This window comes from Chelonoidis abingdonii, chromosome 24 (assembly GCF_003597395.2).
Source record: "Chelonoidis abingdonii isolate Lonesome George chromosome 24, CheloAbing_2.0, whole genome shotgun sequence".
NCBI lineage: Eukaryota > Metazoa > Chordata > Testudines > Testudinidae > Chelonoidis > Chelonoidis abingdonii.
The window spans coordinates 23,348,483-23,420,571 of record NC_133792.1 but is presented as its reverse complement, the minus strand read 5'-3'; the positions used below and the strand labels follow the sequence as shown (position 1 = coordinate 23,420,571).

Below are 72,089 nucleotides of genomic sequence, written 5' to 3'. Positions count from 1 at the left end.
CTTTTTGGTGCTTACACCCCTTAGACATTATCACATTCTCCCTTGATCCCACCAATTGCAGTGGTTGTTTGGCCCAAGCTGAATGAGAGAATCCTGCAATGATTTTGTCCATTTCTCCCGGGGTGTCTGGGGGAGGGGGTTTGCAGGGCCCTGGCTAGCTGTAGTGTGGCAATACAAGAAGAGCCAGGTTCAGCCTCTCAGGCACAGCACTACTTATACAGATGGAGAGCTGCAGGGAAGCATTTGGACATGGAATACCATGACAGGTGGACATCTGACACATGCCTGCACTGCACCTCACATCCACATCCATTTCCAGAATTTATCAAATTAATGTTGCACTGCTGCAATATTTGCATCTATTAGATAGAAATGCTTGTTGTTTGAATTCCCCCTCCATAAGCCCTAGACTAGAGTAGCCAAGGGCTGAAAATAAGAACAGTGTGATCCACATGTGGTGCTCCGCCTGCACTCTGGGCTTGGTGATGTCATGTACTGCATGAAGTTTCTGAAGGCTGTTTGGGCTGAGGCTCTGCACCTTCCACTGCATGCGTCACAGTGAGTTCTTGACTCTCATCGGTAGGTTTTGGGCCTTGCACAGTGCAATCTTGTACTGAATTCATTACAATATTTATTCTCTGGGGATTTGGGTAACAAATTATTGCTGCTCAGGATTTTAAATATTTATGATGTGTTTGCATTAATATGGATTAATGAATTGTTGAATTATTTTCATTTATTTATTGAAGATTTATGGGACATTGATTGTGGGCACAGGTTTGTGCTGCTGAATAAATTATTGCATATTTGTATAACCTAGAGAAGCTGGCCAGAGCCATTCTAGAATCTTGTTTATTGACTTCATGCATTCAGAACTTTCCTTTTTATTTTTTTTCCCCACAGACTTTATGCAATGAGACTGCAAAAGCTACTATAATTCAGAGAGCGGCAACTCCCAGCCAAGCTATTTATAGAGAAATAGAGGCATTTTGGACTCCAGGAGATTCCTTATGAAATACAGAAAGGAATACAGAGTTCTTTAATCCTGGATGAAAGAGTGAAGGTCCGTCCATAAAGCTGCCTGCCTTTGAAACTTTTCTCCCTCTTCAAAGTGTCTCTCACATGTGGGCTATTCTGACCTTAACTCCAGTCCTTTGATTAACTTTCAGTATTTCCAAAAACCCTAAACTGATCAGAAGTATTTACTGATGTTTTCGGTTTGATAGTCAATGGAAGGGCCCACAGCGCCACCCCCAGGAAAAGGAATCCGAGGGAGCTGAAGGCAGTGCCCTGCCAGAGAGCCTGCTTTCCTGAGACCCAAATGGCTCTGAGATCAGAATTAAGAACAAGCAAGATCAACTTCATGTAATCAGAACAGACTGCAAAGGAAAGGGGTCTGTTCTTATGGAAGTTGAATACTGACCCCTGACTTCAGTTGTCTTTAACAATAATTATTTTGTAACTCACATTTTTTGAAAACACTAGATTATTCTGGTCTGTTGAGAAGTACTACACATGACTATGCAAGTGTATTAAAGAAACAAAGGGGCACTTGGTACTTGGGGGAAAACCTCTTAGGGAATATGGGAAAGGAAGGGGTAGGAGGGCCTAAAGAGGATATGCTGTGTTATTTTAGTACACACAAGTTCTTTGGAGATTTTGGTTAGTTCTGTGCTAAGTACAGGAGTATGTCAAGGAAAATGTATATTATCTTGCTGTTTGATGTAGTTTTATAAATATATTTTAGTAACGTAAGAGCTGACATACTGGACCAGATGAGTAGCCCATCTTAACCACAACTACTTACCTTATACTTCATTTAAATTGTACACAGTGTGTGTGGGGGGTGGGCGGGAGATTCTTCCTGATTGCAACACAGGTATTCAGCTTATTTACCTGAAGCATGAGAATTACCCTGATCTTAGCTCACATAGTGACCATTGTTGTTAGTGGTCATACAATTATCCAGTCCTAATCAAATCCAGATGCAGTATTTGCCCTAATGATCTGATGCAGCAGTGTGTTCCATAGGTCAAATTTACACTCTAGCAAAGTGGTATTTCCTTGTGGAATATGAAAGGAATTGTGGTACTGTATCCCTGGTGCATAGCATGACTGGACAGCTCAAGTATGTAATTCACAATCTCTGGCATAGGACCCCTGGGAATGCAATTCCTGTTTCCTGGGTTGCCCAGAGATTGGTGTGTCTGGTTACTGTTAATAATCATTTGTACTGCAGGAGACACATTTCAGATTGAGGCCCCATTGTACTAGGTGCTGTATGTACACATAATAACAGACAGTCACTGCCCTGAAAAGCTTCGTCTAAACAGACAGAGGCTAGGAGAAAGGGAGCAATATTATCCTGTTTTTACAGATGAGGATAGAGCTGCTAATGTAATTTAAAGACATGCTACCTATTTTGGTATAAAAAAAATATGTCTTTTGTCTCCTCTTTTGTAATTTCCTGTATGTGCTGTTACATTTCACTCCCCAGGTCTGGAGATCTGCTACAGCTTCCAGTTCCACACTCTTTCTACTCCTCCAATCTTCCAGCCCACTTTCTCCTCCTTGGCATTCCTCTTTGCATCTCTACTGTTGTTGCTGTGCTGGAATTATGCCTGCTGTGGCTCTGTGCTTTTCCAGCTTCCCCTTGGTTTCTAGCTGTTGTTTTTGTCAGTGAAGCATATGGTGCAGTGCCAGTGGTCCTGGTGATGCAAGGAACAACTGCTGTTGCAACAATAGGCAGGCTAGGTAAACCCTGGTGGGAAGGAGCCTGTGATAATGTACTTCTAGTGCTGTTCCTCCAGAGGGGAGGGAGAGGGAGAGAGAAGGAAAGGAAACAAAGGAAATTAGTGGTAAGAGAAGAGAGAGCAGGTGGCACTAGAGAGAGGGGGTGAAAGTGAGACAGCAAAGTATACAAGACTAAGAGAAACAGAGGTAAGATGTGAAGATAATACAGAGAATATGAAGTGAGGATAGGAAAGGATAATACCAGATTCTCAGGTAGGGTGAGGGGGGAAGAAGAGAAAGGTATTTGTCCCTAAGTTTTAGGCCTTTGCAGCAACAATTTGATGGCTGGTTCTCTGTGCACTTACTCAAAAAGGATTGGTTGTCTTTTACTAATCAGACACAGCTATCAAGTGTTTCATTCACTTGAGGGTAGAAATTTTCAGTTCCTCCTGCTCTGAGTTGCCTGAGCTGATCTTCAGTCTCAGATCAGGTGTTATTTTTTCACTATACAATAACGCTACCTTCACTGGTTCTTCCTACTCTAATATTACCACAGTACTGTCTGCCTTCAGGGTCTGTTCCATACCTGAGCCTTCTCCAAGTGATGAGGACACTTGATAACTTTGTTACATCACCTTTTCAGTCTCAGGAGGATTAAAATTAGGCTTTTCAACCTCATTGGCTAAAATGAGGCAAGAACGCATACTTCCCCTTCCCTCCTCCCTGGCATTAGTGTACAGTGGGATGCATGCCTTGCAGTGGTCATGCCAATCTTTCTTCTACATAGGGCTCTGCAGAAACCCAAATCAGACTAATACCTTGATAGTTGTTTTTAACTTTTGTTGGGCTTTTTTGGCTCAATGAGCCGTTTCTTGTGGCAAAAAATAAGCAAGGTCTGGTCTACTTAGAGCAGTCTCACATTCCAGATACTAAAATTCCATGATCACAGCTGATATCTCAAATATTTCATTGCCTCATGGAAACAGACAAGCTTACAAAAGACAAATACTAGAAAGAATCCACACATTTCCCTATTCCAGAGCACATATAGAATCATTTCAATTCCATCACTAACAAATTGTGGACTGGCCATCACTGGACCATTGACAGTGTTCAATTATATAAACAGCAAGGGAGGTTACTAGTTATGAACATAGAGCCCTATTTTTTTAAAAAATACGCATGTGACTAGTAAATACCTGCACACCTGTTCTGTATGCACTAGTCCAAGAGATAAATATCAGAGAAAGGGGCAAGTAAAAAATATACAGTTTGTTTCTGTGGTACCCTACCCCGTGGTGGCCCATCAAGGGATGACTCACCCAGTTGTCAGTTTCCACGAGTAGGTCGCTCTCTCTGCAACTCAAAACCGGGGTCATTCGGTGAACCCTCAGTGGGACCCCACCTTTTACCTCACGGCTTGTCTTCGGTCAGTATTTTGGCTGGTCTCCCAGGGTCCGGTTATCGCTTCCACAAGAGGACTTGTCCAACCAACAAGCTGCCTCAGTCTGAGGCTGCAACCTGGCTTCTCTCCCATGAGAAGCTTCTTCCTGGGCATCCCTAAACTAGTCTAGGACTCTTCCTTTTAACTCCCCTCTCCATGCCTGACCTCAGCTGTGGGTGTCCACAGAGCCTTATTAACCCTCCTTGCCTGTGTGGTGCCTGTCTGCCCCATCACAAACAGGTTCTATATAACTAATGTTTTCTGCTTATGCTGATGCACCAAAGGCTCCCTGTTGTTCTACTGCCCTGCAGAGGCTTGTTTAAGGGTCACCAGTATAAAAAATTTCCTTTGTTGGAATCTATGTGTCTTTTACGTCAGGGTACTGTGATGAAGTCACTCACCAGCCAGTGCGCACCTTGTGGCTGGGTAGGGTTTTCCCCTCCATAACCCTGGCAACTGTCCGTTCAGGTCTGCCGGTGCCTTTTGTCTTGTGACTTGGCTCTCTGGCCAGTCATATTTTTGACTCACCACTTTCAGTATCCGTCAGAGTCAAGTGCAATAACAGTCCAGCAGCCTTGTGCCAGATCTCCAGCCCGCTAATCCTTAAGCCCTTCCCTGGGGCCTTCCCCAGGTCTTTCCTTGGCCCGTAGGGGAGCCCAACCACTCTCCCTATCCTGGGTCCAGTCTAGACCCTTGCAGCAGGCAATTGAGGTCTGTCTCTTCAGACCTGGGCTTCTTTCTACTGCAACCTGCCTGTAGGCTTTCTTCCACAGCCATCTCCAGGCCTCAGAGGAAAGGTGACAAAGGCAAGGCACAACCCAAACATAGTCCAAGCATTTCCCTGTGGGGAGATCCCTGACGAGCCAGAGTGGGCTCAGTGTGGTCAGGGCTGCTTCGTCCTCGGCCCCCATTTTGGGAGCTAATGGGAGAACTCTGTCCCCGACCCCAGGGCTGGCCCCTTCTGAACTGGGCTTCTCCCTTTTAAGGTTCCTGAGGTGAACTGAGTGGGAGAGACTGAGGCGGGGGAGGGGAGAGTTGGAGCAAATTGCCAGTCAGCACAGGGCAGAGAAGCTGTGGAGAGTTCTTGGAATGTCCGGAGGTAGCGGCTTTGGCTGCAGTCTCTGGTGGGCTCCTCTCTGCAAGGCCACATAAGATGGGAGTTGGGGAAGAGAGGCGGGACCTAGGCCCTGGTGCCCTCAGAGTGGCAGGCGGCAGGGGCTCTCCCATGCAGAGTTAGGGGTCCAGCAAGGAGCTACATTCTTTTCTCATGCTCAAGTGTTAATCCAGCTGCACTTTTCCTGTGTCTGATGGTATCTGTTATTGTCACTTTCACCAACTAAGTAAAATATTTAAACCGCCCAAAACACACCCAAGTTTAGATTCTGGAATGAGACGTGAAGTAAGGATAACAAGCTTGCCTTTTATAGGCTATTGTTGAACCTGAAATTCTGACAGCACCATAAATGTACAGTGCTAGTGCAAGCAGCAAAGAATCCTGTAGCACTTTATAGACTAACAGACGTTTTGGAGCATGAGCCTTCATGGGTGAATACCCACTTCGTCGGATGCATGTGACGTACATGCTAGTGCAGTAAATGACATCCATGACATGTTTGCACAAGAATTATTCATAAGTAGCAATAGTTACTGCTATGTCACCTTGATCAATCAGTCCTCACAGAGAGAACACTGATCACAACATATCATTTGTGTTGTTCTAGCCAGACCTTCAGCCACCTGCTAGCCAGGCTGTCAGTGACACTGGACACCTGATTGGCATAGTACACAGCAGTCCAGAACCCCTGAGCAGTCTGCCAGCTTCAGCCTCCCAAGGAGCTGGGAATTACAGGCACACACCACCACACCCAACCCTAGTGCTGTGTGTATATTTTTAATGCGCAGAGCCATCTTAGAGTGGCAAAAAACCAGCTTTGGCTAGAAGGACAGCATCTGTAATATCCTGGGACCAAACCCTTCATAAGACCACCTAACTAGGAGTTGGGAAAAACCAAGAAAAAAAATGAACCCCCAAAGAACCCACTCCAAATTTTACACTAAATTCAATGCCTGGGACAGGACTTTGGGAGATTAATGAGTGTGCAGATAATCAGAGCGGCATAAAATTTAGATGATCACTTAACTCTTTTTCTCCTCCAACCTACATACTTAGAGTCAGAAACTCCTGATAAAACCAAAAGCCTTACCAATGACCAGAGGTGGAGTAGACTCTATATTCTACCTTCTCTTTATCCCTAAATATCCTGCACTCCTGACTTTTAGGCCCAATGTTCTTGCAAAACATTGTTTTGGTGATTTTTATATATATGATACGTCTTAAGCTTTCTGTTGTAAAGCCCCTAGGACTTTCACTGTGTCTCAAGGAAGGAGAAAGGATGGTGTGTTTGTGCACTTTATCGTGTACATGTAGCACGTTTAGTTTTCCACAGCCTCTGTTTTATGGGGCCATCTTTTCTTAGTTTCAGGGTAAACAAGGGTAGAAGTAAAGGGTAAAGTGATGCTCTCTTTCCTAGTCTCTTGTTATAAAGTAGAAAGGGCGCCTTCAGGCTGGCCTGAAATCCAGTGCCATCCAGTATAGATGTATCTGCATTGATTGTGCAATAGGTTTGTGAATTTTTCATTCACCCTTGGGATCACTAAATGGACCCAGTGTGACTTACCGCTGGCTTCTTCCAGAAGAGTGTAAACCACCCTCTCCTGTCTTCAGCGTATCTATGCCCAGCAGTAGTCAGGCCTTGCCAGACATGACTAGAGAGCCTCCTAGACTTGAAAACACCAGTTTGCATTTTTCCTGGGGCTGTTTGTATGGTATATAATAGTAATTAACAATTCATATTACATTTTGCACTTCTCCAGCACCTTTCATCTGAGGACTTCAAAGCCCTTTGGAAATCTCAATTAGCTAAGCCTCCTAACGTTCTACTTGAGGCAGGGACACGGTAACTCAGTGGCAGAGCTGGAATTAGCATCTAGAAGTCCTGTTTCCCAGCCCTTGCTCTAATCATTAGGAAGAGAAACAGAAAGAGGAAAAGAAAGCTTTGGAGCCCTGCTAGAAATGCACCCTGTCTTCTAAACCCTCTGATATCACCGCACATCCCTCCTCTACTCACCACCTCTAATTTAATTAATTAAAATTGTTCATGTTTTCATGAAATCCTTTGTTATCTGTTAATAAAAAATCTGGTTTGCATTTTGCATTCTCTTCTTATCCAGTTAATAATGATGTTATCTGCATGTAAATGGCAGCAAAATGTACTGCTCTCTGAACAGGGATCCTTTGGAGTTGGAGATCTTTTGTGGAGAGAATATAGTTTTACAAATAGCAGCAAATGTCTTTTCAGCGACTTCTCCTTTGTGTTGGAATTGCCAGAGGGGACTGTAGAGAATCCTGTCAGTGCTAGTGGGTGTTGGTGTGTGCAAGCTATAACCACGGGACACAACTGAGAGAGAGAGGGAGGGAAAGAGCCAGCGCGCAAAACATTACAAGAAACATAGTCTGCACTTGGGTAGCATCATAGAAAAGAACCTTGTCTGACTTTTATATTAATCCAGAATGGACTCCTGAATTCTGTAGGCACAACAGGATACGACTGGAAGAGACATAAAGGTAAATGAGGGCCCAAAAGGGGGCTACACTAAAAAAAAAAAAACAACCCCCCCCCACAAATAAATAAAAAGTCAATGATGTGAGGTTCACTGCTCTAACATAAATAACATTTGCTGCAGTGTAACTTGTGCCATCCTTCAGCATGCTGGAATCTATACTAAAAGAGAATTGATGCCAGGTGTGTGTAGGATGGAGATAAATTTAGATCTAGATTAATTAGGGCTGGTTGAAAGAGATGATGGGAACACCCATGGCAGATTTTATTTCCTTACGTGTAACGTCTTCTCAATAAGGAACTCAGCAGCTCTGCAATGGGGTAGCACATTTCCAGAATCCTAAAAAATCCTGCCTGGTTAAAAGGGAGCACTGCAGATGGTCTGCTAGAGCTCTTTATGAAGAGCCATGCTGGCTCATGTGCATGAAATATGGCATCACTTTGCTGCCTCTTGAGCCCCTGAGTGACTTGCACATGTCCGCAGGCCTAGCCAAGGAAATTGAAAATACTGTATACACCAAGAGAAGGAGAGATTAGTCTAAAAGACTTACTGCAGTATAACAAGGATGGCACAACATAGCATTTTTTCACTGTCGAAGTGCAGTACGAACACCAAAAAACTCTCACAGGACCTCTGGAGTTGGGTAGGAAACCGTGCCAGCTCAGCTCTGCAGGTCATCGCACTGGGAGCCTGGAGTCAGGGCTCCATCAACTCCCTTCCCCTACCCACCAGCTTGTGGGTGGCAGCAGTGGCCTTGCAGAACCAACTCTTCCCTTTTCATGGCCCTGAAAGAAGGGGTCAGCCTCATGCCCGATTACTTCCCTGCTCAGCATACAGAACTAAGTTATGGTGTAGCCCTTTGTTTGTTTTAATTCCCAGAACGGAGGCAGCAAAAAACGTGACTTCAAGCAGAGGGATACGATGATCATAGGAGGATCATGAAACAGTCATTGGCAAAGTTTTTCTGGGGGATTGGCACTTATAGTCAAGAGCTCTGCTCACAACCTTTCCTTGCTGGTATCACACCAGCTCTTTTGTCATGCCAGAGTTAAACCAATAGAGCATGTGGGAGTAAGGGATATTAATTAGGTAGTGGTGCAGCTAGCTACTTTGTACAGCACTTTGAAGATGTGACATGCTGTCTAAGTGCTGAGTATTATTAACACCTGGGGTGCTTGCTGGCACTGGAGGGGCCAGGTGCATTCAGCCAAGCAGGACATTCAACATCTGGCAGGTTTTTCAACAGCAAAGCTGTTGAAGTAAATACGTAAGTAAAGTAAATATGTCCCTTTGGTCCATCTCTCTACTCTGATGAAGGATGACTATTAAATTCACCAGGGACAACAAATGGGTAGCTGAGGGCAGAATTTGTCATTTAAGCTATGCATTGGAAATTGGATGGAAGGAGTTAGTTCTACATAGCGGTTGGTGATGATTCTTTGCCTGTTTTATGGATCTTGATAAACTTTGCCATGCAATACAACAAATATTTTTTTAAAAATAGTTTAATAACATAAAAATAAAAGGAAAACCCCCACCCATTTCAAGGGGATGGAAGAGAGAGAAAGCATAATACCTAGAACTATGAAGCCAACTATGGACTTTACTGCTACAGAACTGCTGATAGTTATGTGTTCTCCAAGTTTAATGACAGCATCCATTCCTTAAACTGACCTGAGAATTTCGAGAGGCCAGAAACATGACAATTCACTCTATCCTCACCCTGTGGCATAAAGTGACATGCACTTGTTTTCCATTAGGAAAGCCTCTGTTAACTAATATCACTTACCAGCTCATCGCAGCAAACCAGCATGCAACACACATTCACTTTCCATGAACTTTCTTCTGTTGTTTGTGTATTAAAAATGAATGCAAACAGCAGCAGGTTTTAACATCTCTGGTGCTGTCTTCTCATTGCATTGATCAATTTCATATGGCACTTGCAAAATTTATCAACACAAAGCATGTGACTTCTATACTGAATCAGGCAATATAAAATGGGATGGGGAAAATGGTTTTGAATTCTCTAATAAAGGTTTCAGCCTGCACTAATATTACTTAGGTTGAAGTTTATTATCCATGTTCGTCTCCATTAGGGACATATGCTCATGGAAATTCAAGCAGCCTTTCTTAGTGACACTTCAAATTACAGGGCCATAAATATCTTCTCACCATTCTCTAATAGTAACTGAGGAACATTGAATTACATGGTAATTACCATGTAGTGGCTGGGTAACAGCATGGTTAGTTCTGTGTCATTATGGGGAAAGTACATGGTTATTTCTGTGTTCAAAGTGCTGATTAGTATGAGAATCTATTGTGACTTCACTAACTGTAATTATACAGTAATCAGTATGCGCCTGTAAATAGTCACTGCTGGTATTTATCAGTTAGACAGAGTTACCATAGGATATAACAGCAGGGTCCTGCTATTTGTGTCCCTCTAGCTGTAACTGTTACCAGTTATTTTGTCCTCATAATTTTTGTAAATACTGGGCCAAATTCTGCAATAAGTTACTCTGGACTTACACCAGTGTAACTGATAGATGAGTTTTCTCACACTGCTACCAGCTGTTGCAAAAACTTCTTTTTTCTTTAAAGGTTGGCTTTAATGAGCTGATAAACCAATATACCTACAATACAATGCAAACAAATTTAAAAAATCCACTCTTACAATGAAGTATTAAGAAAAGAACAGCTCCTGTCAAAGTGGAATCCTCTAGGAAACAAATTACAATTTGCACACTGTAATGCACTGACATTCACTAAATACCTTCACTATACCAGAATTCACTATAAGCAGGTTCCAATGCATTCTAAAAAAATACTATGCTTTGCTTAAATGGAAAAAATGGATGGAACAAATCACAAACTAGACTTACTGAATCTGACATCTCTAAACTGGTGAAAAATCTAGGCCAGTGGTTCTCAAACTTTTGTACTGGTGACCCCTTTTACACAGCAAGCCTCTGAATGTGATCCCCCTTACAAATTAAGAACACTTTTTTATATTTAGCATTATTATAAATGCTGGAGGCAATAACCTTGGGACCTCATGAGGAGTCACGATCCGCAGTCTGAGAACCCCTGATCTAGGCTGTGGGCCCAGAAACAGCTGCCAACCTTGAATTAATCTGATCAGAACTTCATTAAAGCACCAATGTACCTTTGGTGTTTTCGCTGAATGCTAGAATTGACCATTACAGAAAAACTGTGTTTGACAGGAATCAGTATGACTAGGCTATTACATAAGAACAAACATTTGTTTAATTAGTACAAGTGGTAAAATCAGAGAAAAAAGGAGAAATCTATAGTAAAGATGGGGACAATACACGTTCTCTTCTACTAGAACTGTACTTGTTGCTTTGGTGGATTTTTCTTTTTTTTAAATATTGTGAGTTCTCTCTCAGTCAACAAACTCAACTTGCTGTTGCAATTGAGAATAATTCTTTTGGCCTGCCTACTGACTAAGTTGACTATACTTCCCTCAAGGTATAGAGTGAAAACTCACTAAAGGGCAACTAAATGTAGCAGAAATACAGCCCAAAGCATTTGAAGTTTTAGGCTTTTCTACCACTGACATTTCTGACATTGATTTTCAAATAAAAATGGAGACTAATGTGTAATGAATAATGTACACTCAGCCTTAACTGGAATCTGCTCAGTTACATGCCCTAGTATTCTTTACATTTGGTTGCCTCCCTGGCATGAGGTCAAAGGCAGTTACAATGACAAAATCTGGAAATGATACTGTGACATCAGGAACATTAAAAGGCTAAATACAACATTGAAATTAATTAAAAATCTAAATCATTAATTTAATCTAAATATCCTTACTTAGCATAACCTCCTTAGTGATTCAGACAATGCTTAAATATTGGCAGGCAAGGAGACGTTGGGTATATAGGACTATGAATATACTTGGATAACAGGATTGTTGCACATAGCGAGACAGTTAAGAGGAATGCTTTACTGGCACCATTAAGCAGCCACATTTGCTTGTAAAAAGTATATCTCATTGTGCCATAGTAGGGCCATCTCTGCAAATTAACATCTCAGATTGTTGATAACTATTGATTGTTATGATAGTGACAAACCTGATTCTCTGCTTTTAAATCAAAATTACATAATAGATTTTTTTTAAACAGCAAAACCCCACAAAAAATTATATTCCATCTCCCCATTTGTGCAGGTGAAAGCACGACTGCTCAGAGTCCATCTGCCTCATTATTTCTGCTCTCGACAGTAATCCCTCTGATTGCCTGTATGTCAAAAATCTCTCCTTTGTATCCCCTTTCTGAAGTAGACTAACCATCCCTGAGACACTTTCTTAAGCACTTTTTCATTACAATTAGATGAAGTGTCTAATACTCGTTTCTTCTCTTCTTACGTGAAAAAAAAAGCAGACACTAGTTCTCAGAACCAGTATTATCTATCCCAATATTGATGTATCCTAGTAAGTTTCTTAGGTTTTTGACCATGCTTAAATATGTATGAAACTGCTGTATGTAGATGTTGTGCTTTGATTATTTACTCTGTTAAACCAAGATACTGGAAACTAAGAAAATGACCTCAAATGTGGGACAAGGCAGAGTTCATCTGCAGCAGAGGGGAGAAAGGCCTTGAAGAGTCTGAGAAGGAAACTATGTTTTAAACTTTGAAAGCAAAAATATATATGCACTTTAGTGCTAGCATAAGTTGCATACAACAAAACTAGATGTGAAACTAGGATTTGCACTCATGCAAACCTCACTTCTGATGTGCATTGGATATTTTGCACACATACTTCTACACATAGCCTTTAAAAATCTGGACCTGAATGCTTTGAAAATACAGAGGCCACTTGGTGCATTTTAGGAAAAGAGGGGGTGGGGGAAAGGTTTCTTTGTTCACAAGTATCTTGATTAGCTAAGGATAAAAATCATCTCTAGCAGAAATGGTTTAGCTATATCCAGAGAGGAATAAACTCCTCCAGAAACAGGGAAATCCCCCCTCCCCCAACTCTCTCTCACGCACAATCAATATCCTTTCTTCAGACACTGACTAAACCTACACTCTCCTAGACAAGAATATGTTATAGATAAAAGGCTAATGTCTGCTTAGTTCTACTCATCCATGCACCCCAGTGTAACTGTGAGTAGAACATGACCCCCAAAGGGAATTTTTTCCACATTAAAAATGTCTGAAATTGATTATACTTGTGTATGGGCAAAACCCCTTACATTCCCCAGTTAAGTTGCTCCTTAAACTGTTGGCCTGAACTATCTTGGAAATGCAACACTCTTAAGAACAAGTAAGTGGCCTTCTTTGCTCTATATCATCCATTCAGTGTCTTGTCTGGATAAATGGTCAGGACATTCATTATCCCATTTGCTGCTGAAATACACACATCTCATACAAGGTAAAGGAAAACGTTTGACCAATTGTTGTTATTGCTGAAGACTCCATATAAGATGCTGGAACCAAATGGAACCAGATCTCTTCGTTCTTTTATCTAAACCTATATAGTAGTTTGAACTTTGCTTTCACCAACTGTGGACATTCCCAAGTCAGATTGACTGACAAATCTGAAACATTCCAGAGCTAGTCAATGGGCTCAACTCCTAGTGAATAACTCCAAGAGCTGTGGAAATAATCAATGCAAAGAGAAGAGTGTTTACAAGTCTGAATGTGCAGGAGGCCCATGAGCGGGAGGCTAAGCAGAGAAATGGGGTATCAGCCACTGAAACACACGGGTCTTCCTGCCCTCATGAAATAGTAAACTAGGTCATTACCTGCAATTCTCCATGGGTCTTACTGTAGGAGACAGGACCCAGGATTGAGGTTAGGATAAAGGTGGATGGGAACAGGAGAAAATATACTTATTAACAATGCCAGTGCTAGTCTGTTCACAATGCTCTGAATGTTGACATTCTGGCCCTTCCTTCTGTACATACTGGATTTTCCATACAGAGTAACTTTAAACCAACTGCATTTGGAAAATAGTAATCGTCATATGGAGTTAATCCTCGTTTTATGCAGCGTCATAAAGTAACAAATTAACTAACTCAATTCACATGCATTCATTAAAAATCTCTCTCTCTAAGCATTACTAAAGACCCTGTTACTGTAGTGTCTAGGCACTGGATGTTACACTGAAGCATCTGTAGCTGGAACTTGTTCTAAGTCCTCTATCAGCAGCATTCCCTGTACCCTAAGGCTCACTTTTATTTTTCTTTCTTATTTCTCTCCCTTCATTTTTTTAAAGGAGGTGGTTGCTACACGTGCCTGATTCTGTTTTCTATTTTCTTGTTTAAACATATGACATATTTATCTTGCAAGGCACCAAAAATACAAAACCTATTTGTAGGAAAGTATACTTCAATATGCACTTTTCAAATACCTACAGGCCTGGCTTCCAAAACAGTATGTTTTATTACGGAGGCACTGGTTGCACCCATAACATTTAAGATTGCATTGACTTTTGCTCTTAAAGCAGGGATTCAAACTCTTCATTACATATGAAGAATACAATGTATCCCCCTAAACATATAATACATAATCTTTGAGTAGAGAATGAAGTTTCTGAAATGTAAAAGTTAACTGTATTAACATATTTTAAATTGTGATAATATTTCATAAGAACAATCGCTAAGGAACTTTACCTTAAATACAGATAGATTTGGACATCATTCTTAAGATCAAATACTTTTTCCTTCTATTTGACTGAGGGAGCAATCAAGTATTTCAATGAATGGCATGCTGGCTTCAAAAATTCTCTGATGTGTAATCCATTTTACTGCTTTGTATTAGGTATAAATTAAAAGACAAAATACTTATTATCTTAAATAATCTAGAGAAATGTATTTCAAAAAGTATCTTGAGTCAAAAAGTAGCAAATCAATGTATGTATTTTCCATATTTGTATAGTTTTCATTATATTTTTGATCTGTTATTCTCAAGTCTCATACTTAAAAAATGAACTACACACCTATCATGCAAGATGTAAAGAAGTATGTTCAACTAGGTCAGATTAGATATACAGTAAAAATACACTTCCAAAGAACTATCATTTCCATTTTTGTTCATGTTTTTAACAGAATTTCAGACTAGTACATCAAATGTGGAACTGTACAAGTATGTGAAGAAACATTAGGATTGCAGTAGTAAAAAAATGTACAGCATTCAAAACTAACAAGCTCTAAACAACTGAACAATACCACAGGATTGAAACAAATCATGGGGACAACATAGGTCATTGGAGACAGCGAGTGAATCCGAATGTCCCTACATAAAGGCCCTATATAGAACATTGTATCTTACTTATATGCAAAATCCCTGATTTGATTAAACCAGACAATTGATTTAATTGCCTGTTTTAGGTTTTAGATAATAGAAACACGAGATTATTCCCCTCCATAAATCTCAGTTATTGAAAAGGCAATACTGAGAACTGATTTCGAAGATGTAGATTCAGGTAGTGAAAACAAAAGATCAAAACAATAAAATACCAACAACACCAGCACCTCTCTTCAAATTGTCAACAGCTACGTTTTGCTGTATTACTATTGAATTTAATAGTAAGTTTTTGAAAACCATTTTGTTTACATAGGAATACACAGGTTTTTATTTATGGCCTGTATCCATTTCATATTGGACCAACATTGCCTTTTAAATCAAGAAAAAATCCAACTAAACCATTTAACAAAAATAAAGTTCCCAAGGTAATTGACAATAAACAAAACACCACATACAGCAGAATATCTGTGTGTGAATACCCTTTTCAAAAGGTAGAAGCATACTCTTTAACAATCCACTAATCAATATTATTTCCTTTTTAGACATCTTTGCTATGAGGTATCTAGTAAAGTTTGCTAACTCAATCTGTAGGTTTTTTTAAAAAACGTATTTGTAACTGTGTACAAAGTTAATGAACTATGTTAAACTCTTTGTTTTTTAGGGATGGGAATACAACCCCCTTCACAAATCTTATCCATTCATGGGGACTGTCTTGTTTCTTAGATTATTCATCTTTATTTACCAGAACTGAAGAGCAAGAAAGGTTAATAAATATTTTAAATACGTCAGGGTCCCAGTCTCACAATCCTTGTGCACCCAGATCTTTCACTGACCTCAATGGGAATTTGGCATGCACAAGGTCTGCAAGCATTCAGCCGAGAAAGCTTTATAAATATAGCATTTTAAAAACCAAAACACTGTTTGCACGGAGCCTGGCCTAATGAATCATATTCAGTACACTTTGAGGAGCAAAGAACACGAATCTTAGCACCTATCTTGCTGCTAGTTCAGAATAATCTTTTGCTGATTTCAAACCTATGGGAGCAACAGAACAGTTTTTACTAAGTCAGCCACATACAACCTAACACATCTGACTGAAAAACCTTGCAACAAGATTGAAAAGAAACAACCTTATATATGGTACATACTGCTCAAAGTCTGCACTAAATAAACCATTGGGAAAATAGCATACAGCATTCTAACTCAAATGTAAACCTTGCTGAGGTATACTTATTTTTTCTGTAAAGAATGAAAGACTAGGTTTCAAAAAAAGGGAAAAAGAGCTCACAGCACAAATGATATTCAGATCTCACAACTGAGAAGGAATTAAATTAAATTGAACAGGTCCATTATGGTTTAAGGAATAGCCATTTTTATTAGTATCCATAACAATATATTCTTACCTGCTTTTTTATACCTTCAAACCACTAAAAAAGGCCATATATGTTTGTGAAACAATGTTATCTGCCAATGTTTTAAATTAATCTAACAAAACTTTTTCTTTGTTTCTAGGGGACAACATTACCCAGTGTCTATCTCAGAAATAGGTTGATCATGGCCACACTGCTTTCAAATGCCTGGCTTGCCCTCTCCACAGAATAGGACAGACACCTTTGATTGCATAAAAGTAATATTTGTTTCCTTTTCAGTGTTAACTGAAATTAAATTGAGTTTCAGCAACAAAATTAAGCAGTATGTTTGTGTAAATTTTAAAGTTCAATAACAATTTTTAGTTTCAACTAACAATTATTTATTTCTCTATAACGAAAATATCTAGACCCTGTTATACAAATTGGATTTTTCACCCATATATTTAGGAATCAGGAGGCAGATGTGTATCGTATTTAGAGTTTACTCTAAGCAGATACTGTATTTGATGTGCAATTTTCTAATCAATTTAAATACAGTCAGCCTACCTGCACTGTGAAATTAATGCTAAATGTAACTGCAGCTGTTACCAAGTAGTTTACACAAGTGGTTTTATTACTGGTTAGATTTTACAAATTCTGATATTCAAACAGACTTTCACCTTAAAATTCTAAAACAACAAAGCAACCAATAAGGGCATAGGACTATTCAAAGTAACAAACTCTTGTAACATTTTTGCCCTTGTTATAAATATACAGAGAGAAAAAGAGAAAAATGGGCATGTAATCCAAAGTACGTAGATAAAACAGTGTATAAGGCACATGGCAGTCTTTGAAAATTACAGAAGCTTTAGCCAATTTAAATTAATTGCTGTTTCCCTTACTCAGTCCACAAAACTGTACAGTTACACAAATGTTGTGTTGCAGATAGATCTTCCAAGTTATTCCACAGTCCATAATCTGTAATATCAGAACAATACATTTCCTTCTGTTTTCAGGAGAGATCCTAAGTGTGGTTAGTCAGTTCCTCAAAGCCTCTATTAAAATACTCTTGGAATTCAACTAAGAATAATTTCTTTTTTAAAGAAATTATTGAGAAAGAGTCATCAGAAAAGATTTGTGAGAGTTGTCTGTGAAGGACTTCGAGACTCATGAACCTCAAGACTTCCAGGTACTGACGTCAAGACAGATGTCACAGTAGGCATGGTAGGATTAGTCAAGTCTGTTAAGGTAGTGGGAGTGCTGGATGGACTCATGGAGGCATTGGATATTTCTGAGGCAGGTCCTGACGGGGTTCCTGCTTGGAGTGTGGAATCTGAAGTCTTATCCACCCCTGTGTTTTCTTGACGTAAGAGGTTCCGTCTGAATTTGGCTCGGGCGTTTTGAAACCAAACCTGAAATATTTTAATATAATAGGGTAGCATTTAAAAACCAGCATTTTTTTAGAAAAGCAAAAGACACAAATTCAATACAGCCTCAGTTAGGTGTATTCTTGTATTGACTGCATGTAGGTGGAACCGCTCACTTTGCTACAGTAACTCCACAAGTTGTGTCCAGTTGTGTGAAGTGTTCTCTGCTTAGCATGTAAAGCATTTCTGTCTGCCTTTCCCACATTTCTCTAAGTAAACAGAGTGTGCACTGGGATATGAAGAGAACTGGGCATGAAGAAGAGGAATCTTGCTCTCCAGGAAATGAAGAAAACAGTCTTAGGGCTTCAGTAGCCGCTGTGGTTCATGCACCTAACCCCAGCTCCTGAGAAGTATTTGTCAGGATGAGCGGGGGGAACTGATGAGACGATGTGTATAATCTTAGATTCACCAGCCCCAGCCGTATTTTGGTCCATTCCACCTCCCTTCATGCACTGCAAAGGATATAGATGCTATGCATGGCATCCTGCTCTTCCCCTCTCCTTAAACAGCTCCTCTACAGCTCCAGAGGTAACAGAACTTTCCCCTTTCTCTAAAAGATTTGACACTCTTTCTCCATAAAGACTTCCTCTCTCCTCCCCACCCTCACCCCAAAAATGTTTTGGCTTCACTCCCCACCCCAGCCTCTCTGTAGAATGTTTTCTCATACTTGTTATGAAGGTATACGAAATAATTTGTATTGTACTAAAACATAATTTTAGAAGTAATAAAATCTGTGTGCAAAAAGTATATTTATCTGTATGTAACTAGAACTATATTTATCTTCTGTATTGTCTAGCTATTATCCTGCTGTCTATGACTGAGAGACAAAAGTGGCAAAGTTCATCTCCTAAGGCTAAATTGCCAAGGCTTCTCTCCAAAGGTAATGGTGCCTGTCCCATGCCTATAGGGCTAGTTTTAAAATAAAATACTCTGCTAGTTTATCTCAAATTAAATATCAGTAAAAATATATTAAACCCCAAGAATATTTCTATCAAATCCAGATACAGAGACATATCTCTATTAAATTTTAAAATGGCATTAAAAGTCCTGTGCTCATGCTGATGCAGCCAGATACTGACCTTTTAATACCAGACACTCAGACATTACAGGGATAATATATTCTCTGGCTCTGATCTTACAAAGTGAAGCCTGACTATTTAGGTATCATCGGGTCTCAAGTCATTGTGTCGTATCACCTTTAACTGACCCAGTCCTGCTCTCAGTGAGCTCACACTGACTTATTCCAGTGTGAGCAGCATCAGTCCTTATCAGTCTAGGTGCAGAAGGTCTTATCGTTCTTTCTGCAGGAAGTTCCACAGAAGGGGACTAAGAGAGAGGAGATATCGGTGAGGGTCTCCTATCACAACTTTCTGCCAGATGGTCTGTTGTGGAAAAGGGGGTGTGCAGAGCCCCAGGGACCAGAAGGAAGACAGAGTCTTGTGTCCCCCCCAACTCCCTAACAGTATGGTCCTGCTGCAACTTGAGAAGCCCTGGGAAGCCCCTTTGAGTGTGATTCCCACCACATGGAGGAGGAGAGTGAGGTGTGTAAAGATAACACAGTCCTGGGACGATGGATGTGCCCCCAGTCTTCCCACTCCCTCCCCTGACCAGTCTATTTCCCACTTATGGATGCCCAGAACCAAACACCCTCTGTGGGGCCTGGGGAAAGAGGGGATGCTGTTGCAGACTCTTCTTTCTTTGGGGAAAGAGCGGGAAATCCATGTGAAGAAGTGTTTAGGTATGAACTCCAAGGAGTGGAGTTAAGGCCAGATGGGCAGCTTGAACATAAAAAATTCCCTTTATCCTCATGTGCAACTCCTACTAATGTCCTCTAGAGTGGTACACATAGACCAAGGGGAGCATATGTCCATTTGTGTCCTTGCTTGTGCAGCTTAGTGTTTTTAATAGTTTATATTGGCATTCCCCTAGTTTAAAGAGACACTGTCAAGTAGTTTAGGCTCCATGCATAGGTTTGGTATATTACAATCAGAAAAAAAAAAACATCCCAAAAATTAATATTAGCACTAACTTTTCTGGGGTTCTTTAAAGATGTCAGATGTATTATCATTATTAATTAGTTATAAAGTGCCAGTGAAGTGTTCAGTACTAGGCACAAACAATGGAAAGTAGGTTTTGGCTTAAACTTTCACCTGCAATGTCTGCCATTCCCAGGCCCTGACTCTGCAATCAGATCCATGTAGGCAGAGCTGTAGGGCTCTGTAAAGGGTGCAAGGGTCTATCTGTGAGGTTCCAGCTGAAGGACCAGGAACCATGTGTGTAAAGAAGAAAGGTGAAACAGATTAATCTATTTTGATTATTCAAGTTGGGAGTATATAAAAAAACAGCAATCAGAAATGACGAAAAGCGGAATTTTTAAACCTGTATTTTTTTTCATTTTAAATAATATAAATTATTTGTAGTACAAGTATGGGAATTTTTATTTTCAAATATATGTAATCTGACAATGTCCCTTTAACAGCAAGAAAAAAGAATAATAAAAAGTTTAAAGAATTGCCCGCTGTTCTCAAGGCTGAATAACTCAATCATTTATTAATGAAAATAAAAGAGCCAAAGTCACCATTTCACTAGTTCCAATCATGTGCACATCATCCCCTGACTTCATCCTGATATTTGCCAGAAACATACTTATCCATAGGGAAGAGGGTCAAGCCCCACATGCTAGCAAAATTTCAGTTTCTAAACATGAACCAATTTGCTGGTTAAACCAAATTATAAAATTTCCAAAGACATTAGAACTACTTTGATCTCCCACCCTACTCCTAAAGCCCAATGGATCCTTAACTGCGATGCTGCTAAAAAACCCCCACTATAGTGTCTCTAAATGTCTAATTTTGTATATAAGTTAGTGATTTGGAAAAGAGAGAGGGTCAAGCCAGTTTGTATGTATTTCCCTCCTTCTTCCAAAGTCATTAAACACCTGTAATCAAATACTACCTTCAGCTGCCCATGCAGCTACCTGTGAATGCTACCAATGGGAGCTGCACACACAGAAAGATTTTGACAGGCTGTATTTTCCCTTTAATATGACTCATTCCTATTAGCATTAAGGGAAAAATATACCCCATCATCTTAAAGGTGCTGTCTAAAAACAGGCTAATTCCTAACTCCCTCCCTCTCCAGGGTGTTGCAGGGTTAACTGGTTAATGCTTGTAATGTGCTTTAGGGATGCACAATGATATTAATATTGCTACTTAAAAAGCTTCTAGATATTGACTGTACGGAGATTCTGAAAAATATTTAGCCTTGTGTCAGAAAAGAATAGCCTAAAACAGCTACCCCCAACACATTGTATACGAGTCTGTGGCGGAGACTTACAATGTGAAATATTTTCAGCCAACGTTTTTACTCAAGGGAATTGAGAGAAGCAAAACTATTGTTTGTGAGCTGTTGGTAATGTGGGCCTGCCTTCCAGTATGTGTCATCATTTACATCTCTGCAGATAGGATGTAAAAGGCTACCAAATGAGAATTCTCCACTCAGCACAGCGGTGGTACTGTTTTAAGCCCACTTTGTAGGTGCAGGCCCTGTACCAATAACAGTGCTACATTAACACAAGGAAACAATAACACAACTGTACATAATAGTTTCAGAAGGTCTCATCTCACGTCAGTTAGATAATTAGGAATCTGGTCTTCAGTATTTAGGAATAAATAAATAAATAAATAAATAGAATCACAACAGTGTGGGAAATGTTTAATGTCTTTTTGTTCAAATGCATCATTAAAGGTCTGAACTACATAAACCAAAACTACCACTGAAAAACATAATCAGCTGTATGTCAACCATTAATAATACTATATTTGAGTTAATGGTATTGAATAGCTATGGACAGACAGCAAGGCGGGTTTGTCCAGTAGTTGGGGCACTAGGCTAGGGCTAGGGAGACCTATGTTTAAGTCGCTGCTTTCCGCAGATTTCCTTGAACAAGTCACTTAGCCTCTCTGTGTATGTTTCCATATCACTTTCCTTGTCATATAATCTTCACAGTGTGTTAAAGAGATCCTGAATATTAAGGGCAAAATCCTGTTCTTACCTGGGGGAGCAGCATAGAACAGGGTGGGCTACTGCAACAAGTTACTTGCGGCTGCTCTGAATAGCATGCATTCTAAGCTATTGGGAAGAGAGAAGGTATCTGGATAGACCTCTGCCAAGCAGATTATATCTCCTTGAGACTATAGATGGAATGGGCCAGCTCACTTGCCAGCAGGGGCGGCTGGTCCCGTGGGACCAGCGGACCCTCCGCAGGCAAGCTGCTGAAGACAGCCTGCCTGCCGTGCTTGGGGCGGCAAAATGCCTAAAGCTGCCCCTGCCTGCCAGTCTTCCTCTAGCACTCTTTTGTCTCTATGAAGGATCTTACCCTGCTACCTGCAGGGAGGAAAGAATCCTTTTCTATCTTCTCCCCTTCCCCTTCTGCACTATGCACCGAAGGGCAGAATCTAGGCCCTAAAAAGGAACATTTTGTGCCATTTATCAAAATTTCCTCCTGAGAGCCCCCTTTCTTCATACCACTTGCAGAAGGTGTTAAGATGCAAAGAGCTGTGGGTTTTTTCCACTCTTCTTCTTTGCTGGGGAAGCTGTTGAATTTCAATCAACTTGTTCACATGCTCTCACTGGCTGACATGCATTAGGTATGTGAATGAACTTGTAGATCAAAAGGTTAAAAAATAAATCAAAACAAACAGAAATAGCGGAAATTTATGGAAAAAAGTTGAACATAATTCTGATTTAGATACTTCTGGGAAATAGTCTGTGCATTGCCAAACTGCATCAGGAACAATAATTTAGAGAGCAGTATATACACGTTCCCCTGCCCACTTCTGCTGGCCATGGACAACTGATGACTCACTACAGACTGAGCCAAGCTCAAAGTCAGGTCTTCCAAGTGTGACATCACAGACGCTGAAGAATCTGGCCAAATATTCTACTCGTCGATCAGCATACCCACCCCTAATATGTACTCATGAGACTGATGTCCATACTGTAAAAGGACTATGCCCAACTCTGGGAACTACACTGTGTATGCTTAGGAAGCTCACCAGTTTCATTACAAGGGCCATAAGACTTAGAGACAGCTGTTTCTCTGTTCATCAGCCGTAGGCAGGCTTATACAGAGTTTCTATTAAAAATATGTATAAAGAAAGAGAAAGATGTTGAAGGCAAAAACAGTGTCCTTGGCCAAAACAGCACAGACCTAATCTTGCAGAAAAGAAGGTAAGTTTACAGACATGCCTGGAAATAATACAGGTAATGTTTGGAATTTAATACTATTGGAATATGTCCATGTATGTCTAAGAGTCCATGTGGCTTCAGTACGAAAGACAGACGAAATCTGATGTTGCATGTTAGCTCAGTAGTATTAGTGAATGGCTTTGAGTTCAATAAATGACACAGACTGGAGATCAAACTTTTCAATTTAAAAGAATTAATGAACAGCACTGTGCCAGGACACAACAAGCATGACGAGACTTCCCCAGCAAGGAGCCACCTTGCAATTATTGTAAGTGAACTTTCAAGTTTGAAAATCATCTCCATGGCCACAGAAATCTAGCTTGCTTCCTCTCACTGGTCAGTTAAAGTGCAAATTGGGCACAGAAGCTTTAAAACCCTGATCTATGCAAGCCAAGAAAAAAGTGTTTTCATGGCCCACATTAATTTCCAACATATAGCTTGGAAGGGTGGATTAGGACAATTCCACCACAGGCAGAAGAGGCCATACGCATGGCTGTAGTAGGCAAAGTGTCACTCTGAATCACCTTCTGGAAACACCACTCCATTATTTCCCATGGTCCTACAGGTCCAATCCTCTCCTCCTTATTGTCCACCTCCCACAGTGCTGCAGGCAAAGCAAACCAGATATGCCACTATGGGAGCAAGATGACTGATTCTCCAATAACATTAGCAAGCTCATAAAGAAGCTGAACGGAACTGCAGGGGGCTGGACAGGATGAAAAAAAAGGAACACATTCAGCACCCAGAAATGTCAGTGTTTAAGTGTGTAAGACGGGGGGTAAAAGGAATAGAGCAAGGGCAAAGAACCAATGACAGAGGAATGTTGAAGTAGGGGGAGTCACAGAGTAAGAGGGCTGGAGAGGGAGAACTAGGGTATAAAAAGGAAGAAAGGAATGGGAAGAATAAAGTGGGGGAAAATTGAAGGGCAGAGCATGAGTAGAGAAAAGAAAGGAGAAGGATGAATGCTAAGACTGATGCAGCTGGGATGGGATGAGAGAACAGAAAGATGGTGAGAGAGAGAGACAGTAATGGCATATGTGACTCATGTTGCTTGATGCACTATAGGAAGGCACTCAGAGGCCTCTGTGATAGGTGAAGTACAAGGAATAGAGAGGAGACGATTAAAGTGAATCAAAGTGTGGGGAAAAAGAAGGAGAGAGAAAAGGAAAAGAGAAGCCAGAGAAACAGGAAGAAAAAGGAAGAGATGAAGTGGCAGAAGGAACATGGAAACATGCAGAAAATCCTTTCTTGCACAAGCAATAGCTCTTGTCAGGCACATATGGGAGCAGCTGCTGCAACAGGCACTGATTCAGGCATTAATAAGTGCAGGGACTAGTAGGGTAGGTATCTGTCCACCGCCCTGAGGTAGGCGCATAAAAACAAACAATATCAAACAGCAGGAAAGATGTGCAAGAGAAGGAGTCACAGTAATTTTGTCATTACAGTTTTTTCCAGGGGAAACCCAACCTCCGCTCCTTTTTCTCTCTATCCATCCATCACCACAAGATCTAGGTTTACTCCAGCGAACTTGTCTTTTCTCTTAGCATTGCTTTCTCCACCCATCCCCCATTTCACTGTGAATTTGCCCAGATGCTAGTGTTTCCCCATATTTCCCTGCCAGGTCTTGTCACTGTACCCCATTTGGTTCCTAGTAAGTCTCCAACCCATTTCCCCACAAACCTCGCTCAGGCTCTTGTTTACACTATTTCAATAGGAGGATCTAGAGCTCCTGAATTCCCAAATTTACCTCTGGCTAAAAAGTCATTTTGGATAAGAGCCCACCAAATCCAATTTGGTGTAGCACAGATTTAGATGGAGCTAAAGGATCCAACATTCCTACCTTTTGCTTCCCATAAAAATTCAGAGGGAACAAGTGCCTTTGGGCCAAGAAAAATCCATCATGCAAAGGAAAAATGTCTTTAAAAATGCCTTCACCCCTCAGTTCTAAATTACAAAACTATGAATGAGAAATTAACGTGTTTCAATCTTTGAAAAATCTATTATTCACTTCAGTTACAAAGCCAAGATGTCCGATCTATCCTGACTGACAAAATAGATCAATATTTCTGTTTAATTTCTTATGCAATTATTCATTCAGAGTGACTTCTAAACTTCTATACTGTTATCTACCTAGAAAAGGAATATGACAGCTAAAATCATTCACCTCTCCTTAAAAGAATACTGCAGGAAAAATGCCTGGCGGATGTAACTAACTGTTTGATAAAAATAAGCAAGACACCTAATTTACACAACTGTGCTCTAAAAATTAGAACCCAAGATATATTCCTCTGCTAGGCTGCAAAGAAATGGCTTTTCTCATACTCTCTGGGATTACTTTACACATCACAGAGGGTACCAAGAAATAAGAAAAATGTGGACATTAGCAATATGTGGAGGTATTATTCACAGTGTTTCAACTGAGGCTTGTCAAACCCGAGATTGATATTTTATTTACTCCTAGAGACAGAAGTCTTTGCTCTTCTTACCTGAAGAACTCTTTTGGTTAGGCCAGTTTTCTGAGCTAGCTGTTTCAAGTCCTTAGCATCAGGATTGTGGTTAATAGCAAAGTAAGACTTCATTGTCCGCAACTGGTGGTGTTTGAATGATGTCCTCATGCGCTTTGTTTTTTGATTACTGGGGTATTGCTGGTCTCTATCCAGGTGGTCACCATCGTTTTCATTGCAACTTAAAGCTAAAGACAAGAAGAAGAAATGGTTGTGTAAATCCATCACTCTGTGACCAACATTGTTTGCAAATCATCTGAGTGCAGCAATTAAAAGAACATACTATGGCATGTATTATAATGATAGAAACCCTACTTGCCTTCCCCTCCATTCCTGCATCCTTCTATTCTTCCCTTACAATAACTAGTCTGCAAGAATCCTCACCTGCATCTTTACTGCTTTTAAAATGTCAGGTCTCTTTCCTTTTTTCTTTTCTCCATCTCCACACATCCATTCCATGACTTTCTGTCTGTAGGACAGTAGCTGTCCTCAACTCTGTAAAGTGTTTTAATGCACTTTGTATCACCATAAATTACATTGTACTGTACACAGAAAGCTGCTAAATAGAGTCCACTTAAATCTTGATGGAACAGACTAGTTAAAATTATAATTATTTCCTCCATCAAACTAAACCCTGTAGAATACAAGAGAGACCCATTAAATAAAACACTATTAAAGGAGTAAAGTTTGTGTACCAGACAGAAAATTACAACTATAATTTGACTAGTTAAAGAAATAAGCCTGCTAAAATATGTCAGTAGTGTGCCAAATCAAAAATATACATTTTAAAAACTATTCTCTGCATATTTATATTTCATTAAAAACAAAATCTCTTTAAAAATAGTGGTTCAAAGAATCAATTTTCCACATATCCATTTGAGATAATTTAACAAGACTGCCCCCGACAGATCTGAAAAAATCAGTAACAAGTCTTGCAGAGAATGTTTAGAGGCAAAGGAACATTACAATAATTACCGAATAGTACTAAAAGTTGCACGCCAAGCAAAATATTCTCATAAGCCAAAGGTATTATTTTGACTTTATACATGCATACAGTAAACCACAAAAAATACCCTTAAAATAACATTAAGGATCAAGACTAAACCCACAAGAAAATTCAGTGATTCGTCTAAAAATCTGTTCTGACATTTTGTCATTAATTTACCCCTCTGTGCTCAGGTATCTGCAAACCCCCTTTTCAGCTTTTTTAAAAAGCTGTCTGTTAAAAAGGGGAAAAATGCCTGTAATCTTCATTTTACACTCTCCCTTGATAATTATTCATCCACTCTACCAAAATGGCTGAAAAAAACAGATAAATATGTATCTTGGGAGCTATAAAATGTGAATTATTGATCCAGCTGTCCAACCATCTACACACAGGTTTTTAGAATAGTTCATCATTACTGATCCAATACAATGTAATGTAGCAGATAGGTACAGATTGTTTATCAAATTGGAGCTGTTCAGCTCCATAGAACAAATATAAACTTTAAAAATCAGGTGTGGAAACAAATTTAACAAAATGTTCATAATATGCAAGTGTGTCTTTTGTACCAATAATAATAAATATATGTAAACATTATAGAAAGCAATTAGTCAGCATATACAGTGATTGCTTTGCAAACTTCAGCATTTCAGAGACTTTTTAAAGGTCAGGACACATTATGGAGTAAGGCCTGAAAAATTTCAGTTTGAAAAACAAAGGCATGTTTGTCTCACAGACATGTAAAAAGCATCCGAAACCTCAAAACTTCTCTCAGTGTTTTTTAGACTCCTATAATTTAAATAACTAGCCATATATATATAAATCCTTTCCAGGCTAACCTCATGCCAAGTTTCAGCAATGAGGGGCATTTTTTCTGCTGAGTTTTAAACTTGGTTTTCTCATGGAAAAACTGACAGCACCAGAATTCGAGGGGGAAAAGGAGACACAAAAGGGGACAGCAGAAGGCTGCATTTATTAAGCTGAATGGAAAACTTCAGAATCTTCTTCTGGCTTGGTTGGTTACTGAAGTCTGGTTGCCAAACATGTAGTCACCCTATGTACTTCAGTCTCCCTCATAGTTACATTCTCCTCCTCAAATAATGCTGGGAAGAAGATTATCTAAAACTATATTGCTCATGGAAATTGGTGCTATGAAAGATAAGATTCATGGAAATTGGTGCTATGAAAGGTAAGATAATACATTATTTATTATTGTTGTTTAAAGATATTCACTCAGAATTGTAGAAATTCACTCATAGACATTAGAGATGGAAAAGACGCATGAGCATCGTCCTAAATCTTCTCTAATCCTCCCAGAGGCGACAAGTCAGTGATTGATTATGAAAAACATCTAATTATTTTCTGAAGAACCAAAACCTGTTTTCCTTTCACTGCAACTATATATAACTTGTTTCTTATAATTTACTTCCCTACCTCTTCTCCCTACTCATCCATTCTCCAAATAAAATAAAAACAAAAATGTCCCATTTGGGGCCTGCAGAACTATTGTCTCCTCTTAAAAAAGGAAATGGCACAACAGAATTTAAAAGTGCAAGAGTGCAAGCTGCTCACTCTTGTTATGCCAGCTGGATGGATACCCCCTGAAGCTTAGCCTGAGATAAAGATTTCTGATTAGTGCCAGTAGCCATTCATATTGGGGTGTGGTACTTAGGATTATATCTTTAAATCAGTCTATTGTATTATTATACATGACTCTCCCAGAATCTGGATTCCCTCCCAGGGTCTGGGTCAACAGATACTCAGTGGACAGAGGGGAATTTTCATGGGGATGGGGAGAGCAGGGGGTCTCCTATAGAACACCTCAGTGCAAAGAAATAATCCTGTAGATGCTCCCTATGCACCCCCTCTCCTTTTCAGACACTTTTGCTCCTGTTCTTTGTGTGCCATCCCTGTGTATCTCACAAAGGATCTGTTAGACAATCCAAATTCCAGGTTTCCTCTCAACCGCAGGCTGAGGGCTTCCTGCCATGAGACAAGTTCAGAAATGGAATTCAGTGAAATGCCAGTCAAATGGGAAAGCTTAAATTAATGAGACTGGTGCTTGGTTCCCACTTTGGGGATCAAAGAAACCCAGATGGGCACTGAGTCCATTTTTAGCTCCCAGAATGCACACTGAGCCCTCCCTCCCAGAGCCTCCACCAGCCACTGAACCACATTCATGCTGGCCATCATATCCCCCTCCCTATGAATCTCTGGCTGGCCACTCTGAGTAATGACTAGTCCTACACTCCCCCATTAAAAACACTCTACAAAAATCAGCTCAGGCAGTATTGCCAGCAATTTGACCCTGACAATCTATGCCAAAAACATTGCAATTTGGTGCTAAGGAACAAAATGTACTCCACATATTAATGCAGTAAACTGCCTGGTAAAAGGATGACAGGGAACAAAGAAATAAGGTATTGTTATTAGAAACTACATTTTAGAAGAAAACACAGAAAGATCTTTCTTATGCCACCGTGGTCCTTGGATCCCACCAGCTAGGGTTCAAACCAACCTTGCACTAATGCTCAATGTGCTGCTGGATGGAAGGGGCAGAAGCACTTCCTTTGGGGAAATTTTATCTTTATATTTGACATGTTAAATCACCAAAAGGAAAAAGCAAACCAAATCTTGGTGTCAAGAGAAAGATGCGATAAGAAACTTATGGTGGAGACATCAGCTCTCCACTCCCAGTGGCTCAGTGACCTGCACCTTTTCCCACCTGGAAGAACAGGGAGGGAGAGCAGCACTGTTTGTTGTTTGAAGTAAGTCTATGGAAGGGTTTTGTATCATTGTGGGGGGGCGGGGTAAAAGAAGAGAATCCTTCACTGACTCATATCACCTGGGATATAGAGTAGGTTGGATCTCTCTCTGAACAAGGGAGGGGGGGAATGACTCTTGGGTCCTTAATAGCAAGTGGAACAAAAAGGGGGATTTTGGAACAAAAGAGGGTATTCTGTGCTCAGGAGGAGGAATCTGGGGAACCTGGAACTGGGACTGTGTCCCCCTCCCCAGGTCTGTGTGCATGGGGTAGGGGGAGACCACACCTGTGAGGTTTCAGAGTAGGGGACCCAGGAGCGTCTTCCTCAGCCTTGAAATCTCAAGCAGAGCTTTCGGGAATACAGGAGATAGGGGATGTCCTGGAGGCAGGGGAGATTACATAGAGTGGAGCTCCCTTTTTATCCCCACTGCAACCTTCCAGCTAGAAAGATAGCTCAGGGCTCTGTCTGGGTCACATTCCCTCACAATTTTGCTTAGCAAAACAATCCCAGGACCCCTCCCTAGACCTCAGAAGCAGAGCTGTGAACAAGACTGTGGTAGATGCAAGGGCAGGGAAGGGAGCTTATCCCTCCTCCTACCAGAATCAAAGGGCACCTCCTGCGGTCTCGGTGCAAACCCCAGTGAATTGCAACCTGTCTGACTCCTCTAGGGGGAGAAAGAGGCTCAAGATCCTAGTAGCTGCTGGACTGGCTGTAATGTCGGGGCAAAGAGAGGCAGGAGTGGAGGGGATAGGCCTACAATGGGGGGAAAGGAGAGAACAAAGGGGTCCTGAGGAGGGCCCAAAAGGGATAGGACTATGGGGGGAGGTTTCTATGGGCAGGGCGAGGGGGAAAATGGGGCAATTTGCCCTGGGCCCCACAGGGCTCCCCCACCAGATATAGTATTCTATAGTATTATAACTTTTTTTTAATGGAAGGGGCCCCCGAAATTGCCCCAGCCCCCCCCCCCAATCCTCTGGAGGGCCCTGTCTATGGGCAGTAGAGAGGGGCCAGGTCTGCAAGAGGAGGGAGTGAGGGGTAAATCAAGGCCTCCAGTGTACGCGTATGCAGGGGGTGCCCCAGAGGGAGGAAAGGGGGCTGCAGTGGGGGGGGGGTGTCCGGGCCCATCTCCTGGAGGAGCTGGCTCGAGAGGTTTTTTCCTCTCAATTAAGCCGAGTGAATGAAGCCAAATTGCTGGTGCCAGCGCTCAGTAATTCCCTGCGCCGGTGATTAACCCCGCCAGCCTCCCCCCAAGTCCAGCGCGAGCGCCAGGGTCATGGACTGGAGGCAAAGCACAGTCCCTGCAGCGTCTCCCCTCACCTTCCAGCGCTGACCTCTCTCTGTCCCCTCACACCCAGCTTTGGCTCTGCTGTGCGCACATGCAGCCCCCGGGCCGCTCAGCCTGCCCCAGGCTCCTGGTAGCAGCGCAGGAGGGACACGCCCATTAGTAGGGGCTGGTTCGCTCTTCGCTGGGGCCACATTTGGCTTGGTCCCGTTCCAATCCCAAGAGGGCCTCCTTGGGAAACAGGCGCAGTTCAGCGGGAGCCGGGCGCGCAAGCCGCGCCCTTGCTCTCCAAGAGGCGCGCAGCAGGTCCCCAGCCCCCTAGGTTCCCAGTCCCTTTGGGGTTCCTGGGGGAGATTCCTCGTCCGTAGCTGTAATCTCCCGTTGGAGGGGTCCGCTTCAGGGATCGTGTCCCAGGTGCTAGCCCCAGCAAAAAAGGCTCCCCAAAGTTGTACCGGCAGTTACGTATTTGATAGACTTTTTTCGGACTAAATACTTAAAACAAAAACAAAAAACCAAGCCCCGCCTGAAAGTACGAAGCCCATCGGCCGGGGAAGAGAGGGTGATTTTTCTCACCAACCTCCTGGAAAACATTCGCGCTTGAGAATCTCGATTTTGTCTGGCTTTGTAATTTCAGTGGCAGGGAGAAATCTTTCTTTAATTTGTCATTTGTTGTTTGATTTTTGTGCAGAGGGAAGAAAAGCGATGCGAGAAATTAGAATAAAAGAGATCGAACAAATTATTCAAAAACTTCACCTGCTTTTTATTGTATTTGTTTGGTGGTTTATTTGTCTTTCCAGTGAAACTTTTGGCTGATGCCAGAGAGAGCCTGAGCCAGAGACACTCCTAACTCCCCCGAACCTTGCTGGGGATTGGGGTGGGGCAGGGAGATAGGAGCAAAAGACACTTTCCTTGCTCCCTGGATTCATCAGAACCCCTCGCAATCTCTACATTTATTCTGTCAGTGCTTGTTCGATAGTGAAAGGAAACAAACGACCTCGAGCGCTGCGGAAGTCCAGCCAAAGCGGATCTAGGGATACCAGCTCCCGCTTTAACCTAGCTCAAAAGCCTTTTCCGTTCTACATTCCTAACAAAACAAACAGAACGAAAACCACTTTTTTTCACAAGTGCGCACCTTTCTCGGGAATAGCTGTCCTCTCCCATTGCTTCCCAACCCGAGATTTATGGCTGCGCTGTATATTTAACCACCATCCTATTGACAGACTTTATATCCTCCAGAGTCAGCTAGTAAAGGAAGAAAATAGTTCTTAATGTGGGTCTTTGCTCTTCGCAAAGATTGTGCATTTTATCAGGCTGTGGGGCCCTCGGTATGCACGGTACATCTATCATTTCTAGGGGTACTTTAGTGTCTTCACGATAAAGGGAGGCTAGATATGAACGAATAAAATATTCCAGGCTGTGGGGGGTTCGGGGTCCAATTCACAAAGGGAGTATTTTATTCAGAATTCTTTACAGGTGCTCCTGTGTTCAGCAAGCTTCCAGCCACTGATTTACTGACCTAAAAACCCTCTCAAACTCTGTTCCAACAAGTGAAAGAAAAAAATTATGATCATAGGAGCAACTCTTACAAGAAGAAGAAGAAGAAGAAGAAGAAAGGGAAAAAATCTTTTTGAAGTTCCGGATTCCTTCTAAGTTATTTTCCACTTGTCAGGCTCTATCCACATCTAAAATCCCCCAACCATTCCACCCCACTGCAAACTGGGTCTTGTTTGAGTGGGAAAAAGCGTCAATCCAATTTATGCTACAGATGAAATAACTGCCGTTTACTAATAATTTATTTCTAAACTGCGGTCAGGTTTTAGGTGTCTCGCCCCGCTCCTCCCCCAGTTCATGGATGTGGTTTTATTTGTAGAAGAATACGATGTATTTATTATACACAAACCCCAACTGCCAACAAAAAGAAAGAGGGGATGGCAAATATTGTTCATTTCGAGTGCATCTCAAAGAGGAAAGCAGTCACACACACACGCGTTAAAACATGCTTTCTTTTAAAACTTACGAAGTCGTACACTTTGCAATCCGTTATGTTTTATTTTAAATCAAAGGACAAAATGGGTAGATTTCCAGAACTTCCTTTATAATCACTTCAGTTAAGAGATTTTGTTTTAATCATAAAAAGGTTTAGCAAAAGAAGATAGGGAAGGTTGTTTAATCTGCAGTCAAAGAGTAATTATTTTGAAAAGGAATAAAAAATAATTGCAAATAAACGTGGTGAGTTTAAGAAGGCAAGGAGCTATAGTGTTTGTTCAGGCTGCGCACCTATCCAGGACAGATGCTGATGGTTCGGTTTACTGGTCCTTTGAATCTGAACATCTGCCCTGTACAGGGAGACTGCGGAAGGACAATTTAGGCTAATACCTCCTAAAAGGATACAATTTTGAACGTGAAACTCGTGTTCTCTATATCTTTTAAAGTTCGGAGTGACTCTGAGGAAAACGCCATAAACACTTTTCAAAGCACAGAAGAACTTTTCCTTCCCAAATCTCTCCAATGGCACTCCTATTGATTGTGTACATTTTCCAGATTATACAGCAATCGGTTAAACGAATTCCAGGTGGCAAACGCTTCCTGAAACCTGATTTGCAGTTAGTTAAAGTTACGCCTTTCCTCCTCGTTATTTTTAGGCCAAACAAGTAATTTTTGCGCATCCATCCCCATTGTTCCCATCCAAGTTGCGCGCAAAATAGGCGCAGCCTCCGCTCCCCCTGCCCCCGACTTTCAAAGCGCGCACAGTCTACACGGCTGGGAGATCACGAGCAGATAAGATTTTTCACAAAGTCATATACTGCGCTGCAGTTTTTCTTATTTTTTTCTATTTTTCTAATATTGAGTAGTAGAAAGTAAAGCGCTGTCCAGAGCAGCATATTCCACAGATTTACGAGAGAGGGAGTTTGCACCAAACAGCAGCAAACTGTACGTTTGTCTGAGGGTCCCATCCCCCAAAAAAGTTCAAGGGAAAACTGCACACCCCCCCCAACCCGCAGGTCATGTACGAACGTCACACCAGACAGAATTCCACTGCCAAGCAGGGCTGAAGGACTCAAGGAGCAGTGAAAAGGGGGCAGCACTACTCAAAAAACAGGCAAATGCTGAGTCTTCTTCAGGGTCTCCCCGTTTTACAAACTTTTGCTGGACACTTGATCTAAGAGTTTACAGAGATTTGTGTCCAGAGAAAAACCTTGTTTCCAACACAGCTGCTGGAAACCCTTCTAACAGAACTGAGATCTAAATCTTTTCCTCTGCACAAATCCTTTTCTATCTCAGGATCCACAAAAACAGAAATATAAAAATAATTCTAACATTTCTGTTATATACAGGCTACAAATTATACATTATAAGAAGAGCAAAGGAAAGAAAGGATTTTCTTTGATAGGATGGCAACCAATTGGAATTCCTGTGCCTGCAAAATTACAACACTGAGGTGAATGGAAACAATCTAGGATATTAGCTATTGAAATTTAAAGAACTGGAGAGCCATGGGTTTTTGCAAAGACACAAGCTTGTCCCGGGATCCAGGTCTGCTCCTGCGACCCCTTGTCCTTGCTGCTGATCTCACATTTGGAGTAGGGGGGTTGTAACTTGAGGCTAGTGCATGGTTAGAATAGCGATTTTTTTTTAGATATTTGAGACTTCTATAATTCACAGTTGATGAACAAAACTCCAGTCAAATTGGTCACCGGGCAAACAGTCCAGGGCTTGCCTGCAAACACCTGCTTTCTAAAGACAATTGCTCAGACCACCGGATTGCACTCTGCATGTGCTTTAACATAAAAACGCTGTACCCCCATACCAGAGTTCCAGCAACAGCCCCATCTTCCTTCCAGTTCAGTTCCCCGTGAAATCACCGCGTTGTTGGGGTTGGTTTTGTTTTTTACTCTCCTCTTTACCAAAGTCTTTGGTGCAAGAGGTCAGGAGTGGCAGAATAATTCACCCAACAGCAGCCTTTAAGAACTAACTACTAAAGGAAACTCACAGCTCTCTGAAGTGCTAATTTACAATCTCTGGTTTCCAGATTTTATTTCAAGCTACACTCGCCCCCTTCCTTCCCCTCTCCCCACTAGATGACCTTGCTTCAGAACATTTCATTTCCACCTGAAGTGAAAAATGCTAACATATCAGCTTCTGTAACTGCAGTTTGACAGCACTTGATCTCAATAATTATGCTGCAGCTAAACTATTATTAACAGTTTAAGCCAAAATAAAGAGAAACCGCAGCCCACCCTTGAAGGGGAACAGAAACAAACCATCAGCATTATTCCTGGCGCAGAGGGGTCTCTTACCTGCATTGTAAGCTGCCAAATCTGCCCCAGGCCCTGGGCTCTTCCTTTTCCTGGGTCTCCCCTTCTGGACAGTCCCCACGCCGTTGTAATAAGGCAGTCCCAAAGCATTGGCAGAGCCCGCTCCCAGAGCTGGGCCCTTCCCAGCCGCTACATCCGAGTGATTGAAATGCACCTGGTACTCCCCCTGGATGAGAGTCTCGAAGTGGAGGCGGCAGTACACCAGATTGTCCTTCATGCCAAAGTGGTCGCCGGTGGTCAGCATCTTGTTGCAAGTGGTGCAAGTAAAGCAGTTTAAGTGATATACCAAATCCCTGGCCCTCATGACCATTTCAGAAGCGGAGATCCCCAAGTGACACCTCGCACATCTCTGCACAGAAAACCTCCTGCGAAACAGAACCGCGACAGGAAACAAATGAGAACCGCATTTCCCCTTTTTAGCGCGGATCTCCTCCCCACCCCACTTCCGCAATTCGCCGGTAAAAGCTTAAAGATGTTTCTCTTCTCCGGCCAGAAGGCTTTTTTCAGAGAGGCTGGGCTCCAGACCGCGATCCCTGGATGAGCAGGGACCGCTAAACAAGGCAGTAAAGTTTGCAAAGTGGCCTTTGTCTTCCAGTACCCCAAACTCTTCAGCGATTCAAGCCGGAGAAAGCCGTAAAACCAGCTCTGGCCCCGCCAGACCGATGCGAGGGGAGATCCCTCTGCCTGGGTCCCTGGCTCAGGGCATCCATTTCTGCTTCCCCTCTAGCAACACAATTATTTTACACTCAACCTGCCACCCCGCCTCACTTCTGCAAATCAGGTGCAGCGAAATCCCCCCTCACGGCCATGGCACAGCAGGGAAACTTGTCCGGAGACCGGAGCTGGGTCTGACCTTCAACTTGGGTGCCAGGGGAGAAATTCGGCATTTTCCAGCTCAAATCGCCCGGCACCATCACAGCCTTTTCATGGAAACCCAGCGTGCTGAATGGAGAACTATCCTAACAAATAACATTTCCCGCCTGCCTGTGAGTTCTCCCCAGAGCCTGCCACTCCATCCATCCTGGCTGGCGACGGCTCCTTACACCCCTTTCTCCAGGCTGGCTCCCTGCATCTGGGGCTCCAAGCCACGCACCGTTTACCGGGGGGAGGATGCCTGTGTGTATTTAAAGTAATACTGGAGGCGCGTTAATTAATTATCATTATTACTATTATTTTAATAGTATTTGCCAAGGGCTGAGAAAAAAGTGACGTTGTATTTCTCCTTAGTTGGTTCGTTTTACTCCAAAGAGTGCAGGAAACCGAGGGAGGGGGCACATGTTCCAAGCCTGAGTGGGGTTAGTGGCCCGATATTGGCCCATTCCCCTCACAGACTTCAGCCTGTCCTGCCTACCTCATTACCCCCCCTCTGGATGGAGACGCTTAGGGAGCCCATATCCTGCCCCGCAGGGAGAGTCTGCCCAGTACTCCCCTATGCAGTGTGCAGTGGGGTTGGGTTTGTTCTGTAGGGGGCTGGGTATCTGAGCCCTCCCGCGCTCCCTGCACTGGGGGAGGGGCAGTCCGTACCTGTAATAATCCTCTTTGCAGTAGATGCTCCCGTCCTTGCTGAAGCAGGTGAGCTCGGACTCCAGGTTGAGTTTACATTCACAGCACTTCAGGCAGCGCATGTGCCACTGTTTGTCCACTGCCAGGAGGTAATAACGGTCGGAGATCTTTCCCCCGCAGCCGGCGCACAGGGCAGCCCGGTCACTGCTGATGGAAGGCATGGTCTGCTGGGGGAAAACAATTACAGACAGTTAGTGACAGAGGGAGAAACCCTCCTGCACCACTAACCACCCCCTTCCCTTCCCCTTCCTCCCCCAAGCCCAGTTACCATCAGGGCTGGGCTTCTCCTCTTCCACTCCAGGGGGCTGAATAGAGAGACCAGAGAAAAGGGAGCTCCGAGGAGTCCAGCCCCTGTCATCCTGACCTGCTTCTCCTGCCCTGGGAAAGTGAAGTTTCCTTAAGATTTCCAAGGCTTAAAATATCTGCCCCATCCCAAGCGAAGGGACGCGGTTGTTGGCAGAGGGGATAGGATACGAGAAGGACATATTACAGGGTGAGGGGGAAGGCCATCCGGGTTAAATCTAATAATTGGTATATATGAACCGGATCGGCCAGTCCCAGAGCAAACAAAAAAGATGCTGCTCTGCAAACAAACAATCACAATAATCATACAGCAGGGCAGATCACAGACAGTTAATTTGAGATATATATATCTGAATATCTATATAGTGGAGACGCGGAGAGTGACTGTATAGGAAAGGCTGTGTGTGTGTATGTATATATATATATATTAAAATCCGGTGAACTACAGATCCTGGCAGTTATAGAAAAAGCTCTCTTCAAATTGAGTCCAAACAAAATGTATTCCAGACCAAAGCACTAAACAGATGAGTCAATAAAAGTGCGGAGGAGATGAACATTCAATTCAAAGCGTAGAATCCTTTGTCAAGAATACTACACAGCCTGAAATGTCCAATCAAGAAAACTGAGGCGGGGGGGGGGAACCCGCAGCAGAGCATTTTAGGTTATGCCGGGAAAAGTTGGAAGCAGTAAACTAAATGTAACCCCTATATAATTTAATAGTTTAGTGTCAGATCAGAACCCAATCGAAACTTCCTCAGAAAAAATCTAATCAACTTCAACTAACTAGTGAGAAAATAATGGTGGAAACCATTTAAACCAAAAGGAAAACATCCTTATTTGTGTTATCTTGGATCTTAAAATAAAATTCATGGGGAAAGATAAAACGCAAAACACTATTTATGGCAGACCTTGCAACTGGCTTTTGTACATTTCCCTCTTCGTTTGCTTTTAACATGGCACCTAAAACTCCCTATATATTTACTTACTGTGAAAAAAAAAATCTGACGGATACAATTTTTTTACCCATCCAGCACCTTAAACTGATGCGCAATGCAAAAATAAAGAAGACAGCTAAAAGAGGAACAAGAGAATAGAAGAATAATGAAGGGAATGTCTTAAAATATACCAGAACTATCCAGTAGCCCAACTACACTTGTACAAGCCACTTAAATCCTTTGCGAATAGCCAAAATGCCTATATTTCAATGAATCCACTCTCAGAATTTAGATTTAAATGAAAGTCTAGCAATGTATGGTATGCTGTCCACACAGCTCCACTGTTTATGTCGTTAAAGAGTTAACCGAACCCTGATTAGTGATCACTTTATAAGCAAAAGCAGCTTCCTGTAAAGACAGTTTAAATAAAACACTATTTTTCTGCTTTGTCCTTCCAGTGACATGAATATTTGGGGACCCAAGAATGCGGCTTAAGAAGTTAATAGTCTAAGCCCGTTTATAATATTTTACTTACACACACACACACACACACACACGGTGGTTTACATATATAAATGTCATAACAATTATGCCAAGAGAGATCAGTTGTCTAATTCAAACACTGTTTACCTGTGGGGGAAAAAGAAATCAAATTTTTGAAAAGAAAACTAAAAATATTTAGAGCACAAACCACGTACGAAGGCTCTTTTATAGCCGTTATTTCGGCCTTAAACATACTAATGGGGAGTTATTTTATACACAATGCTGACAAAAATAATACAACATGGAAAAAAACTTAAAAACAAATTCGTAAGGTTTTTTTCGGGCACATGGCCATATCAGCTCTACAGGAAAAGGCATATTTGACCTGAATACGGAGCTTTTTGCCTAGCAAGAGTTATCTCTCCTATTTAATTTAAAAAAGTAGAAGATATACAAATGCTGAAGGAATTGAAAATCTCTTCGCTTGATTTTAAGTTAGCTTAAGACATTTAGAAGGAATACATTATTTTATTTAGAAGTATCTATTCTACTCCATAAAGGTAAGAATACATAAATATTATAAATAACCAGATACAAAATGAGCCCTAGCAAAATATTTTAGAAGGGAAAATTTGTGTCTTCGTGCGTAACCATTGAAATTCGTCTTCTCTTCTTGTCGCACTGTAGCGAGAACAGATTATATTTGTTATTATTATTAGTGGTGATCGTATAATAACAATAATGGATTATAACATTGCAAGTAGACGTGCAGTAGTGACTGCGTCAGTATATTCATCCCATCTGGAAAACACAGAGAGACAGAGATCCTTTGGTGTTCGTGTTTCTCACTTTGCAGACAGGATGCTTTCCCTTCTCCCTAACCCTGACCACACCAGAACGTTAACTACATAAAAGAGCATGTCGCCCTCTTCCCAAAAACTTTAGGAGAAGGCCAAACAGGCTGTGGGCAGCGAAGGAGGAGGAATTCCCGTGCTCTTCCAAAAGGCTGCTGCTGCTTTATTCCTGTTCTCGCAAGGCAGTGCCTTTCCGTTCATCCGTCCGTTACTGTTATTGCTATTGTTACTCATTATTGTCAGATACATGCATAGCCCATCGAGGTTATTTCATAGCTTTGAGGTGCGTTTATGCTTAATTTTTTGGTCCTATTAATGCGTCTTAGTTATTATTTTTGCCTACGTTTCTCCTGGTTATTCTTAAGGGAAAGCGTTGTTACCGTTATGGGGTTAGTTATTTTTAGGGGGTCGAGGGGGTATGTCGCCCGCTCTCTCGCCTCCTACCGTTTCGGTCTCTCCCCTGTCTATAGCCGAGCTGATGGCTGGCGCTTCGCTCTTGGCTCTCCGGTCCATCTCATCGATGACCCCGTGCATCTCGGAGCCGGACAGGCTGTGGAAAAGCATCGCTGAGGAAGCGGCGGCGGAGGAGGAGGCCCCGAGTTGCGGCTGCAGCTGACAGTTGTCGGGGTCCCTGCAGGAGCCCAGCACTTGTATTAACCGGAGCCCTCCCCCATGCATCTAGTACGGCCGCCCAGTCTCTCGTCGGGCTCCGGACTTGCCACCCAGCGAAGCTCTCCGGAGCTCAGCGCAGGCTCCGATCCGCGAGTTTCAGGGGGGTCAGGGGGCAGGGGAGGTTGGGGGAGGGGGCAGGAGGGCTGTTGGTGTTGCAGGCTTCAGGGCTTAGATCTGGTCAGTTGCGTGCCCTCGTCACGTCCCTTTAGGAGGCTTCTTTAGAGCAGGGCTCATCGCCCTCGGAGCAGTCCCAGGCACTCAGCTATGGCCCAGCTGGCAGGAGGCTGGGCAGGTTGGGGGTTGGGGGGTTGACATACAAAAATTAAGCCATCTTCTGTGCAAAACAAATTGGAGAATAACGACAACCGCCTACATTGCACCGTGCGAAGCCGATGAGGAGAAGCCGGGAGCAGGGCAGGGGGAGCAGCGACAGGAGAGGAGCAGGCTGCTGCTTCGGGGAGCTGGGGCAGATGCCAACGCTGGGCACTCACAGTCCAGAGGGCTAGCAGCAGGAGCACCTCGGGGGCAAAGTTTGCTCCTTTCCCCGCTCCTCCCCCAACCTATCGGTTCTCACTGGGAAAGGGGAAACCCGGGGCGGGGTGAAGAGTGGGACGGCCACGAGTGGGGATGGGCACTCTGCAGCGCCCTTTTCCCCAAAGCCCCCTGGACCGTGCGCCCCAGGAGCTGCTGTGGAGCCCTGCTGTTCCCAGGACCATGAGTTTGTGGCGGCGCCGCGTGAGTAATGGGGGGGGGGGCTGCTGCCGCTCGGCGCAATCCCTTAAAGTGCGAGAGAAGCTTCTGCAGTCCCAGCCCAGCGCAAGCCTCCGCGCCTTTTCTACAGCCTGTCTGACATCATGTCCTGGCCAGCCCTCATTGGCTGCAGCAGCTCCTGGCCCAGGCAGCATGTGCTTGGGCTGGAGGCACTGAGTGGAGACGGGAGAGGCATGGATAAGAGGGGGGTGGGGGAGCTAGAGTTCTCAGGCTATTGAGGCTTTGCTGCTATTTTCCCACTTTGGCAAAAAAAGAAAAATAATGCTTCCTATCCTCTTCAGACCATCACTCTAGGTAACTAACATCTGAGCGCGTGGACCCTATTCTCTGCTGCAGATCCCGTGCCGCCTTATGCACCCAGAAGAGAGAGCTTGGAGCAGAGGAACAGCAGCCACTCAAACTCAGATCAGCATCGGTAAGAAGATTCACATTAACTAACTGGCAACACTAAATGATTTATATGTTACAGTGGCTGCCGCAAGCAGGATTATATCAGAGTGAACTGACTTCCAGGCAGGAGACTCAGGAGGCCAAGGAAAGGTTTACACTCAGAGATCATCTGATCTGAAACATTTAAAATTCATTGAATGCAACCAACATCATTCACCCTCCTTCTGAAACATAGTGATAGCTAGAATATTGTCATTGGTGCCATTAAACTTTATGGAGTCTCTCACAAACTGATCCTTCTCACTTCTCTTATTTCCAAGTTAACTTTAAGAAAACTAGGCCAGAGAAACCTCTTCCCAATTTAAGGCAAAGACATCAGGGAATCCCCCAGTAAAAAACTAAATGCAACAGGAAACCTCTCAAGATTTATAAATATTTTCCAAGAAGATGGATGGCATGGAAGGTTTAGTGCTCTGAGGTCAAATATCAGCGTTTTAATTATGTTAGCAAAGGGATTACATTGGAAAGTAAGTCTTAATTTACTATGAGATCTCAGAATTTACTTGGGACCTGTGAGTAAAAATTATTACGTTTTTATTATGAGCAGTAGTGGTTGGTATGTTGCAAATGGAGTAAAATTATTGCTATTATTTATTATTTCATTATTATTGTTAGCAGTAGTAGTGGTCTGCCTCTTACAGGTGTAATAAAGTGAAGAAGGATACATTTAGTTACCACTGGAATTATTCCTTTTATTCCTTTCTTGATTTTATGTATTTCTTGACATCTTTATAATAAACTATACTCACTGCTACCTTTCCCTTTGAATAGTTTCAAATGATTAAATACATTTTCACCTCAGAGTGAGGAACAAGGTGTTGTCAGCATATTATGCCTCAGAGATTTATATAAAAAAACCTCAAGAGCCCTCAAGGAGTCGTGCAGAACACAGGCTAACCTGGCATCTGTGGGATATATCCAGAGAATGTGCCAAAGTTATCAGTGCTTGGAAACAAAGGAAATTGGTATTTTAATTCTGATTAAAAATGAAACAGAATGATCAGATTTGACGGTATTTCTTTTTACAATCTATGGTTTATTTTGTGTTTTCATATTCTTGTTTATATATATATATTCTTGTTTATATATAAATTATTTTTATTATAATGTACCTGGACAGATGAATCACCATACATGTCAATAGTAACAGGTATGTGGCTTTTGCTCTTTTCCACACTTTATTTAACCCTTACCAACTAATCAACATGCAAGACCTCACTTGTATTCTCTATGATGGGTGGTTTGCCTCCATTTAATAGTGTACAGGGGTAAAACAACTCAGGTAAGAAGTTACACACAGTACAGTTTGCATAATACTATGTCTTGTCATGGAACACAATTGCATTACTTTTACTTAGATAGCTTGTTGTGTGTGTTCTGTATCTATATACTGTATTTTCCTTAGATCTCTTCATACATGTTTAATTCTATAATACAGGACTTATTGCACATGTTCTAAATATATTTATAGCTGAAACAGGTCATAGCCTCTTCTACTTAATGTCAGGCATCAGACATTGCTAATTATCTCTAAAAGATTAGATTATATTTCATATAATTATATTGAATTAGTGGCTGGAAACAATAACAGAAATGATATGATTGAAAAGGTATGGCAGTGACATCCAGTTCTTAGGCTACTATCTCTGATTATCTTCTTGAGTGATATACAAACACAAGAAGGAATCCAACCCTTGCTACTAGAATACAACAAGGAAAGTAATAGATTGTAAACACAAAGCTGCTAGTGTACATACTGACACATGAATGACATTTACATTGTTCAGAATAAAAAGCAGGATATTCTTGAATAATGAACAGAGGAAAAACCACTGTAATACAAATAATCTTTTAAAATCAAATAGGGTCTCTTTTGAAATGGGAAATTATTCATTTTTAAAAAGTGAAGCTAATAATGAAGTCCTTTAACCTGTATTTTGTAGTAAGTGACAGGTGAACAAATCACAGGTCTTGAGTTTCTCTACCCTGCCTCTCTCTGGTAACGTCATCTCCAGTACCATCTGCTACCTACCAGCTAAACAGACCAACCACATAATGAGGTACCAGCTTCCACCCAGCTACCGTGACTAAATCAGAACAAAAGAATTCAACGCCTCCTTCAACAAAGGGACACAAGTCTAAGCTGTCTTTGTTAATTGCTCGGTTTCAGGTTGTCTGTTACAGATTTTAAGTGAGCTGCAAACTTGCATCCATACTTTATAGCTGTTGGATAAAGATAATGCGAATAAAAGATAAATGGAAACCGAAGGTAAGAAAAAATAGAAGAAAGCTCAGAAAACAAGTAACTAGTTATGGCAAATTAAAGGCTGTGGAATAATATAAACATGAAGAGCAGGGGGCAGAGTGATTGATATCTCCTATGTTTTTGATGCCCTATACGGTTATTAGACTGCAATATACAAGACATACAATAAACTATGAATTAAAACGTAATTGCAGCTTCAGGCATCTTCTTCATTGTCTGCTGTGGTGTTATGTCTTCATGCACCGTGATTGACAAGGTGTAATTAATCATCTTACTCAGTTGTAAATATGGGCACCCTTCACAGTAGGCATCAGGAAGTGTGTACCAGCAAAGAAAGCAATAGTTGACGCTGATAAACCATTAAATGAAAAGTCTTATATGTTCAGAAATGTGTGTTTGGTGTGATGCTGTTATCTTTTATTTCTAAAATACTGTACCAACAGATTTACTTGATTTGCAAGTTAACTACAACATTAACTGATTTTATTTATTTTGTCTTCATTTTTATAGGCAATGATGCTGTTCTCCTAAAATGTGAGACAGTTTTCTTCTTGACAGCAAGTTGAGCCCAGCTCTGCATCTCTCTCAGTCACTGGAGAAAGACTAACATGCTTCAGATTCAGTTGCTTTCCAGACAGACTTGAAATGATTCAATGAAATGATTACTCCATTCATCTGTCACATTTTATACTTATTGTGTAACAAGTGAGACACTGTGGGTCATTTTAAAGTAAAAGAGAATAGTGGTATAATTCTGTTAAAGACATCAAACTATTTAAAAATAGGACAGATATTAACATCACCCTAAACTGTAAATGAATGTATTTGTAAAGGTGTTCTAACTTTCCAGAGTGAAGCACATTTTATGTTGCTGTTTCTTTGCTACACCATCACTATCCTTATCCAGCTAGTGCAGCCGGGTGTATGAGTCATAGGAAATTATATTTCTTGCTTATTAAAGTGGTTTGTCTCAGGAATATTTCATAGTGTATATTTTTTTCACTCACAAAAAGATGTTGAGAGAATAACTGGCAACCTATTTAAATGTCCTTTGCTTAAGAGATGTCTATTATATTTGCTGGGGATTTTTTCAATTTTTATTGCCTTTCTAAACTGTTAATTATGTATCAAAATGTATTGCTGTCACCAGTCTAACATGAACAAAGCAATAGAGTGAGCTGCCTGAGATATTTCAGCATAGTATTAATTACAAGCATAGTAATAAATGAAAATTCTACAAACCTCTCCAATTGCATTTGTTTGTAACCCCAGTTGATGAATGTTTTATACTAGCAGGTGGCAAAAAATACCATTCCAGGGACTCAGCAAGTAAATATGATCTAAACCCAGAATCTTTAAGGCAGGGTAGCGTCTCTTGGATTTATAATTTCACCATTTGCTCCAATCTGAATGAGCTCCCTTGCTGTTTCTCAGCAGTATACCTAGTTTAAGACAATGCAAACAGCCCACTTTCCAGAAGATGATCAGCAAAGAGTGTGTTTTATTCTGATTTGAAAAACTGTCAATCATTGGTAAATAAGATCAGATAGTATTACTCAATAAAATTAGCAAATTGTATTTGCCTGATTTGCAAGAAGAATAAAAAATGTTTGTAAGGAAAATGTTGAGGATAATTTACCCAGATGTTGTATACAAATTGCTTTGTCATTGATACAGGCAATTGGGTTCAGAAATAAATACAGCCCTGTAAGTCTGTGTGTGTGTACATATACACACACACATATCTCTGACCTAAATAAGATATACAAAGTCTTAGATTTTTTTAGTTTATAGGACTATAGGTATTTGAACAATTCTGAAAACGCCTTTATGGGTGTCAGAGAGGGAGGGGAATCTTCAACCACATGATCTTCTCTCCAGAGTCCTGTTAAGTGTACTGAACTTAAAACAGAAACAAGAAGTGTGAAATATAGGTTTGAACATGATATGTCAGAAATGTAAAGGTTGTAAGCCTTTTTAGTAACCGATATTAATATTGTATTAAATGTGATGAAAAGGTAGATGTTGGGGAGAGGGGCTGGGCTCATATGCAGTTTTGTCAAGGTTTTATCTGTGATTATGATTCCAGATGTATCTACTCCCTGAGGAGAGGAATGAAGTGAAGTTGGCATGTGACAGGTGTTTTAAGGTGTTTGGCACAGTTTCTCAAAGTGATGACAAAATCTTCATTTTTATTACAGTGAATAAGTAAAGGAAATACAAATGGGTAGGTCAATGATTATGTATTTTAGATAAATAATGGATTATTATGTTAGGGAATATAGCTTTTTGTTGATGCCTTTAAATCTTCTATCTGGAATCATCATGCATCTGTCATTAAATAATACGTGAAGTAGTATGATTTTAACAAAATACATAGTATTTAGATCATAAAAGTTAAATTTCATGCAGAGAGTATAAGAGTCCATGTATGTTACACAAGTAAATATTGCAACAAGATGTCTCTGCCGCAACTGCTCCTTAATGTTAATCTATTTAAACTCTTGTCCAGAATAGTTCTGAGTTCTTTAATTGCCATTTTGCTAATCTGGTTACTTTATAAGACTGTACAGTTAAGGCTCAAAAAAACAGCAGGAAAATTCTTCATAGGAATATACTTCTTGCTTAGCATAAACAGATTTTGTTTTAACAAAGCGGTGAAGGTATTTTGTCTCACTGAAAACTATTGTGTCTAAATGCACGTAAAGAGTTTAGATGGGAAAGTTCCTGTCCTCCCCCACTGCCCTTTTTCACTATGTAATAGTATCAGTAATTCCACTCTGACAGCAGGGCACCAAAAGCTGCATTGCCAGGCAAACACTCACTCATAAACATTTTACAAGTTCCATATCAACCAGTCCTAGATATTTTGAGGGCTGCCCTGACTGGGTATATTGTGGATTTGGTAAACACTGCTACATAACAAAAATAGGGTTTGTAGTGAAAGACTCCACTAGCACTGCCTCTTCTGAATAATCAGAGACTAAGAATATGACTCAGTCCATATTTTACTTAATCGCTCACTAAACCTTGTATCCAGCTACAAATATTTAGAGAGATGTGCTGAGTATATTCCTTTCAGTTCTACATCCAAATTTAACCACATCAGAAAGTACTTCAGATTCCTAACACAATATTAGACTCATTTAATGTAAGGAAGTTTCCTTCATTGGTTGTGATTGGGAACATTTTGTATTTTATAAGTGTATTGAAGAGGTTAGCAGTAGGGGGGGGATTGTCAGTGGAAAATCTGTCTACAGTTGAAATTTTTAGATGCAGAAGTGTTGCTGAAATGCCTAAAACAGTCACATTCTTTTATTAATCAGTTCATAACAGTATCCTCTTACCTGGCAGACACACACTGGAAATCAAGTTTGTCTGTTTTTAAAAATCAAACATCATTCTCTTTTCTCTGTCATTTGTCATCTCCAATGACATCTATTTGTTTTTATTTTTTGTTGTGCAATATCTGTCCTTACAAGCTCTTCATTTTCAAGGATTCTACCTGGCCAGTTTTTGTCACTATATTAATTTGAAAAAACACCAAAATTCTGCAACTTTATTTTACTTTATTTTTGCATGTGTGAAAATTATTAGCAAGCCCCTTGCCATTAAATTATGAATAATGGTATGCAAGTTTTCACACACTGATTTTCTGTAGGATAATTTTTCTCATAAATAATTAACCTGACTAAATAAAAACAAAACTTGGGATGCTTTACAATATAATGCAAAAGCTAATTGTTAAGAGTATGTGTTGATTTTATACTTGAGATTTTAGAACTTAATTTATATTTCAGTATCAGAAAAAATTCAAACAATGTGTTTTAAAATCAGAACTATGGTGCATGTCAGTCAGATATGAAATGTGTGGGCTTCATGGAAGCACACTTGCTCACCAAATTGACTTTAAAGCTGTAAGTTTAAACATTCATAAATTAATATGGCAGTTTGCAATCAGATACTGATTACTATTTCATTTGAAGTTTGCAAGATATCTGGTCATTTAATATTTATTCTCTATTTCTCTGAACTGCTCTAATTGCAACTCTCTATTTTGCATTTATTTCTCTTTGCAAACACTACATTATTCACCCTTTCTTGTGCTTATTAAACAGTGCCACCTGCACCAAATGAAACAAAGCTTCCCATCAATTTATCCCAGCTGAAGAACCCTGACTATATATTATCATTAATTGAAGATCAGTTGAACACTTGAGTGTCCAGAAGAAAAATGTAAAAAATGTTCAGATGTACTTTAAAGAAATCTTTTAAATGAAAATGTTCTTTAAAACAGAGAACCTAACATTGTACCAAGCCCTCTTCATCAGCGCTGCACTGTGACTCAAGTAGCAATTAGCAGGTCCTTTAATTAATTAACTATTCCCTGTATATGGCTGAGATGTCTGTGGAAATAATGTCATTCTTCATAAGTGAACACCAAATCCAGTCAATATTTTGTCACTAAAAACCTTTATCTGGACTAACCAAATGCCCACCATATGTCTTGGAAAAACACTTTCAAAATACAGCAAGCAGGTAGGGAAACCAGAAGCAAACTTTACAGAACTAACGTGAGCGAGTAGAGCAGACAAAAGTACAAATGTAAAGGCAGATACAGATATCATATGTAAGTAAATATTTGCAATAGCAATAAATTATAATGGAGAACTAAAGAGAAAATTGAAAAGATGAGATCTTACAGACATATTTAAGTAAAAATAAATTATTCATTCAAGTTCTGTCACTAAAAAAAACGAATATAGTGCATCCTTTAAAGTTCTATGTGCTTTCTTCAATATACTGCTTATCTTGAACATTGTCAGCTCTCAAACAAGAACAGATTAATTAAGTGGCAGTTCAGACACAATAAGGTGAAAGGCCATTTCCAACCAATCAGTGACGTTTTGTCAAGTTTATGCTATGTGAAGTTTTCACATAAGTACAAGTGAGGCTGGTTATTGTTTGTGTCATTTGAATTTGGAAAAATATTAAGACATGTTTAGAGATACCAAATCTGAAAATATACGGGATATATTCAAGGTGTACACTGTTAATATTTCATAAACTGCAGTTTCTGTATGTATAAATCTGTGGCTATAGATTTGTGTGTTTATGTGTGCATATACATATCATATCTCTATGTATACATAGGTGCATGTTTATATACACACACACACACAAATACTGAGACTTATTCAAAGCTAATATTTCTGAACATTATTTTTAGGTTAATTAGTTTTCTTTATATATAATAAGATTATCTTACGAGATTTCTATATGCAGGATAGGTATTGTCAATTTACTTAATTTACAGCATAATAAAACTCAAAGTAGACTTCTTATATGATTTCACAAGAATTACACATTAGGTTCTCTCTTACCATGTGAAATAATTTGGCTTGCAAAACAATTTTTTAACTACAGTAAATTAAAAAACAAAAACAAAAAATACAAAAATTATACATTTTAAAAAACATTTTAGCTATCTTTGGACATAATATAAATATTACAAAACACAAAAGGACAGCTTTAAATATTCTGGTTTACTTGCCAAACATACAGATCTACTAACAAAAAGTGTCTAATTAAAACCATTTATAAAAAAACTAAACAGTTTTTTTTTTACCAAAAAGTGTCTAATTAAAACCATTTATAAAAAAACTAAACAGTTTTTTTTACCAAAACTAATTAAAATAGCTGGATTTGTCTATGGTTTGATATTCTATAAGAGTGATAGAAATCAAGAACTTCCTGTTATCATCTATTCTATTACACCAATATTACTGCAAGTGCAGTTAAAGAAATATATTGTGGCATAATTCAAAATGCAAGGAAAGGTGTGAGGGCCAACAGATAAGCTATGATTCCATCTCTGTTTTTCATGTGTAAATCTGCTCTTATCAATTAATTATTCAGTATTCATGTTATACAAAAACTATGTCCTAAATTTTGAAATTGCTGTTTATAATTTACCAATGACAGTAGAAAAGATGAAATTGTAACCTCAATATTTGGAGTTCTTGTGTGATAATAAACAGCACACATTTTCCAATCGGTTTGGGAATGAATCCACTATTTTGATACATCTGTGTCAAACAAAGGTAGACTCTAATGCAATTTCTTACTGTTCATTTCCCTGAATCTTTTGGGATATAAAGAATTGTGCACAAATACTTAACAGTCTGATCAATAACCATTGATCGTTTTGAGGTCCTTGTACCCTAACAAGCACAGCTTGATCATGTATATTTGATCATTGGAAAAATTCAAAGCACCTTGGTACAGCAGACCAAGCCCTTCTGTAGTATCTTTTTCGTTTCTTAAAGAATATCTGCACCATAATTTAGCTATAACATTGGTGGAAACTTATTGCTCATATATCTGATGATGCACAAGGTAATTAATTACAATACTATATATGCATCCATAACATTTCTTATCAACAGCAAATACATAATACTGTCCTAACATTTTAGGAGAGGAAAGTGTGGATGTGTCTATGGATTCAATGGACCCTAGAGTGTAAGTCTAAAAAGCCCTATCGTTATAAATCTTGCATTCCTGTTAAGTGTTGGCATGCATGTTCCACAGAGGTGTGTTTATTTTAGTGGAAATATTGTTATAAAATCCTTTCCCTTGCTATCTTTTAAAAAATATATGTTCACATACATATAAAATAAATGAATATGCAAGCTCAAAACTGTGTTATCCTGGATCCTGTTTAATTGTCATGTAGAGATAAAATTCTATAGAAAAATATTTTCTGTGAAAATTTATCTTTTCTGTGCAATTCTAATATTCACTGTTTGTAATTCAACATCCAGTATTTTTCATACAGAAATTTCAGATTATCATTAAAAAAATAACATTTGTGCTACATAGCTGCCTTTTTTACTTAGAATCATAATATTCTAACTTTCTGGGCTTATTATTTTAGACAGATATCAGTTTAATTAGCTTAAGCTGTCATACTCTAATAAATACAGATGGGTTGCCTGGTTCAATAGCATGAAGGTGGTTGCAGATTTCAGAAAGTGGAGATAGTAAATGTTTTACACATGATTATGTAAACAGCAAAAGGACAAAAATAATTACCTGATAAACTTTCCATTTCTGAATTTCCCCTAAATGCTTTTTGACTGATTTTCTAAAGAAATCCATACAAATTAAGCAAGTCCTCTAAATATCTGAAGCATCTGCTGGTTCAGACACCTTCCTTTATGCAGAGTACCATTTTCATATGATAATACATGTAATATGATATAGAATGACAGAATGCATGACAGTTGCCCATAATACATAGAAAGTCACTCAAAGGACAGAAGCGACATTTGGATAATTAGCATCCATTGGGCAGTCAATCATGCGAACAGAAAAAACTGAACAAAACCCACAATGGAGTTAGAAAACAAAAGGGACCCTAGCCAGTCTCAGGATTAACTGCTCTAAAGCGATCTAAATGCTTTTGTATCTAAAGAACTGAGGCTCCCAGGGTTGCCCTGTTCCCCTCTAGATACCCAGGGAACTAATTGTGGTGATCAAAGTTAAAGCGTTCTCTCTTCTTTATAGACTGCTAAACACAGAGAAAAATTATTTCTCCATTCATATTCATTAAACTATTTTAAAGTTAAAAAATTGGTGCCATGTCCCTTTGCCAAGTGAAATGAGCTGGAGTATTGTGATTGTCCTGCTTTTATACAAATACAACAGCCCACTTAATAAGTATGCTTTTGTTTGGTTAATATTATTTTGCTCTTGCCCAGTTTGCTACCTCTTTTTTCCTGAATAACGAATGCAATTGTCATTAAAAACACTTGTGTGGAAAAGAACCTTAAACCAGGTAGGAATAATAATAATAGTAATAATAATAATGCCCATTAACAAAAGTAGCCAAAAAGATCTGTTAATTCCTTAGTGGGTAATTGCCACTTTTCTGAAATAAATTTTCTCACTCAACATTTGCAGCTCCAAATAATTCATTTCCCCAGGATTAGCTGGAAGCTGAGGGCAGTCCCCTCCAAACCCCATCTAACCGGGAAGAGAGAAAGAAAGAGATACAGAGAGAGCCTCAGGATGTGGAAAGTCATGAAAATACCTACCCCGGAGACTGTATTCCCATAGGATCCTCCTCATACAAATTCCAACTTGCCTAATGCCCTTAATGAATGAAATAAAGAGAGATTTCGGAAAGGCCCATGCTGGTGGCTCCTTCAGGAAAGTGTGTGGTTTGAGGCATAGCTGCAGCAGTTCTGGGAGGGAATCGGCTCCGGTCCCTATCAGCCAAGCAGACAGGAATCACTGGGGCGAAATCTTCCCTTCTCACACATTTGCAATTTACTTGAAATAACATCACGACACCTTTGGATAATTGACGCCTTCTTACCTTTTGTTGTTTTTTGCAATTAATATTTGTAGATCTAGAGGTTTCTCCCAGCCAGAGATAATGGGAAGGTGAAGGGGGTGGTGGTGAAGAAAATGTGTGTGTGTGTGTGTGAGAAACAGAGAGAGAGAGGCGATGCAGTTTTGTGCCTGTGGTGGTGGTGGTGGAGGGGGGGTGTTTCTGTATCTGTGTGTGTGTGTGTTTTGGGGGGTTGTAAACCTCTAAGTGAAAGGCGACACTGAAAGGCGACACTGAGAAAGTGAAAGGTACGAAGAGCCAGGATTTCCCTCGTCTCGTTATAGGGCTTCAGCAGCAGTGACCTTCGACCCTTCAGTTCTGTGTCAGCCTCAACCCAAGCCCCCTTGCCCAGCCCGCAAGTGCCAGCTCCAAAGTGTGGAGAGAGAAAGAGGGACAGCAGAGATAGGAAAGCAGAGAGAGATTGAGATCAGAAGGGCTTTTCGCCCAGTCATATGGGCCTCTGGTGACAAATCAATCACGGCCTGTTCAAACCAATGATGCTGCCAGTCTCCAGCTCGCCAACCTCTCCACAACCTCCCCCAGTTCTTCCTAGCTTTCCTGCATGACACTCAGCTGATGACTAGGGCTCCAGTCAGAGCAAGGCTGCTTTTTACAGGTTGATTTGGTCATTAGCATCATTTTCTACTCTCTCTCTCTCCCTTTCTCTCTGACTAAACCTTTCATCTATTTTATTTACCAAAATACTGGAAGCTGATACCAGAAGAGTGGCTGTAACACACAGAGAAATACTTGTAAATACATTTAAGTACTGCAGAATGAAAAACATCTAGATTTGTTAGATTTTTATAGACTTTAGAACACTCACTTTTTTCAATAGATTAGTGAATCAGAGTATTGTAATCAGAAGCAAAGACCAGAGGCCTCAGAAGTTAATCACCCACTTACACCAATTTACACTGATACAAGTCCACTGCCTTCAGTTATTTCTGATTTGCACCAGTATAAGTAAAAGATAATGGTCCTGATTCTGCTCTCACTCATTTTTTGTAGGTATCTGCTACGAGGAATTTTTGAGCCTATTTCCATTTATGGGACATACTCTCAGCTGGTGTAAACTGGCTTAGCTCCACTAAGTTCCCATGTTTCTCGATATTTTAATGAAAAAAGAAAGATCAAATCCCTTCTCCAATGAACGTACAGTGTGAACAAAACAAACCACAGAGACCCAAAATGTCCTGAATGATCAGAAGGTTATAGTTTGCCAGACAAACCGTATCCCAATTTTTTACCAAGATAAAATTTCTTTACAGAGACAAACAATTAAATTAGTGTCAGATTATTAATAATTAATTAATTAATTAATAAGTTGCTCTTTGATTAGTGGCTTCCATCTGAGGATCTGAAAATACTTTACAAAACAGTTAAAATGATAAATCCTCACATAGAGAAAATTTAAGAGGCATAGACAAGGAGGAGCTGAGGACCCTCCTATAAGTCTTGCGGTATTATAGGTTACTCTCTAACTCTGTTTCTTTCCTCCTGACCCTTAAACACATATGGGGAGTTAAAGTAAGGTGCACATAGAACTTGCATTCAGTTTTCCTCATCTCTCCAACCCTAAATCTTCTGTTAGAATCTGAACTTTTTTCCCTTGTCTCTGGCATGTTAAGAATAGGGGAAAAGTCCCTCCTCAACCCTTCCCTGATATAGTGCCAAGACACTCTACTTTAGAGATCTCTCATATGTGTAGTTAAGGGAATGGAATTTTTTAAAAATCTATTTACATTTTGACTAGCAGAGAGCAACTGGCCAGTTTCATAGTGCAAAGAGAAGGAAGGATGATGAAGATGAGCCCAAAGGGACTGAACTCTCATAGGGCAAGACACAGCAGCATTTTTCAAAATACAGTAACGATTCAATATACAGAAAACAACCCCCCTACCCTTCTCTTCCTTTTAATACTAGCGAATTCTGTGAAACTGAACTGAAGTGCATTGCAGATAGCAGTGCAGGGTGCTGAACAGCCTGTAGCTGGAGAGTGCTTCTGTCTTATCTTCAAAGCTGTCCTGTCAAATATAAGGTCTTTTTAACATCAGAGGGATAAAGTTTCTGATTCCAAAGAGTTCATTTTGCACTTGGTTTTTCTCTAGTGGAAGCGAAAGTCCATGTGATCCCCACATTAAGCTGGCTCCCGGACTGCTGCCCTGATACCTACCCTATGATTTGGGGATGCTTGTGCACAGAAATCTTGCTTTATTCACGGTTGGTTCAATTCCCCTCACTCTGTCTCTCACTCTCATTTTATGTGTCTTGAGACTTCTGCCATGGCAGCAAATTGCATCTTGTGAAGTTAAAGAAAAATTGTGGCTGGGGCTTGGAGAATGTTCATCTGCAGAAAATGCTGAAGTTTGAATGTGTGCGAATTGAGCTAATGAGACATTTTTTTTTCTTTTGGTCTTTCAGCCTGTTTATTTCAGCCAGGCTTTAATTGCGGTGTTTCCTAACACAAAAATCCTAACTCTTAAAGGTTATAATTTAAGCCTTCACTTCACTGCCTCCACTTCCTCCCACCTCATACCACACAACAAGAAATGCAGCTCATTTTAAAAACATACATTACTTTTCAGTTTTCTTATTGTCACTGAACAGGTTATATCCCTAAATTTAGTTGATTTTTAAAATGAAATTTCACTGGGTTTTCTGGTACACTTGAAGCTAACAGATCCATGCATTTTAATTAGACTGTCTCTTTTTTCATTTATTACTAATACAATCCTCTTAACTATGATTTATTTGTTAAAGTGCCATAATTCGTCACTTATTCATCTTAATTTCAACAAAATTAAAGTAGTCGCTGTTATATTACACCTAATTGCACTTGCAATGAAAAGAACGGAGATGTTAATCAAAATAAATTGAAGATAAACAATAAAATCATTAAATCTTTGCTGCAGTAAGTGTAACTAATCAGTTTTGACTTGAAGCGACCGAACACAAATAATGAATCTGTCAGTGAAGATGTGCTCATTAAATACAGCCTCATCCGCCAGGGTCCTGCAGGCAGCCTGCACACAGCCCCATGTGACCCTCCAGTGCCTTTCTGCTATTAGGAAAGGGAGTGGGGAGACAGGAGGACAAGGAAATTACATACCATTTCCAGAATTAAAATACAGCTATATACTGCAAGTTGGCTTAGTGGAGATGCAAATACCATAGGTATAGAGTATGCCCTGTGTTTCCCTGCACCAGAGGATGCAGTGAGAGTCACAGTGTTTTATTCAATAACTGGCCAGATAAAGATTAGAAAAAGAAAGAGAGACCAAGAAGAAAGGTAAAAGGAGGACAGAGACATGATGAACGTTGCTTATTAATTCCTTGGAAATGTTAGAAAAATAAACATTTCATTGCAGAGTGGGTTTTGGTTTTGTTTGTTAAATTGTATATGGTGCTAGTGCAAGATACTACTTGGCGTTCTTTGCTTATCCACAGAGCAGGTCCAGCACAGGCAGCAGTAATGTAAGCCTCCTACAAACTGACTAACATGCACCAACTCTGACCTGGAGGGACCACCAGGAGGGTTGAGATAGCAACTCTAAGTATGAGCATATTTGCAAGGTGGAGCCCTCTCCCACTCAGCAGTATGGTGAGCTGCACTGAGGTACTTGTCACTTTCCACTTCAGCTTCTAAATAATTTCCTCTTTTACTTCAATCTTTCCTAACATGAATATTTCACTGGTGAGCATGAGCAGAATATGAATTTGTGTGGGCTAGGAGCCTTTTCTTCTATAAAGATCTAAGAGCTGTCCCCTCACCTGAGATGAGACAAGAACCAGATGAGGCCCACTGCATTATTATTCTTTTAAAATAAATAGAATTGTCAACTCCTAAACTCCAGGTAATCTGATTTTATTTTTATATGATCCCTTTCTCCCTTATGCCAATGATTTCACTTACTCACAAATGTCATTATTTGCCTCTGATGATTTTCTGAGCTATATAATTCAGTCTAAAGTTCTAATTAGCCCAGGGATGTCTGTCTTAGACCTGAAGTCATACAATAACCAGTCAATACTTTAAGATGCTAGTGCTTCCTACTGAATTTTAAAGAGCATTCAGTCCAAAGGACACAGCAATCATTTAACAGCAGTGAACCTCTGTCTTAGGTAAATTAGAGAATTAAGCATCTTTTCCAGTGTTATTTTCTGTTATCTAGGTAGAAGAAGCTGATGTAATTACCTGTGGACAAGAGGTTAACTTCAACTCATCTTTCTCCTTTCCTTATGTAGGTGCTCAGAAGAAGGTCTGAAAATTGCCTGGGTGACACAGAAGTGAGAATGTCCCTGGGTCTTCAAATCCAGGGGTCACAGGACTGGGAGCTGGCCAGGATTGTGGGCAAGTTTCCTGTTATTCTCTTTTGCTTATGTTAACTTGATTTGATTTCTGATTATAAACCTCCCCTGGGGAAATCTCTTCCTGATGGCACAGGTGTTTAGTTTCTGTTGAGTTATTCTAGCAGCTTATAGCGTCTGACTGGGGCTACTAGATTGTTCAAAGCACTGGTATAGCACTATTCACCCTAGGTTTGCTAGTTCAAATCCAAGCCAGGTTGGTAATAATAATAATTAATAACACCTAGCTGTTATATCATACTTTTCATCTGTAGAACTCAAAGAACTTTACAGAACAAAGGAGGTCTGTATCATTATCTCCATTTCACAGCTAGGGAAACAGACACAACAAGGGAAAGTGACTTGCCCAAGATCACCCACCAGGCCAATATCAAAGCTAGAAACAGAATTTCAGTGATGATCAGAAGTTTTTAACCATGTGAGAGACTTGTTCATGCTGTCCTTACTTAGTTAAAAACTTCTGTTGGCTTTAGTAGGACTCTAGCCTGAATAAGGACTGTAGACTGGGCCTGATAGTTGTACAGTGGCCTGTGTAAATTTAATTTAGGATCTCATTTCAGTCCTTTTGAATAAGTGTCAACAGCACAAAAAAGCCACCAACACAAGTGGCAATAATTGGACCCCTTGTTGGGAGCCTTAGCAGAGAGGCTCAGGATTGAATGGGCTTAAACTGAACTCCCTTTCTTCTGTAGATATGGTCTGTTCAGGTCAGGGCTGAAGCACATCAGTTAGTGTGGAGGAAGGTTACATTGCTGCTACCTTTGCTTTATCTCTTCAGTAGATAGAAGACTTCAATATTCAGGCTTGTCAATACAACAGCTTTTACCTGCTCTATATTTTAACCAATATTTTGTTTCCTGTTTAAAAAAATACTAAAATGTAAATGTTATTGAAACAAAAATCCATTCTGAACAAATAAGTAAAGAGGAGCTCAAGAAAGTAAAATTATCCTACTGGAGGCCTGGAAAATAAATAAATAAATAAATAAATAAATAAATAAATTATTATTATTACCATTGTAGCACTTAGGAGCCCCAGTCATGGTTCAGTACCTCCTCCACAATGGGCTGTGTTCCACACATAACAAAAAGATGGTCCTTATCCTAAATAGCTTATAATCTAAGTATAAAACAAGAGGCAACAGATGGATACAGACAGATAGATGGAGGAGTACAAGCTTTGTGGATGTTTATGGGGAGCTCCTCCAGAGCATGAGAGGCAGTACAGGAGAAAGCACATAGATGATTTTTTGAAATTGTAACAAGTAGACAATGGAGGCTCGCACCACTGGCCAATTGGAGGTGGGAACTGATATCTTGATAGTGAATAAGAAATGATAGGTAGGGTGGGGATAGGCGGTAATGTAGCTTATGACATGTGGGTGGCAAGACAAAGGCAACTGAGAGACTAAGGGAGTTATCCAGCTGAGTTTGCCAGTGGAGAAAGACAGGGAGGTAATTTTGTTTTTTTCCCTCTTAATTTGCAGTCACTCTGCAAGGAAGATGAGGAAAATGGCATGTCAGCAACACAACTCATAGTTCTTCCTAAGCCTGCACCTGTTGTGGCTCCCCCACCAGACAGCCATTCTGACCTTGGAGACTTCTACCCAGACTCTGGTCTTGAATTGCTGGGAATACAGTCTGCATGTCCTTGTCAAACAAAGGTAGGCAGGGGGAACCAGCTGTGTGAGAGGTGTCTTCTGGTGGAGTCCCTCAGGAAGCAGGCAATAGAGCTGCAAGAGGAGATGGTTGGACTGCCTAGCATTTGGGAACATGAGACCTTCATTAACAAGATGCCTTGGATGGAGGATGCTAGCCAACTACAGATGACTACAGTGGCACCAAAAGAGGAAGGAGAACTGGCTGCTCCACAGGGAGGAGACTGGCTAATGGGCATGTTGGGCAGTAGACAGTGCTCCATCCCCCATACAGGTTCCTAGTCCATCAAGGTCAAGAACTGGTATGCCGCACAGGCAACAGGAGGAGAGGAGCAGCACCAATGTCTGAGGAGGAGGATCCACCTGCCCATAGGTCTTGGAGAATCATGGCCACCACACTCAAGAGGAGTAGGCATAGGGTCTGAGTGGTCAGAGATTCCCTTCTGAAGGGACAGAGGCATTCATCTGCCATCCTAACATGATATCCCAGAAAGTGTGCTGCCTGCCTAGGGGCTGCAAACAAGATATTATCTAAAGGTTGACAAAGCTCATCTGTTTCATATGACCACTACGCCATTCTGGTCATCCCAATGGGCACTAATGATACCGCCATATATGACCTTGAGCAGATCAGCAGTAACTACAGAGCTTTGGGAGTGAGGGTGAAGGAGTCAGGGATGCAGGTGATGTTTTTGTCCATTCTCCTGGTTGAGGGTAAGGGCCCAGGCAGGGACACATGCATCCTGAGATGAATGCACGGCTGTGTAGATGGAGTCGAAAAAAGAGCTTTGGGACACTCTTCTGGGAAGAGATGGTGTCCACCTGCTCAAGAAGGGGAAGAACAACTTCATACACTGACATGACAAACTAGTGAGGAGGGTTTTAAACTAGCTTCAAAGGGGGCAGGTGACAAAAGCCCACGAGCAAGTATAAAAAAAGTCAACCTTAACAGAGGGTAGATGTTTGGGGGAAATGGAAAATTACAGTAGGGTCATAAGAGCATCAAGAAGGAAAACAGTGGGGGAATCTGCTTAGCATCATAGATGTCTGTACACAAATGCAAGGAGTATGGGGAATAAACAGGAAGAACTGGAAGTATTAGTATATAAGTTAAATTATTACTTAATTGCCATCACAGAGACTTGGTGGGATAAATCTCATGCCTGGAACATTGGGATAGAGAGGTATATATGTTGAGGAAGAACTGGAGGGGAAAAAGGGAGAAGTTGTTACATTATACATCAAGAATATATACAGTTGTTCTGAGTTCAGGAAGGAAGTGAAAGGCAGACCAGTTGAAAGTCTCTAGGTGAAGACAGAAGGGGAAAAACAGAGGTGACGTCATGATAGGGGGTCTACTATAGACTACAAAACTAGGAAAAGGAGGTGTATTTGTATTACTGAACAAATAACAGAAATGTCCACAACGAGACACAGGCATCCTCTAACCAGCACACAGCAATATTACAGGACCATAGGAAATGGAAAACTGTTTAAGCTAGTTCAGTATCTTTTCTTGAAAAGGGGATGAGCAACAGCTGCTTCTGAGGAAGGTACAAGAATGGACAATTATGGAATAACCTACCCATAGAGGAAGTTTCTTCCAAGCCCCTGTCAGTTAGTGATTAGCATATGCACTGAAGAATTTATATCCCTTATATCTTTAATCCAAATTAATATAACTGGAGATGTTCTTACTATGCATATAAATGTCCAGTCTTTCTTGAATCTTGTAAACTCTTGGCTTCAATTTATTTTATGGCAGTAAATTCCTTGGATTATTTATAAATTGTGTAAAAAAGTATTTCTTTTTAACAAATTTAAATGTGTTGCCTTTCATTTATATTGGATGTCCAATGTTCTTGCAGTATGAGGAGTGACTGATTAATCTTAGCTGTATCAGTATTAGCTTACATACCTCTATGGTGTCCATTGTTATGTGTCTTCTCTTTAAATTCGTTATAATCTTTTCAGTCACTCTCATATGGAATTCTTTCCATGTCTCTAACAGTTTTAAATGCTTATCTCTGGAATATCTGATAGAATATATCTGCTATTTTTTTTTGATGTGGTGACCAGAACTGAATACAATATTCAAGAGGAGGGCATACCATCATCTTATAAAATATCATTATATTTTCAGTATTATTTTCAACCTTATGTTTATACATACTACCATTAGTTATGCTTCTTTTACCACTACTGCACACTGAGCAGAGATGTTCATTGAGTTACCCATGGATGTTTTTCCTGGGTTTCTGTAGAGAATTTAGAAGCCCACAAATGTGTATGAGCAGTTCAAATTATCCCGTCTATGTATATTACTTTGCATTTGTCAATACTGAATGTCATCTGTCAATTTGCTGCTCATTCATCTAGCTTTATTAGTTCTCTCTGAAGTTCTTTACATCTTCTCTAGTCTTGATTATCTCGAATAATTTTGTCATCTCTAGTGTAGATTTTGTCATTTTAGTGTTTATCCTTCTTTTCCTGATCATTAATAAATTTATTAAACAACATCAGTGCTAGTAGTCCATCTTGAGGTTCCCTGCTATTAAAATATTGCCATGTTGAAAATTTACCATTTATTCCTACTATTTATTTTCTGTTTTTTAATTAGAAATTAAATTAAATTAAAAAAATAAAACAGCTCTATATTTGGTCAAAAATTGGGAAAATAAGGAAAATGGTGTCAAAATATCCTGGTTATTTCTTTAATTTTGAAATTCAAAATTTTGTTGAAATTTTCAATTTTGAAAAATTTTGATCAGATCTATTTCTGCTCAATGAGAGTACTTTATCTCTCAACCCATAATTACTCAGGTTCTTTAATAGTCTCTTTCAAAGGATTTGTAAATTGGTTTTTGAAAATCCACATAAGTTATGTCAATCAGTTTTCCATTACCTATGATTTAGTTGACAGCTTCAAAATAGTCTAGAAGACTGGAGAAGGATGTTATTCCTTCACAGAGGTTGTGCTGAGTAATCCCTCTTTTGTCATATTCATCTACATGTTTTGTAACTCTAGCTTAAATTATTTCTTATTATTGAAATAATGCTCACTATTCTGAAATTACTAGGATTACCCTAACCGGCTATTTTAAAATATAAAAACCCTCCAGTCCTCCGGTACAGTTGCTCATTTTAATGAGATTACTTATTTTTATTAGTTGTCCAGCCACTTCATTCTTAAGTCCCTTCAGAACTCAGGGATGTACCCTCTGGTCCTGGTGATCTGTTTTTCTTTGATTTGCAAATGTGTTCCAGCACTTCCTCTTTTGATGCCCCAGTCTGAGACTCTAACAAAGCCTCATATTTATTACCTGAGAAGAAGAGGTGTGGGATAGGTATCTTCTCAAAATTATGTGTATATAAGACTGATGCAAAGAAGTGATTTACTTTCCTTGGAGTGCCTCTTTATCTTCCCCCATTATTCCCAAGTAGCCCAGTGGACCTACCGATTTTTGTGCTGGCTTCTTAATACTTAAAGGATTTCTTTTTTATTTTTATGTCTTTGGTTATTTGCTCCTCTAATCCCCCTTTATCCTCCTAATTTCCATTTTACTTACTGTAGTTTATGTCCCTTTTATTGGCTTCACTTGGGCTGGATTTCTACATTCTGAAGTATATCTGTTTGGTTCCTCTAGCCCCTTTACCTTGCCATTGAACCATGATGTTTATTTCTTGCCTTTCTGCTTCCTATTTTGTTTAGGGTTATACATGCCTTCTGTTACTCTGTTATGGTTCCTTAAGTAGCCTCCATGCTGAGCCCAAGGATTTTAATTTCCTCACTTTTGTCTTTAGGGCCTTTTTACTAGCTTCCTCATTTTTGGTACAATACTACCCCCGAGGCTGTTTGACTTAATTATATTGTGGTCACTATTACTTAGTGGCTCAACTTTAGTGATTTCATAAACTAACTCCCGTGCATTATTTAGGACCAAGTCAAAAAAAGCCTCCCCTCTGTGGACACTAGAATGAGCTGTTCCAAAAAACAATCAATTAAGATGCTAAGAAATTGCTTTTTAAAAATGTCCTGATGCATATTTAACCAACAAACAGTTCAGGACAAAAAATGGAAAAACACCATATCCCAGTGAAACTAAATGGGAAAGGTAGGGAAATGAATACTCTTATCCACAGTGAATTATAGCCAGAACACCAGACCCAACACCCCAATATATGTGTGAAATGCCATATAATCTTCATTAGCCGTAAGTTCCTAAGACATAAGCCAATTAATGATGGCATGGGTGAGAGACAGCTGGGGATATAACTGACACTTTATTCATAAAATGCAAATGTGTATGTATATATATATATAGAATTATAGAAATGTAAGGCTGGAAGGCACTTGAAGAAGTCATCTCCATCCCCTAGCACTGAGGCAGGACCAAGTAAACCTAGACCATCCCTGACAGGTGTTTGTCTAACATGTTCTTAAAAACCTCCAGTGACGGGGATTCCACAAGCTCCCTTGGAAGCATATTCCAGAGCTTAACTACTTTTACAGTTAAAAAGTTTTTCCTAATATCTAACTTAAATATCCCTTGCTGCACATTAAGCCTTACTTCTTGTCCTACATGAGACATGGAGAAAAACTGATCGCTGTCTTCTTTATCACAGCCCTTAGTATTTGAAGACTGTTACCAAGTCACCCCTCAGTTTTCTTTTCTCAAGATAAATTACGCTCTGGTTTTTTTAACCTCTTCTCACAGATGAGGTTTTCTAAATCTTTTTTCCATTTTTGTTGCTCTCCTCTGGACTCTCTTCAGTTTATGCACATCTTTCCTAAAGTGTGGTTCCCAGAATTGGACACAGTACTCCAGCTGAGATCCCACCAGTGCTGAATGGAGCAGGACAATTACCTCCTGTGTTTTACATACAACATGCCAGAATGATTAATTACCCCAGAATGATATCAGCTTTTTTTGCAACTGCATCACATTGTTGACTCATATTTAATTTGTGATCCATTATAACCTCCAGATCCTTTTCAATTGTAATACCACCTAGCCAGGTATTCCCCATTTGGTAATTGTGAATTTGATTTTTCCTTCCTAACTGCAGTACTTTGCACTTGTCTTTATTAAATTTAATCTTGTTAATTTCAGACAAATTCTCTGTCAAAGTCATTTTGAATTCTAAAACTGTCCTCCAAAGTATTTGCAACTCCTCTCAGCTTGATGTCATCCGCAAATTTTATAAGATACTCTCCATTCCAGTATCTAAGTCATTAATGAATATATTGAATAGTACTGGATCCAGGACTGACCCCTATGGGACCTTACTAGACACTGACAATTTGACAGCAAACCATTAATAACTACTCTTTGAGTATGGTCTTTCAACCAGTTATTCACCCACCTTATAATAATTTCATCTACACCGCATTTTCCTAGTTTGCTTATGGGAAGGTCATGTTGGACTGTGTCAAAAGCCTTACTAAAGTCAAGATATATCATGTCTATAACTTCTCCCCTATCTGGGTGGCCATTAACCCAGTCATAGAAGGAAATTATGTTGATTTGGCATAATTTGTTCTTGACAAATCCATGCTGGCTATTCCTTATAACCCTATTATTATATAAATGCTTACAAATTGATAGTTTAATAATTTGTTCCAGTATCTTTCCAGAATTTGAGGTCAGCTGACTGGTTTACAATTCTCTGGTTCCTCTTTGTTCCCCTTTTAAAAGAGAGGTACTGTGGTTGCCCTTCTTTAGTCCTCTGGGGCCCCACGCATCCTCCATGAGTTTCAAACATAATTGCTAACAGGTCTGAAATTGCTTCAGATAGTTCCTGAGATACCCTAGGCTGAATTTCATCAAGCCCTTCTGACTTGAATACATCTAATTTATTTACATATTCTTTAACCTGTTCTTTCCCTGTTTTGGCTTGTGTTCCTTTTTCCTTCTTGTAATTAATAATTATGTTACGTATCTGGTCACAATTAACCTTTATAGTGAAGACTGAAACAAAATTGGCATTAAACTCCTTGGCCTTTTTGATGTCATCTGTTATTAGTTCTCTTTCCCCACTTAGTTAGAGAACCTACACTTTCCTTCCCCTTTCTCTTTCTCTGAGTGTGCCTTTTATGTCCCTTGCTAGGTGTAACTCATTTTCAACCTTAGCCTTTCTGATTTTATCCCTACATGCTTGTGCTATACTTTTGTACTCACCCATATCAATTTGTCCATATTTCTACTTTTTGCAGGCTTTCTTTTTGATTTTACAGTCATTAAGGAGTTCCTGATGGAGTCTTATTGGCCTCTGGTTAGTCTTCTCTGAGTTTGTTAAAATCTGTTTTTTTTAATGTTAATTTTCCTTATTCTGATGCTGTCACTCCTTTCTTTCCTTAGAATCATGAAATCTATCATTTCATTATAAGTTTCATCCAAATTGTCTTCAGCCTGCGATTCACAACCAATCCTTCCTATAGTCAGAATTAAGTCTAAAATGGCTGGGCCTTTGGTTACTTCCTCCACCTTCTGAAACAAAAAGTAGTCTAGTGCGCGCGAGCACACAGACACAGACACACACACATATGCATTTTGCAAACACCCACATCCACAGAGCATATTTTCGACTTTTACTTTCTCACTCTTCTTAGCCTGTAAACAGCTCCAGGTGGGGACCGTGTCTTACTGTGCAATATGCCTACCACAATAGAGTCCTGAAGCTGATTTTTTCCGTACTCATTTCTGTCTTGGTATTATGACCATTACCATGGTAAGTGTGCACCTGAGAATTATTGCAATAAATGTTATATAATAACGTTAACATGCACTTAGTCAGGACCCCAGATTCAAATCTTATCTGAAAGACATCACTTTCGGCAGTACAGCGTACCTAGTACTATGCTGACACATTGGTATAGCATCGACTGAGACGAAAAGGTATTACTTGCTGAGTTGAAATACTGCCTCCTACAAGACCCTAGTTTTCCACTGGAAGTCTTCTATTTAAATATTGAATAGCCTCAACTTTTCTTAGCTTATGAAATATTACCTAATCACAGCCTGATGTGGTACAGCTGCAGTCAGTCAGCAAATAAATAAATAAATTTATTTTTTATGAAGTATAAAATGAGTGATGATGATATGAGGACTACACTTTAATTTCTTTATTGCCAATATGGAATAGAGCCAGTAACGTCACAGGAATCATCAAGGGAACATCTAGATATGAAGCAGAACCCTTATTTTTCTTAGTACTAAAATTTTGGGAAGATATTGCCTCTGTGGTATTGTCCTCCTATCTGTCACTTCATTTTAAGACAGCTATCTGTCATATAAACTCTTAAGTGAAGTTAAAATTTTTTTTTACAAACATATACAAATAATAAATTCTAATAACTGGCAGCAGGCAGACAATCCCTAGATTGACCAGCAACCACCACTATAGTTTAAATGACCCTATAAATTCCATTCCTACCCAGGAATTTGGATATGAGGTACTTCTTCTATGAATCTTCATTCAGGTGAAGGCAAAGGGTAAATAGATGTGGATAGATTCTGAACTCAGTTAGACGAGTGCAAATCTGGGGTAGGGGAATTCTGTTGATGTCATCTAAGCTCAGCAAGACGACTTTGTGATCCATCACTTCCACTCATCTGTGTATGCTCAGCACAGTTGCCAGCTCAGTCTGGTAAAGTGGTGTAGTCGCCAGTAATATGGGCTAGATTGGGGTCTAACAAGAAATTTTTTAGTGGCCTCAGAGTGTGACTACCAACACTTGCTGGTGGCTGCTCTGACAATTTTTCCTTAATACTTAATTAACTTTAGTAAAAACAAATAAACATGCACATATACATGTCCAAATCATTGTAATTTATTTATGTAGATTTTTATTGCAGATTAAGTACAGTTGTCACTTTTCCTTACTGGACGTAAGCAGCATAGGAGCAACTAATGTGTTTGCAAGTTCTTCTCTTTTTGTTGTTATTTCTTTTGCTTTTTTGGTTGGTTTTTATTTTAGACTTGCTAGCTAGTAAGTCTGTTTCTATGAAAAGTGATATTTGTATGTTTGTTAACACCATTTTTCCCACCCAATCACCTCCAGGAGGGTGTGGCCACATGAAAAGCCTTTGGTGGTCGCATGCAGCTATGATGACCGCATTTGACAAACACAATGTCATGAGCCAAGAGTGACAAGGCAGGTGACATAATATCTTTTATTTGATCAACTTCTGTTTCCAGTCTTTAAAATTTCTGAAGTCATTTTTAGTTAAGAATAGTTAATCAAATAAACTCTTGAATTAAAGCATGATATAGTCCAGTTTTCCTATGAGCATCTGATATTTCCCATTGCAATAACAATCAGTTTACATCTCAAAAACAATATCTGACATCTTTCTAATAACCATTTCAGAATAATAATGTACGACAACATCTTGTCTGATGACATTTTAATACGAAGTGCATTATCAATAATGATCATGTCACCTTGTGTTATGGCAGAAAAGATAAATAAATGCCTCTTTAGAAGAACAGAGAAAATTTCATTACCCATAGTCTTTTGAGTTACAGTGATTGTTGCTGTTACATTTTAAGTCTTGCTCCAAAAATGTTTTGCTGTTGTGTAAACAAGTTGTTGGAGTAATTATTATTGAAAATTAAGATGGAAAAACTTGCAGCAGAATTGGGATTCCACCAACTCAATGAGACAGAAAAAAATCACAGGACCAACAATTAATTAATGCCAAGATTCTTATTTATTTTTATTATTGGCATTAAATAAATAGCAACAAAATATAAAAACATATATTTATTTTATACTCATTGTCAAACTACATCTCTACCTCGATATAATGCGACCCGATATAACACGAATTCAGATATAACGCAGGAAAGCAGAGCTCCGGGGGACCGGGGCTGTGCACTCCGGTGGATCAAAGCAAGTTCGATATAACACAGTTTCATTTATAATGTGGTAAGATTTTTTGGCTCCCGAGGACAGCGTTATATTGAGGTAGAGGTGTATATATACTGCGTACTTTATGAAATCCTGATTCCAACTATCTCTATTCTAATCTAATCAAGGTATCTGAGAGTAACCACTGGGATAAGATTAGGCTGGAATAGGGTACTGCAATAATGGCTGGAGACAGATGTAGAGTATGGTACAGTCAGTCCATTACCCTATAGGGATTGCAGCAGCTGTCTTAACCCTCCTCCTGTTCTATGTCTATTGGAGTCGCTGAACCTACAACATTGGTCTCATTTCTTTCTTCATACCACCTTCAGCTTGTATACAGGTATGAAGTCTCATGGTAAAGTCCTGCCAACTGTGGTTGAGTCTATATTGCAGGCAGAGCAGGCCAAGCTGATTTAATTCATCTTGCGTTGTATAAGAAAAAGATGCAGGGCCACATATTGTCTTTGGTTTGGATAGTGATTAGAAGCAATATATACTCCTTACATAGGTCACATAATGGATGAAGATAGGGGATGTAGAACCTACTTCAGAGTTATAGGTTAGGGGGGAAAATGAACTGTCTGAGGTGTTCTTTGAAATGAGAGGGGCATCATATGGAAAGAGAGGGAACCTGATAGCAGTTGGCCTGCTACAAGGATTTTCCTTTTAGAGAGTTCAGAAGTTGTTGTGCTCTAGTGCCAGAGGGAAGAACAGTACTGAGCTACTGAAAGAAAGAGCTGTTGATGTAGTGAGCAGCTAAAGGAATCTGGCACTTTTGAAGGTCTAGACAAAACATTCCTTAGAGCGGGATTTGATGGGCGTGACAAACCCCACCATGGCTTTTGGCCACAGTGCAGGTTAGGTGGTATGCAATAATAATAAGCAGGGATACAACACATCTTAACGCTTTATTGACATACATCTAGTATATTACTAGATGCCTCCCTCCCTCTTCACAATGAGAAAAACACTTTCTCAGTCCTGAGCTCTCTCCTGAGCTGATCTAGAGTACAGGCATGAAGACTTTACGCATTGTGTTTGTCTGGTCCCAGCAATCTGACATTCCCAAAGAACACTAACAAACGTGTTTTCAGACAGATTTCTGAATTTGTTCAAGGAGTCAGGAGATAAGGAGTCCCAGTCTTTCTTATTCTAATATGTCAGACTGATTGTCATAAACAAATAGTAGGAGTTAATAGAACAGAAGTACTTTATATCTCTTTTGACTGTAAAGGGTTAACAAGTTCAGTAAGCCTGGCTGTCACCTGACCAGAGGACCAATCAGGACAGGAATTACTTCAAATATTTGAGGGAGAAAGGCTTTGTGTGTGCTGTTAGTTTTTGGTTGTTGTTCTCTCTGGATTCTGAAGTGACCAGACGTGCAACCAGGTTCTCTCCAATCTCTCCAATACAGGGTCTTATAAGTTCAGAACAGTGAGTATTAGGTAGATAAGACGATTAGGCTTATGTTTGTTTTCTTTATTTGCAATGTGCATTTGGCTGGAAGGAGTTTAATTGTCCATTTGGCTGGAAGGAGTTCAATGTGTATTTGGCTGGAAGGAGTTCAATTTGTTTTGCTGAAAGGATTTTATTTGTACCTGTATACTTAGGCTGGGAGGGTATTCCCACTGTCTATAGCTGAAAAACCCTGTACCTAATCCATCTTAAATTTACAAAGATAATTTTACTGTTTTCTTCTTATTAAAAGCTTTTCTTGTTTAAGAACCTGATTGTTTTTTTATTCTGATAGACCCAGGACTGGTCTGGTATCACCAGGGACTTGGTGGGAGAAAGGAGGGAAGCGCGGAGAGAAAGATAATTTCTCTCTATGTTAGGATTTTCTCTCTCAGGGAGAGTCTGGGAGGGGGAAGAGAAGGAGGGAGGAAGGTGAATTTTCCTCTCTGTTTTGTGATTCAAGGAGTTTGAATCACAGTGATCTTCCAGGGTAACCCAGGGAGGGGAAGCCTGGGAGAGGTAACGGTGGGGGAAAGGGTTAAGATCCAGAGGGTTTGGGTCTTGGGGGTCCCCGGGTAAGGTTTTGGGGGGACCAGAGTGTACCAGGCACTGGAATTCCTGGTTGGTGGCAGTGCTACAGGTTCTGAGCTGGTAATTAAGCTTAGAGGAATTCATGCTGGTACCCCATCTTTTGGACGCTAAGGTTCAGGGTGGGGAATTATACCATGACACTGATATTTTGAAGAAAATGGATATCATTACTCTCTGAGCAGCATGAAGCGTAAGGGCAGGATTATATACATCCTATGCTGCCAATTTGTGCTGATAAATTAAAAACACTGAGTATCTGAAGTCCTTAATTTAGATTTTGGTGCAGAATTCTTAGGGCCCAGTACATCACTCTGTTACCAGGATTTCAACGGAGTTTCACTGGTGTAAGACTCAAGTAGTAGAGTGGTGAATTAGGTTCTTCATTCAGACATCTTAAACATATTAACAAGTTCTTAATAAAAATAGATTGAAATAGATTAAAATTTATTTTTAAAGCAGCACTAGTAAAATTTAGTAATAGGTTTATGCTGCAAATTCTCACCAAGTGTTTATCTGGGGAAGTGAATGGGAGGAGAGCACTGTTTGGAGATTTGACTGAAGCCTTTAAAATTGGGTTTTGCATTGCTTCTTCTGCTTTATGTTGAGTCACTTAGTCATTTCACATATAATTAATGTGTTTTAACTTTATGCACTTAAAGATATTTGATATGTGTATTTTAAAAATCTAATTAATAAACAGATACGTTAGTGTGATTAGGCCACCTCAAGGGGGATTTTCTCTCCAAGGGGCAGCCTTCTTAGATGGAGATTTTCCTATATTGTGGTGTATAGGACATTACTTGTTAGCCCTATACCACACAGTGGTGCTGCTGGTTCCAGATTGCTCCCAGGCCCAATGATTCATGCCATGAATAGGTTCCGACCCACCTGAGAAGCCATGCATGTGCTTGTGCTGCTTGTATAAGGAGAACAAAGCCCCTGGGTTGTGACTAACTGGAAGGAATTGCAGAAGGAGTGCATGTGCAAGTTCCACTCAGCTTCTTCTGGAGTCAGTAATGTTGTTTTTTTAATTTATATTTAAAAAAAATTGAATCATATATTTAAAGTAACATTTAATAAGTGCGGTTTTATTTATTAGAGTTCTCACCTCCCATATACTACTGTTAAGTCATTTTCAGCACGATGCTGTAGACTGAAATACTCAATAGAATAAAAATAATATAGCATCCTCCAAAATATAAATTAGTTAAGTAGGTACTTAACTGAAGTAAGATGGGCCTTAATGTCTGATTTTAACTTGTTTGAGACTTGCATGCACACACAGCAGAACAAAGAGGAATCAATTTCAAATTCTCAGCTTTATTACAGAATCCATGAACAGTAACCGGAGCAAGACATTTCAATTCCCACACATCAGCATTTCTGATACTTCATATCTGCATATTCTGTAGTCTCATGGTCTCGCTCAGTAGGTGCAGGACTGTTTCTTTTACTCGGTCCTGCCTGCAATGTATACGCACAGTTTTGAGGAGGACTTCTTACCTGACAACCCAATGACCACCAAAGTCACTCTTTAGCCAAATTTAAGGTTGACATACTCAGTCGTAGATGGAAGCAGGAGTTTGGGCCCATCATGGCTATTTATGCATTCAAATGCAATGTGAAGAGTCCAAAAGGACACCAAGACTGCAGACTGAGTTATCACATGATCTCTCATGATAGTAGGGGATATCACATAAGAGGAAGGATCTTCAGAGTACTTACCACTTCCCTGTTCTTACCAGGCTTAGCTCAGTCTTACCTGGGTTAAGTTTTAGCCAGCTGTTCATCCAGATTCTGTTTTCAGGTAGGCATTGTGATAAATGGGAGATGGTACTGCTGTCTATGTTTGATGTAAAAGATGTAGAAGTGGTCAAGATCTGCATACTGCAGACACTTCAACCTGTATTGTCTCACCAGCACTCCCAGCAGGATTGTATAGCTATTGAATGATACGGGGGAGAGGACTGTGCATTGTAGGACTGCACCGATGAGGGTCTGGGACTGCAGGAACAATTTGAAATTCACCTTCTAGATTTGGTATAGAAGGAAGACCCCAAACCATTTCAGTGTATTTGTGTTAATCCAACAGCCTTTTGGATGTGGAACAAGAGCATTTGGTGACCTGTAATATCAAATGCCACAGAAAGATCCAGTAGGGTAAACATGGATGTGCTTCCCATGTTTATGAACAGAAGGAGGTAATCCAGAAGAGCAATAAATGCTGTTTATTTGTTATGGTCTGGCTTGAATTATTCTCCAACTCATTCTTCAGCCTATTAAAAAAGGGTCCTTATGCTTCTCTTCTTGCTGCACAAAAGTACTGAAATGCAATACCACATAGACCTTGTGGTATAAGTAGATATAAAACTGTGCTGCCTTTGTTTTCCATGTATCGTACCTCTAAATTTCAAAGACTTCTGTCTGTGAGGGAAGACATAGCAGCCATTTTATTCTCCGAGTCATTGCAGGCTGTTACTGACAAAACACACATATCGTGCTCTTTCATTAAAACTTTATTTTTGTTCTTATTGTTGTGTTTTCCTTAATCTAAAATAAAAGCCACTTTAGTCTGAAAGTACATGGTTGCCCTTTGTGTAAGGAAAACATATAAATCATCCATATGTAGAGCCCTACCAAATTCACAGTCCAGTTTGGTCAATTTCACAGTCATAGGATTTTTAAAATAGTAAAGTTCATGATTTCAGCTATTTAAATCTGAAATTTCACGGTGTTGTAAATGTAGGGGTTGTAGGGGATGGGTCGCAAGATTATTGTCGGGGGGGGGGGTGCAGTACTGCTACTATTATTTCTGTGCTGCTGCTGACCGCGGTGCTGTCTTCAGAGCTGGGCAGCTAGAAAGTGGGGGCTGCTGGCCAGGAACTCAACTTTGATGGCAGAGTCACTGCCAGCTCAGCACAGGAGTAAGGATGGCATGGTATGGTATTGCCACCCTTACTTCTGCACTGCTGCCTGCAAAGCTGGGCCCTCAGTCAGCAGCAGCCGCTCTCCAGCCGCCCAGCTCTGAAAGCAGTGCAGTAATAATGATGGCAATACCATGACCCCCCAATAACTTTTTGACCCCCCTGCAACTCTCTTTTGGGTCACGACCCCCAATTTGAGAAACGTTGGTCTCTCCTGTGAAATCTGTATAGTATAGGGTAAAAGCACACAAAAGACCAGATTTCATGGGAGGAGACAAGATTTCACAGTCCGTGATGTGTTTTTCATGGTCGTGAATTTGGTAGGGTCCTATCCATATGTCCAGAATATGTTCTTTTGGCTGATACCAAATACTTTTGTATATATTGATGTGTAATTTTTCTAATCTTCATGATTGTGTAGAAACACTTGAAAAAAAATGAACTCTAAAAGCTTAAAAACCATCAAGCAAATAAAAGAAACCAAAATTTAATATTTAAAAAAAGAACATGTATTTTAAG

The 72,089-nt window shown here is 40.1% G+C and overlaps 1 protein-coding gene across 2 annotated transcripts; it reads right to left on the bottom strand.

Moving 5' to 3' along the window:
• Positions 1-14,747: 14,747 nt before the first annotated feature.
• Positions 14,748-39,858, bottom strand: LHX2 (LIM homeobox 2). Of its 2 annotated transcripts, none has more exons than XM_032767664.1 (5): positions 39,537-39,858; positions 36,479-36,684; positions 34,937-35,319; positions 25,589-25,794; positions 14,748-17,837 (listed from the first exon to the last, which is right to left on the bottom strand). In XM_032767664.1, the coding sequence occupies exons 1-5, from the start codon at positions 39,768-39,770 to the stop codon at positions 17,550-17,552; spliced, it is 1,317 nt and encodes a 438-aa protein (XP_032623555.1). In that variant the 5' UTR covers positions 39,771-39,858; the 3' UTR covers positions 14,748-17,549. The 2 variants fall into 2 exon arrangements, with proteins under 2 accessions (XP_032623555.1, XP_032623556.1); XM_032767665.1 differs by having other exon boundaries at positions 36,479-36,681.
• Positions 39,859-72,089: the final 32,231 nt, after the last annotated feature.

What these genes read in the sequence shown, in the direction of transcription:
- LHX2 (XM_032767664.1), bottom strand. Translation starts at nt 39,770, where the DNA reads ATGCATGGGGGAGGGCTCCGGTTAATACAAGTGCTGGGCTCCTGCAGG. An exon ending in ACAGGGGAGAGACCGAAACG is followed by an intron (nt 36,685 to 39,536) that starts GTAGGAGGCGAG and finishes GTTTTCCCCCAG; the next exon opens with CAGACCATGCCTTCCATCAG. An exon ending in TGCAAAGAGGATTATTACAG is followed by an intron (nt 35,320 to 36,478) that starts GTACGGACTGCC and finishes TCTGTTTCGCAG; the next exon opens with GAGGTTTTCTGTGCAGAGAT.